Raw genomic sequence first — 68969 nt, forward strand, 5'->3', positions numbered from 1 at the left:
TGTGAGCTGGCCGGGGTGGGAGCCTGGGCGCATGTGGACTGGCTGGGTCGGCTCCAGGAAGGGATGGAAATAGATTTCTCAGAAGGGCCAGCGGGCCAGGACAGCCGGTGCCTCCCAGCTGGCCCCAGTCTGTGCCCCAGGTGCGGGAGGGGGGCAGCTGCACATGGACTCTACGGAGTCACTCCCAGACCCAGCAGGAGGGCAAGGTGCTGGCTCTGTCTCTGCAGCCTCACGCAGCGCAGTGGTGCCACAGCAGATTCCCTCGGCCTTTCTGAATGCTGGTAGGTCCCTCCCTCAGCATGCACGGAAGCAGGGGATGGGTCTGGCCCTGACAGCCAGGCCAGTGAGGACTCTCAGGGCCCCAGTGGGGGCTGTGTGCTCGGCTGGGTTCCCAGTGAGGGGACATCTCCCTGGCTGGCCGAGGGGTCAGGCTCTGGGCTGCACTGGGCGTGAAAAGAGGGGAGTGTGCTGCCAGACTTCCTCGGGAGTCCCAGTCTTCGGTGCTTTTGTGTTCCAGACATGGGGCCCCCAGAAGCAAGGCCAGGACCGTGCTGGCGGGTTTTGCCGAAGCGGGAGAACGTCCCCTGAGTTCCCCATGCTGAGCGTACAGGTGAGTGTTTGTGAGTGTGGGTTTGTGTCAAGCAAGTGTGTGCCGGTGCACACCCACGTGTTTTAAGTAACGTGGGGGTCTGTGTGCTTCTGCGCTGGGCCCAGAGAGACCAGCAGGGTCTCACACTGCAGCGCGGTGCTCAGGAAGTCTGGAGGGGGGTCTTGAGGTAGGAGAGTTGGAGAGCCCTTGAGGCCTTCCCAGGACAGTTCCATTTTTCTGCATGCCTTTCAAAGTGCGGGACTTTGGACTAGAGTGATAGCACGGAGGTAGGGTTTGCCTTGCACGCAGCCGACCCGGGACAGACCCGAGTTCCACCCCCAGTACCCCGTATGGTCCCCAGAGCCCGCCAGGAGCGATTTCTGAGTGCAGAGCCAGGAGAAATCCTTGAGTGCCGCCTCTGCTGGGAGAGTCCCCCAAATCAAAATAAACTAAAAAACCAAAAGCAACAAAACAAAACAAAAACAAAGTGCGGGGTTCTCTCCTTCCTGGCCTGCTGGTGCTGGGGAGTTCCCTCCTGCTAGGAAGGGAGGGAGGAAGCCTTGGGAAAGGAGAGCCCAGAGAGGGGAGGAGAGGGAGTGGTCAGCGCCCTCCCCGCCCTGCCCTTGCATTTCCCCTTCCTCCTTGCGGTTTGGCTTCCTCTGGGCTGGCCCTCGGGTCCTTTGTTCCCCACTTGCCCAGTTATATTTAGATGGGTGGCAGGTGTGGGCGCGCAGTGCTGGCCCTCAGGTCCTCCAGGCCCTGTGATGCGGGCACCGTAAATAGCGACTGGTGTCCACGCACCCCCAAGCCCCATTCAGCACCCAGCAACGGAACCTGCAGCCTGCATGGGGTGAGCGGAGCACAGCAGGGGGCGTTCGGGGAAACCCGCCCCACCCCACCCAGGGAGCCAGTCCTCTGACCCACACACCCGGGCCAAGGGGTGGGGTGGGTGCTGGGGGCTGTAACCAGTCTCACTCCTGCACTTCTTGCCTAGCCCTGGACCTGGCACTGATTTTAATGGACCGGGGTTGGACCCACTGTGGCCCTGCTGACTCTGCAAAGGAGGGCAGCAGCTCACTCCTCCTGCTGGGCTGGCGGTGGACTCAGTGCCTACTAGGGTACAGCCTGGGGTCCCCGGGTAGACCTAGGCAGCCAGAGTGCAAGTGGATGTGGGAATTAGGGGGCCTGCCTAGAGTACACAGTTAGGGCTGTGGTCTGGGTCCCCCAACCTTGCAAGGGCAAGGACTGTCTTAGAACGTGCAGCAGGGCCTTGAGCCATAGCGCAGTGGGGAGGCATTTATTTGCCGTGCACTCCGCTGACCCGGGTTCTATCCCTGGCATCCCGTATAGTCCCCCTGCATCTGCCAGGAGTCATTTATCAGAGCAGAACCCCTCCCACAAAAAAACAAAAAACAAAAAAGAAGGGACCCTCCTGGGGGTGGCCCAGGGCTGCCTGGCAGGAAGTGGGCTCTCACCTAGCTCCCTGTGGGATGGGGCCAACCTTTATGCAGATTCCTGACCCTGCACAACCGACCCCCTGCCAGTGACCCTCCGACCTGAGAACTGACTGACTGGGCAGCACTGCCCACTGTCCCCTCCTCTCTCTCTCTCTCTCTCTCTCTCTCTCTCTCTCTCCCTCACTCTCCCTCTCTCTCTCTCTCTCCCTCTCTCATACCCTTAGCTCAGGTTGCAGGGGAATGACAGCCGACACACACACACGCACAGTCACGCGTGCACACATAAGTATGTACAAGCAGGCACACACACAGTCACACAGTCACACATACAAGCACTCACCTAAAGCAAACATGGACATACGCACACAAGGATGCACACATACAAACACGCATACACATCATGCAGACTGAACATGCATACTCAAACACACACAACACAAATTGCACACAAAACATTCATACACACATACAAGCACACGCATGTAAAAGTACATAGATATGTGTCCATTAATGAGACACTTGTATAAGCGCATGCCTGCAAACATGTGCTCATATAAACAAACATCCATGCGGCACGTGCTCTCCATGGCTGCCCTAGGGAACAGCTGTGGGCTGTTGTGCTGCCAGCTCTCTCCCTCCGCCAGCTCTCCCTCTTTCTCCCTCTTTCTCTCTCTCTCTCTCTGGCTCCCTCCCTTTCTTTTTCTCTCTCCCTCCTCTCTCTCCCTCTGCCTCCCTTTCTCTTTCCCTTTTTTCTCCCTTTCCCCTCTCCCTCTTTCTCTCTACTCCCATTTCACCCTTCGCCCTCCCTCATAGGACTGGACTCCCTTTCTTGGCCTCCCTCCCGCCTCCCACCCCCCAGCCTTGATTTCTGCACCCAGAGATCTTGGCAGCAGCTGGGGAAGGGGGTGTGAAAACAGGGGAGTAGGGGTGCAGGGGAGAGGTTATGGGGGCAGGGATATGAGAGGTGGTGCTGCTGTCGGGGTGTTCCAGGAGGGGCCCCCTTTTCCTGTTGTGCAGATGGGGAGTCCTAGTCTGTGAAGTGCCACCAGAGTCTTTGCCCATCATGGGCTGTGCCCCTCTGGGGTTTGCTCCTGGGACCTTTGGAATCCAGAGAGTAGTGTCAGAAAGGAGGACCCTCCTGGCTGCCCCCAGGAGTTCTCCAGTCCTGGGCTTCCCATGGGACTCTGTTATTCTAGGCCCAATAGTCTGGGGATGGGGTGTCCCATGGGGGGTAGGGTGCCACCTCTCCACCACCCTCATGGCTTCCATGCCTGCTCCCCATTCCCGGCCACCCCAGGATGGGAAAGGCTCAGGTTCCACAAAACCTGGCTTTGCCACACCAGTGCATTCTTTGGGGTCTAGCATGTCTGTGAGTGCCTGGACACTTACTGCTGGACACTTACACCCCTGTTGCTGTCTGGCCTGTTTCCCTTGTCACCCCTTCCCTGTGTCTCTGTCCCCTGCAGATGTCCCTCGGAACCAGGACTGACGCCTGGTGCTAACTGGCCCAGAGTGTAGTGGTGCTGCCTTGGTCCAGCTACGCCCCTGCTGCTGAGGCTTGCCCAGTGCTGGGCCTGCCCGTGGTCTCCTCTACCCTGCCAGCCAGCACCCACTGCTCTCCTGGACTCACCGTGCCCCATGGGTAGCACAACGGTGCCTACTTCTCAGAGCTGTGCCAAGGCCTTGCCCGCCACCTGTCCATCCAGGGCTACTCTGCTGGCTCCGTTCCCATTTCCTGGCAGGTCACTGGTGCTTGGAGACCACCTTTGAGTGAGGGGTTCCCCACATGAGTTGCCTCAGCCACAGGACAGTGCTCAAAGTGCTGGGCCTGGACCCCCTCTTCTCCTGCACAGTTTGTGGAGTTGACTTTCTTGGCAGGCTGTGACTTGAAACGCTGCCTCCTTTGGCACCCAGAGACTACTATGTGGCACTGCCTGTCTTACTCTGGGGGCTCTTCTCTGGGAAAGACCCGACTTTTATGTTCTGGTCACTGACCCTGCAGTGGTATTTTATTTACATGGTATTTGTGCGGGGACTGTAGCTGCTGTGGAAAAGCCTCTACTGCCTGCCCTGCCACAAGGACAAGCAGAACTTGGTGGGCATCTCTCAGTGAGTCCCAACCTCTGCCCGAGCCCTCTCCGGCTTGGGGCACCATGGCACGCATGAACCGTCCAGCCCCTGTGGAGCTGAGCTACAAGCATATGCGCTTCCTCATCACACACAATCCTACGGACGCCACACTCAGCAACTTCCTGGAGGTGAGGCTTGGCTGTGCCCGTGGCGGTGCCCCTGACAGGGAGGGTTCTCAGGGTATGTGGGTTGGGGTATGAGGTCCACGATGCCCAGCATCTCAGGTGTGTGTGTGGGGGACTCGACGCAGTGCTGTGCAGGGCAGTGGCGAGTGAGTGAAGGGCCAGGCATGCGGGTGCAGTCCACAGTCCCCTGCACAGAGGGGCCAGTGGTCTATCGTGATCTGGCTGGGCTGCCAGTATGGCCAGATGCTTTGTGAGAGGCCCATACCCTGGGCACTGGGCATGGGCCTCAGAACCCTACCCTACCGCTGAGTTCCTGAGATCGTCAGGGGCAAAGTATTAGGCAGCGTGTGTCAGTGGGCAGTGGGCCAGTGGGTAGTGTGGGAAGGTGGGGTCTGACACGTGAAAGCATGTGACAGGTGAGCGGGTGATGGTGGGGACAGCCAATGTGCCTGCAGCCCCTTGCACATTCCTGCATGTCCAGGAATAGCTCGGGAGCAGGTGGGGTGCCCGGCACGAGGCCCCCTGGGGCCCCTATAAATAGCCAGGGCCTGGCTGGGAAGGCCTGACCCTGCCAGGCGGTGGCGCCTTGCCCATCTGCGCTGGCAGCCCAGGCCAGTGCTGTCCCTTGGGGCTCTGGGGCCCTGTGTGGGGTCCCCCAATGGACAGATGGGCAGTGTTCTGCATAAAGGGGACTATAGGGGCCCCGTGGCTCATGTGGCCGAGTCCAGGCCAGCCATGTTTAGGGTGTCACTCGGATAGGACACAGTGTCCCCTTTTCGGTGGGACCTGGCTGAGGGATATGCTGGGAAGTGTTGGAAAGGGGGGACTTCCTCTTTGCCGGAGGCGTTAGAGACCACCCACATGGCTGCAGGGAAAATGGCAAAGGCCCAGAGCTCACGGCCCTGCTTGTCCCCCAGGACCTGAGGAGGTACCGGGCCACCACTGTGGTGCGTGTGTGCGAGGTGACCTACGACAAGGCCACTTTGGAGAAGGACGGCATCACCGTGGTGGTGAGGGGGCTGGGGAGGGTAAGGAGGAGGGTCCTGTGTCTCTATGGGTTCTGGGGTCAGGGTCCCTTTGGGTCCTCGGGGTTGGAGTCCCAGCAGGTCCCGGCAGCTGGTTTCTTGGTCCCTTGGCCCCAGGGACTGGCGTGCTATCGGCTCTCGAGTGGGGATAGTACTTAGCCCTGCCCACAGATCCACCCTCTGCCCTCACCTCTCCTTCACTGGTGCCTTCAGGAGTCATCCCCTCCCCACAAACCCATTTCCCCTGTTTCGAAGGTACACCCGGGTTCAGCCTGGAAAGAACTAGGGCTTCTGCGTCTGACCCCACCCTTCAGCCTTACTTTTCTCAAGCCACGGGGAGTTGGGAGTTGGCGGGGAGAACTTGGCGTGGGGTGCCAGATGAGGGTCTGCTAGGAGGATCCTGAAAAGGGACAGGGCCACTGGAGAATCTCCAGGAGAAGGGGGCCTGCAGCCGCTCGCACTCTCTTCCACCCGCAGGACTGGCCTTTCGATGATGGCGCGCCCCCTCCTGGCAAGGTGGTAGACGACTGGCTGAGCCTGCTGCGCGCCAAGTTCGGAGAGGACCCTGGCAGCTGTGTGGCTGTACACTGCGTAGCTGGCCTGGGGCGGTATGTGTGTGTGTGTGTGTGTGTGTGTGTGTGTCTGTGTGTGTGTGTCTGTGTGTCTGTGTACGGGGTGGTGCAGGTGGGTGCAGGGGGAGGGGCACTCACAGACCCCTACCCCCCTTCCCCTGCAGGGCCCCAGTGCTGGTGGCACTGGCCCTCATAGAGAGCGGCATGAAGTACGAAGACGCCATCCAGTTCATCAGGCAGTAAGTGGGGACCCGCAGGCGCCCAGGGTGGACACGACCAGCCCTGCCCAGCCTTGCCCAGACAGGCCAGACCTCCTTGGGCAGACCCTAGCCACCAGCTCAAACAGACCCCCATGTCCAGTGCACCCTGGGAAGGAGTGAGGGACAGCCCCGGGTGCGACCCAGTACCCTTCTGCCGACAGCCCCAGAGTCCTGTAGAGCCAGTGTGACAGGCTGGATCCTGTGGGCTCTGGCAGGGCAGTGGCAGGTGTGAAGGCTGAGGCTGGCAGTGATAGTGCATCTTGGTTCAGCCCCCTTGGTGGGCCTGGCCTCTGGGGCTCTGGGCTGGGGAGCCGGGGCTCTTCTAAGGGGCCTCTTGTCCCTCTCTGGCCGGCAGGAAGCGGCGCGGCGCCATCAACAGCAAACAGCTCTCCTACCTGGAGCAGTACCGGCCCCGCCAGAGGCTCCGTGTCCGCGACCCCAACACCAAGGCCAGGTGCAGCGTTATGTAGCATGGACATCCACCTGCTCGGCGCTCAAGGCCAGGTGTAGGGTTATGTAGCGTGGACATCCACCTGCTCGGCGCTCAAGGCCAGGTGCAGGGTCATTGTGGCATGGACGCTCACCTGCTCAGCACTCAGTGCTCAAGGCCGGATGCGATGTGATGTAGCATGGACGCCCGACCACTCTCCCTGGGCTCAGTGCTCAGCTTTCGGGACAGCTCAGCTCGGTTCCCTGCCCCTCACCGCCCCCTAACTTCGCCCCTCTGAGCCCATCCTTCTTTTGTCCTCATGCCGAGCATCCCCTTAGTCTGTGTGCAGTATTTGCTTCCACGTCTCTGCCCACCCTGTGTTCTGTGTCTCTGTCCCATTTCTTTGTCCCTGTGTTTCTGACCCCTTGTTTCTGTCCTGTATCTCTGCCTGTGTCTCTGATCCCATATCTCTGACCCTCCCCCTTACTGCCCGAGCCTGTGCTCCGGCCTCTGACCGGGCCAAGTTTAAACCCATCTAAGGAGCTCCTGCCAGTGTCCGAACCCCACTCATGGCCAGTAGCGGCTCTGGGCCCCTCTGGTTGCTGAGGCAAAGGATGGTGCATCTTTAAACACTAACTGCTCCTGGTTCTTCTCACATGGACCTTTTGGGGCCAGGGGCGTCAGATATTCGGGACTCTTGGAAGCAATAAACAGGACCCTGCGACTGTGCACCTGTGGTGTGGGGGGTGCCCAGCACAGAGCTCTGGGCTGTTGTGTAGGGGAGTGATGAGGGTGCAGGGAGGGAGAGAGAGGGGCACTCCAGTGTCTGCAGTTGGGGTGGGTCGCTCCACACAGAGGCAAGTGGGGGCAGGATGCATCCTGGGGCCCCTTGCAGCCACCCACAGCGGGGTGTTCCCCTCCCAGCCCCAGGGTTTGGCTGCCCAAGACGAGCTGTGTTTATGTATTTGCTCCAGAGGCTCCTGTTTGGGCCAAGGCCTCAGGAACTGGAGGGGTGGGAAGGAGGGGGTTTCAGAAGGAACAACCCAGAGGGGATGGAGACAGTCAGAGGGAATGAGGGGTTCTGTTCATTGGCTCCGTCACCCCACACCCTCCCTCTCACATGAGGCCACTGGATCTTGGGAGGGGCTGCAGCCGACAGGTGGGGCACTCACTGCCTGGAACAGGGATCTAGCTTTCATTTGGGGAAGCTCTGCAGTGGGTGCCCCAAGAGTGCAGGGGGTGAGCACGGAGGTGCTCATGGCTGCCACGTGGCCGTCATCTTCTGCAGGAGTGCCAGCTGCCCCCTTGCAAATGCCTGCACGCCTGGCTCCTGGTCGTCTTTGAGACTTTCAAATGCTGGGGGTGGGAAGAGGGAGTCAGCCCTGCCCCCTGCCCTCTGCCCCTTCCCCTTCTATGCCCAGCCCAAGACCTCCTACCAGCCAGGTCCCTCCTTCTCCTTCCTGCTTGGGACACAGCCCTTCTGTTCTTCCCCCCTCCCTTCTTTCTCCCTCTTTCCTTTCTTCCCCTTTTTCTCTTCTTTCCTTCCTCCTCACTCCCTCCTTCCTCTTCTGCCCATCCTTGCATCCTTCCCTCCCTCCTTCCTTCCTTTCCCTCCTTCTTTCCCTCCTGCCCTCCCTTCCTTCCTTGTATCCCTTCCTTCCTTCCTTCCTTCCTTCCTTCCTTCCTTCCTTCCTTCCTTCCTTCCTTCCTCCTTCCTTCCTTCCTTCCTTCCTTCCTTCCTTCCTTCCTTCCTTCCTTCCTTCCTTATATCCCTCCTTCCTCCTTCCTTCCTTCCTTGCATCCCTCCTTCCTCCTTTCCTTCCTTTCTTCCTTTTCTTCCTTCTTCCTTTCCCTCCTTCCTTCCTTTCTTTCCTCCCTTTCCTTCCCTTTCCTTCCTCCCTTTCATTCCCTTTCTTTCTTTCTTTCCTTCCTTTCCTTTCCTTTCTTTCCTTCCTTCCCTTTCCTTCTCCTTCTTTCTTTCCTTCCCTTTCCCTTTCCCTCCCTCTCCCTTCTTCCCTCCCTTCCTTCCTCTTCTCTCTTCTCTTTCTTCTCCCCCCCTTCATCCCTTCTTCTTCCTCTCCACTTCTTCCTCCCTCCCTCCCTTCCTTGGATTCAGGGGGTTACTCACTTCTGAGCAGCAGGTCTGTGGCCTCCTGGTTCAGTACCTGGACCATGGACTGGGGGTGGTAGCAGACGGTGTAACCTGAGGGCAGATGGGCCGGGCCACTGGCCAGCGAGGCTAGGAGTGTCCCTCCCCAGCCACAGTACTCCCGGCTCACCCACCTATGAGGACGGCTGCCCAGGCCTGGATGCGGCGGTGGCGGCTGTGCAGGCAGCCCAGGGCCTGCGCCAGGTACACGTGGAACAGCTCCTGGCCACATTTAATCTGAGGGGACAGTGGTCAGCAACCAACGGGGCTCCCGGGCTGCCCCTTCCCCTCAAAGCCCCAGACCAGCTCAGCCCTCTTCCCCCTCCCGTCCCCTCACCAGGCAGGCCCAGAGGAAGTGGCGGGCGCTGGGGCTCCGCTTCCACTCCCAGGCCAGGACGCAGAAGAGAGTGTGCTGGAGAGGCCAGTGGAGCCGCACGACACAGCGGTAGAAGGTGAACTTGGCCTGCTGTGGAGACACCAGGAAGGTCATGACCCAGACTCAGCCCAGGGGCTTGGGGCCCGGCCCGGTCCCACTGGGCTTCATCTTGTCCCCCAACCCGGAACCCTATCTCGTCCCTCTCTCCTGAAGGGGGCATCTCGCCCCCAGCCACTGAGCCCCCAACCATCCTGTCCCTGGTGCCTGATTGTCTCCCAGAGCCTTGTCGAGGGGCCTGAGCTTAAGCTGGTGTGCGTGGGCTGGGGAAGCCTCAGGTGCTTTGTGTCAGTAGGACTGGGGCTTCCAGCCCTTGGCTCCCCATGCAGCCTCGCCCCTGCTCCCAGTTGTGAAGGCGGCGGCCCAGGGCACTGACTGAGGCCACGGCCGGGCTGTGGTCATGCAGGTGCAAGAGCAAAGGGACCAGGCCCTGGTGCACTTGGGCATGCAAGCAGGCCGGCACCATGCCCGCCGTCACGGTCACCACGTCCCCGAATAGCGCCATGGCTGCAGCCCGGATCTTGTCACGCTCCTGCGGAGAAGAAAGGACTCAGTCTCTGGGAACCTGCCAGGAGCCCCCCCCCCCCCCCAGCATGGAGCCCACCACTGCCACCATGGCTGTTTCCTTAGGAGCATTTCTGGGCTAGGCAGGGCCTCCACCATCAGATAGGGACCCAGGGCGGGTAGGTGGCTCCCACATTAGCGGTCCTAGGGCGGGGTCTCCACCATCAGGCAGTACTTCAATGCAGGGCCCTGGCTCGTACGTCATCGAAGAAGAAGCGTGCGCTGCTGGCCACCTGGAGGCTCAAGGGCTCGGGGCTGTGGCCACCCAGGCTGTGCAGGACCCTGGATATGGTACTCATGACACACACCACAGCCTCCTCGCTGTCCTGGAAGAGGCCATCCAGGAAGTGTGGCAACTGGCCTTGGAGCAGGCTTTCCTGGGGTGAAGGGGCAGGGGCAGGGGCAGCTGGGTGCTAGGCATTGCCAAGCCAGTGCCCTCACACACAGCTTGGGCTCCCCTGGCTGCCCTGCCTCGTGCCATGACCCCCGCACCACAGTGGCTGTGGCCAGTGCATGCCCGACCGCTCCCCATGGCCTGGGGAAGCCGATCCCCAGGACGCTCGTTCCCTCCTCCCTCAAGACTCTCATGGGGGCTTTGATCAAACCAAACCCCGGAGATGGCCTGGACCTAGGCACAGGCTCCTGGGCAGATATGACAGGCCACTGATAGTGCCTCCCTTCCTCCTCCTCTCACTCTCTTCCTCCCTTCCCCTCTCTCCCTTCCTCTCTCTGTCCTCAGACTATACTGTGATGCCATTCCAAGGACTTCCTCTTCTCAAAGTATTTTCTTCACCCCATAGCCCTGTCAGAAGCCCCTCTCACTCCTCCCCTCAAGGACCAGGGGTCTGGGCTGGGCAGAGAGGAGCAAAAGCCAAGGGTCCCACTGGCTGATGTGCTTCACTGACTTGCTCTGTGACCCTGTCCCTATGGGAGCTGTCCTGTCATGGCCTTGCTCCTCCTGACTCATGGCCTTCCGCTACTGCCACCCACTCATTGCTGTGTACTCCATGGACACAAATGGCTGTGCCTTCCCCGGGCCCTGCTGATAGACGTCCAGGGGTCCTGTGCCTGGCGGTCAATAAAGCTGCTGTGGACAGGCTGGTGCCATGTGCTTTCTGTCACGTGGGCACCTGCCCAGGGGAACTGTTGGGTGCTGGGGAGGATGGGTCTGGTTCAGCTAGGTGCCCACAGTGACTGGGATCCCTCATTCCACATACCACTAGCCTCTCTTCCCGTCTGCCCCCTAGGCTGTGCTCATGGCAGCTCTGGGACACTTTTGAAGCATCTGACAACGGGCAGAACCCAGAGCACTCATGGGCCAGATGAGGTTAGTGAGCTGGCATTGACACCCATTTCCTGGATAGAACCCTTCTGTGCTAGCACCATCAGGAGGTATCAGCGTCCTGTATGCCAACCGGTACCACCACCAGGGGAATCAGTGCCCTAAGTGCTAACTGGTACCCTACCACCACCAGGGACCTGCGTATCTTGTATGCTGACTGGTACCACCACGGGGGTCGGTGGGGTGATTGTGTCCTGCACAATGCCTGGTCTACCGCCAGGACCACCAGCGTCCTGTACACGTCTGTGATGCTCCAGGCCCCGTGCTTACCTTCTCTGGGTGGAAGATGATGTTGCTGAGCCCCTGCAGGCCCCATACACGAGCCTCGGGGCTAGGGTCCTGGAGGCTCTGTGAGAGTAGGGTATGGGCATCCTCCTTGGGCAGCACCTCCAGCAGGGCAGGGCTGTAGAGGAACTGGAGTTTTGGGGCAGTCCGTGAGGCCAAAGCTCTCTCAGGAAGCTGCCAGACTCTTGGGAAGCCTGGAGGGATGCAGGGAGATTGGCTGACCAGACCCTTTAGCGTTGTTGGCTGATGAACATGGCCCCCAACCTTGGGTACCCCCAGGATAAGCACGGCCCTAACCTAGTGTACTCCCAGGTAAGTACGAACCTCTGACTCCAGGTACCCCAGGAAGAGCACAGTTCCCTGACCCTGGTACCTCCTCCAGGAAGATCAGGGCCGCCTCTCTCTCCCGTGCCTCCGGACTGTGCATGCTGATCAGCAGCTGGGCCAGCACAGCCTTGATCCGGTGACAGCGATTCTGCACCATGGTTCTGTGAAGAGCCCAGCCTTGCTCAGGGACTGGCCACACCTACCTGCCACCACCTGCATGCCTGGGCTGGATGGGGGAGGGCAGGCTTGGAGCAGGGGCCCTGGGGTATCTCAGGCAGGTGGGGGTGCCAACAGAAGTGGGCACACTCCTGTGAACTCGGGCCATGCTCCCAGACAGTGGGGCCCCTGCTAGGGCGTCCGGGGTGGGGCAAGACCCTACCTGGCGAACAGTCCCACGCCCTGCACGTAGCTGTGCCTCTGGGTCAGCAGTGCCCATGTGTCCTGTAGCTCCAGGTGGGCAAAGTCCTGCCAGTGCCCTGTGGTGGTCAGCAGACTCTTGAGTGTGTCCAGTGATGTGCTGTGGGGAGGGAATCTATTGTCTAGCAAGGGCACTTTCTTTTTGGGCTTTTGGGTCACACCCAGCAGTGCTCAGGGGTTATTTCTGGCTCTGCGCTCAGAAATCATTCCTGGTAGGCTCAGGGGTCCATATGGGATGCTGGGAATCAAATTACCGTCCCTTTGAGGTTGACCATGCAAGGAAAATGCCCTACCTATGTGCTATTGCTCTGGCCCCATGGAGGGCACTCTTGAGTAAGAACTAAGGGCCTCAGGGCCTGCGTAGCACTTGGGCAGGGGGTGTGTATGCAGGGTGCCTGGGCTCCTGAGTTTGGTCACATGGAGGGTCTAAGCCCACACCATGGAGCTAAGATCACAGGGTCTGGGGCAGGGGCTGGGGTCCTGGAAGCTCAGAGTTGTATCTACCTGTAACTTACACATTTTTTTTTTTGGCCACACCAGCAGCACTCAGGGGTTGTTCCTGGAGCTGTGCTGAGAAATCGCTCCTGGCAGGCTCGGGGGACCATATGGGGTGCTGGGATCAAACCCAGGTCAATCCCAAGTTGGCTGCATGCAAGGCAAACTCCCTACTGCTGTGCTCCAGTCCCATAATTTAAAATTAAAAATAATTAAATCACTATAAATTACCTGTAATTTAATTTTTTAAATTGAGGGACTCAATTAAAAATTTTAAAATAAGGTGCAGCAGGTAAAGTGGTTGCTTCGCATACAAGTGACTTGAATTTGATCCCCAGTACCCCATGTACATGGTCCCCCATGTACCACCAGGAGTACTTCCTGAGTGCAGAGCTGGGAGTAAGTCCTGAGCAATGCCTGGTGTGGCCCAAAATCAAAAACAAATTTTGAAAAATGCAATCACTGTGACTTACAGTTGCAGAGGTATTCATGATGAAACTTCGGGGGTACAATGTACCCGTCCCTTCATCAGATTCCTTTCCCTCCCCCTATTCCCTCAGCTTTCCTATTGTTCCCCAAGCCTGCCTCTAAGGCTGGCGCTATTCTTGTTTTCTTTTCTAGGCTCTGTGGATGGAACATCATGCAGAACACTGTCCCTTTCTGGCACTGAGCCCCAACCACAGTGCCATTCCCTCTGTCACTATCCAAGCCATCTCATGGCCTGCAGGGCCACAGTTCCCACGGGGCAGGACCTTAAATCTAAACTGCCACAGGAACCCTCTGGGGCGAGCCCTATGGGGCAGCCCAGAGCGAGGAGTGTCCTGCACATAGCTGCCCAGACAGCTTCATCTGCATCCTTGCAACTGTCCGGGCTATCCACCCCCCCCCCCCCCCACCTCTTGGCCAGGCTGGGGACATGCTCAGAGGCTGCTCACTTCAGGCAGATTCATGATGGTTAGAGAAAGACTATCAAGCCCACCTGCCTCCAGATGAAAGAGCAGAGATTAAGTAGCTTGGACTGTGCAAGTGCCTACTGGGATACCGAGAGACCAATTTTCCAGCGCTCAGACTTAGCTAGTGGGACAGTGGCTTTGGGAAAGAACTACTGGGCCTTGATTGGTGGAAAGTGTCCATGCACAGCTCGCATTTCAACAGTGCGGGGCCTTGTGGCCATCCTTACCAATAACTCCAGAACCTTCGCCTTTCCCTGTCCTGACCTTGCTTAGCCCCATTCCACCCACTTCCATCTCCTCAGGTAAATGATGGATGGATAGATGGATGGGTATAGATAACTTATACCTGTAGCCAAAGCTGATTGGCTCAGGGTGGCCATGTGACCCGAAGACTGGCCAATCAGAGCCAATGGCCATGCCTACAATGGGAGTGTGTCTTGGGCGTGTTGGTGGAGCTGCCAGCAGGAGGCGCGCTAGAGCGGCAGCGAGAGGTTCAGGGCTGGTGCTTTTGGGCCTCCCTGATAGTCTCAGTTCAGTGCATGGGATGCAGCCAGATGGAGGAGTGCTGAGGGCTGGATGGGGCAGAGGGGCAGATGGGGCAGATGGGGCCTGCAGGAACTTTGCTCCAGCAAAGGATTCAAGGCCAGGTTCAGGCTCTGAGGAGGGCTGAGGCTGGAGCCGAGAAGTGTCAGGGGGCCTAGGGTGCAGCAGTGGGAATGTTTTCACCCCCTGAAAAAGGTGGGGAGCTGGCAGGACAGGAAGCATACTGCATCATTCAGAGTCTGATTTGACTTTTTGGGGTGTTCTCAATGCATTGGGCTGGACCTTGGGGCTCCAGGGGGATCCCTGGAGGGCTGCTGAGGGGGCTGTGGCCATAGGGACTTGGGGTATCAGTGGGGTGCACAGCCTCGCCAGAGGCTGCTCATCTCAGCTCTCCTCAGACCCATGAGTGCTGGGATGAGGAGCTTTTTATGAGCTTGTTAGGGAAGATTCATGCATTTTGCATGGTATGATTGGAATGAGGAAGAACTTTATGCCCCTTTGCATTCAGAAGCAGCAAGAGCGGCGGAGCCATTTGTCCCGGTGACTCGCCTGGGGAGCGCTGTTAGGACTGACAAATCGCCGGAGCACATCATAATACAAGCAGATGAAGAGCGGCACAGACGCTCCTGGGGCTGGTCTGGGCACGGCGCGGGCTGCAGATGGAGCTAGGCTGGGCACCTTTGTCAGAGCGTCAGGTACTCGTCCTCACCCTCCAAACTCCCACCCGGGGCACCTGCCCTAGAGATGTGGCAGTCCTGTGGGCCCCGATCCTAGTGCAAATTCTGCTTGGTGTTGCAGTGTTCACATTCTGGGCCTCGGTCTCCCCCACTGAAGACCGAACACCAATCTTGACCTCACAGGATTCCTTAAGGACCATGCCAGGGAAGATGAAGGCCAGCAGGGTCCCTGGCTGTCATGTACAGGGTCTTCAAGAGGAGCGGTGGGTGGTTCTCCTCCCTTGAACCCTAAGCCCTGGCACTGTGACCGTGTGGGGGCTGGCCCAGATTCTTACCTCAGGGGGCTGGGCATGGCCTCTCTCTGTGGGTTGAGCTCCAGGATGTAGCGGGTCTGGGCGAGCAGGGCCAGCAGGAGCCTCGGGAAGAACTCCCGCATAGCTGCCCGGAACTCGAGTGAGAACTGCAGCTCCTGCAGCGTGTTCATGGCCTGCCGGACACCTGGTGCTGAGGCTCCTGGCTTCCTGTCAGTGCCCGCCTGCTTGTCCCCCTGGACCCCTCCCATGCATCCCTCTGTGTACCTCCCACCTGTCCCTCTGTGCCCAGCCCTGCTCGGCCTGGCCTGTTCTGCTGCGTCCACCCCACTCCGGACTCTCTGGACCCAGCTTTGCCTTTCTGTGACTCCACCATGGAAACCTCAGGACAAGTGAATTGAGCCACATTCAGACCTCAGGGTGCCTTCCCCCAGGCTAGATTAGGCTGTGTGTGTGTGTGTGTGTGTGTGTGTGTGTGTGTGTGGCTGCCACAGCCTGAAACTGGGGTGTCTACCCAGTGACCTCCGCTGGCACCTGACTGGGCACATGCAGGCAGGGAGGACTCACGGCCAGTGAGCGCAAGCAGGCTTTCCTGTGCAGGGGCCGGTCCCCCAGGCAGGCCAGCAGCTCAATCAGCACCTGGCAGCTCACGGGCTGCTCAGCACCCAGGGCCCTCCAGGACAGCAAGGCATGGCTGCAAGGGAGAGGGGAAGAGGCTGTGAGGGTGGGGCTGGGGGGAACATGAGGGGCCAGCAGGGGTGATGAAGGGGGAGGTGGGAGCTCATGGCCTGACTGGTACCCCAGTGTCAGAGTAAGGAGGATGGCCATGGTTCTGGGAACTTGCCCAGAACTATGAGGCCACCAGGAGGTCAGAGGAATGGGCCACGGCCCATGAGAAGAATCCAGCTTCCTGGGAAAGGCAGAACCTTGGGAAGGGTCTTCAGAGGTCAAAGACAGGCTCTTGGGGGATGAGAAGGGGCTCCCCGAGTGTTTTTGGAGGAGCAAATCTACTCTGTGCCCTGCTGGGCGTGTGTGTGTTTGTCCAGCCCCAGGAGTTGGTGGCTCCCAGACAGCCCAGTGCCCACTGTCAGCTTTACTGGTGGTACTCGCCAGCCCTGCCTCCACCATTGCTCTTGTCCTCACTCAGACAGGAGTTTTCAGAGAGAGAAGTGGGGACAGAGCATGCTCTTGGGTGGAGTTGGTCCCTGGGGACTGTTCCATCTGCTCCAGGGGCAGCAAGTGAGGCACCTGTCCAGGGGGATGGAGAAGTCCAGGAAGGCATTCACCAGCTCGGATGTGTGGCTGTGGGCCAGCACCGTGAGGGCCTGCAGGCAGTTTTTCTTGGCCTGGGGGATGCGGATGGAGCAAAGCTGCAGGTGGATGGCCTGGCCCAGGCTGGCCACCTGCGGAGGGAGAGGAGGGCTGCTGGAAAGCCTGGGCCTCGAGGGACCCTCTGTTCCAGAGTCTGATGGGGGAGCGGGAGACATAGTCCTGTCAGGGAAGTCTGAAGAGGGAGACATGGATCTGTCAGGGAAGTCTGAGAGGGGAGACGGATCTGTCTGTGGAGTCTGACGAGGAGATGGAGATAAGGACCTTTCTGGGGAATCTGAGGAGGAGACATGGCTCTGTCAGTGAGTCTGATGGGGGAAGTATTGGGCTGCCTGTGGCAGTCTAAGGCAGGAGACATGGCCCTGTCCTGGGGAATCTAAGGGCAGAGATGCTGGCCTGACCAAAGTAGTTTGAGGAGAGAAACATGGGCCTGTCCTGGGGAGTCTGAGAGGTGAGGCTTCTCTCTGTCTGGATTCATGGTTGGTCAGCAGGGAAGTCCTGTTTCAGGATTCATAGCACCCCTCCTCGTTATGGCATTAGGGCCTCCAGTTCGGTGATGACTGCCCAGTTGTGCCCATACAACTTCCAGGCATATGCCTGGAGAGCCCTTCTCATTACCAACTAATGCCCACATCATCCACAAGGTCCCATAGGAAGTGGAGTTTCAGGCTGTGCATGCTCTCCACACAGGCAGATGAATTACAGACAATAAAGATCTAGCCCATGACCTTGAAAACACCACCCAGAGCCACAGAACATATTCATCCACCAACCCATACACTCCACCCAACCATCTGTTCACCCATCTATCCATCCATCCATTCCATCCACCCATATCTCTATCCATATACTCATCTATCCTTCCATCCACTCATAATAATATCCATCTATCCATATACTATCCAATACTCATCTATCATCCAGTCAAAACATCCATGCATCCATGAATCCACCCATTCACCCACCCATACATTCACCTACCCATCCACCCATCTATTCATCCAACCACCTACCCATCCACCTACTCACCCATCCATTAAACCATCCATCCAACAATCTCTCCATTCACCTACCCACCCACCCATCAAACCTTTCATCCATTTACCCACCTACTCACCCAACCATTCAGTCACCCACCCACCTATCCATCCACCCACCCATCTATTCACCCATCCATCCATCCATCCATCCATCCATCCATCCATCCATCCATCCATCCATCCATCCACCCACCCACTCACCCCATCCACATACCTATTCATCTACCCACCCATTCATCATCCATCCACCCATCCACCCACCCATCCATCATCCATCTACCCATCCACCCACCCACCCACCCACCCACCCACCCATCCATCCATCCATCCATCCACCCACCCACCCCATCCACTTACCCACTCACCCACCCACTCCATCCACCTACCCATCCACCCACCCATTCAATCATCCATCGATCCATCGATCGATCGATCGATCCATCCATCCATCCATCACTCACCCACCCATTCATCCATCCATCCACACACACACCCAAACATATCTCCACCCACCCTTTCCACCTACCAACCAACACACCCACCCACCCATCTACCCACCCATCCACCCACCCACCCACCCACCCACCCATCCATCCATCCATCCATCCATCCATCCATCCATCCATCCATCCATCCATCCATCCATCCATCCATCCGTCTATCCATCCATTTATCCATCTATCCACCCATCCATCCATTCATCCATCACCCACCCATCCATCCATCTCAGCAGAGTGTTTGCTGCTCAAAGCAATGTTTGTGTCTCTGCCCTGCCCTCAGGCTTAAGTTCTGTGTCTGGAGGCCTGGGCCTCCTGAGTTACCCTCTGGGTGCCCGCTCTCACTGTCTCAAGAGTGGTGCCATGCTCCTGGATGAAAGTGAGTAACATCTCGGAGGCAGCCTCCACACAGAAGGTACTGCTGGAGTCTAGATTGTCGATGGCTGTCCAGATGAGGTCGGTCAGCTCTGTCACTGTGAGGTGCTTTACAACCTCCTATAGCAGTAGGATGAGGGCAGGGGTCACCTCAGGCCCCCATGACTCTTTCTGCCACCTGCCTTGTGGGGATCCTTTCTCTTGTGCTCCAGGACCTCAGGACCTGTCACTTCCAGCTTCCTGGGCTCCCTCCCATCCAGACCCATTTACAGTTGATCCCTTGAATGCCCTTTAGCAGTACCCAGAGGTTGGAAGAGAAGGCCTAATGTCCTTTGAAAATAGAGTCCTGCATCCCTTCACATTCAGCCTGGGCCCAGATTCACCCTCTGCTCCTGAGTGCCTATTTTGGGGGGTCCCCAAGGCCCAGTCTGGCTCTCACAGGGTTATCAGAGTTGCAAAGAGCCCACCTGGGCTGGAGAAGGGTCTAAGGCCCCTATACCACAGAGTAGTTTATAGGGAGTGGGTCTGCACAGGGGTCTGTCCATAACTGGGGCTCCCTGTAGTCTGGTTTAGCTCTCCACAGGTCCCTCAGTGAACAGGGAATATTCCTACCCCACCTCTGCCTCCAGCTACCAGAAGGGGCCCCACACACAGCCATTCAGGCTCTCCCTCATTGTTGTTTCCCTCATATCCACATGGCTCCCTGGTTTGGTTCACTGTGCACTGGGGAAGTCTCGTCACCTTCAGGCATGGGACTAGCCCTTGTGGATTGTGACAGGTAGGGCTGGGTCAGCCCTTCATGGGCTTGTGAGTTCAGCACCAGGAATAGACAGGCTGAATCCTGCCCAGAGATCACACTGGACAACTGGGGAGCTGCAGTGTCAACACAGACCTGCATGAAGCCCACCCCTGCCAGTCCCGCCTGACAGGGCATGACCAGAAACAAGGGCAGCAGTGTGATGGACACTGTAGGGTGGCCGGACTCCCTCTGCTGTCAGCCTGCCAGATCAGAGGAGGGGCGAGGGGCACCCCATGACTCCCACACTCTGGGAGGTGGGAACAGCTGCAGGGTCACCTCACAGACAGATTCAGTGTTTCCCTGGTACACTGGGGCCGCTTCAGTCCAGGCTGTGTGGGAACTGCATCCTGGACACCACATCCTGGGTGTGCCTGGTAGCCAGGCCTTGCCAGGCAGCTCTGTGCACATTTTAGAGGAAGCTCTGGTTTGAAGAAGGGGCTGGAGTGAGATGCACCCCTGAGGTGGGGCTGCCCTGGGCTGGGCTCTCAGGGCTCCATCCTTCCCTCCCCCATCGTGCTCCCAGGCTCTGTGAACCACCAGACATTCAGGCAACCTCCTGGCCTCATTTTAATACTCTGGTCAGGGCCTGCTCAGAAGATACCGGGCCTGTCAGAGGGACTGAGACAGGGGTTGGGACAGAGCAGGCCACCCTCCCCCGCCCGGTCCTGCCCAGGTCCTGAACCCGCAGAGCCTTGACCTTGATGGTCTGGGAGATGCTGGGGGCCTTCGAGGGTGCTGCAGGCTGGGGAACAGGGCTGGCCGCATCCTGGTCCCCGCTGCTCCATAACAGATCTTCCTCCCTGCTGACCTTGGGAGCCTCTGTCTTCTCTTTGGGAGCTTGTCCATCAGGTGCCATTGGGCCTGGATTGGGATGGCACAGGGATGAGGGAGGGCAAAGGATGGCAGGTTCAGGACCGGGCAGCCGCCTTGGAGTCCTCTGTCTCCCTCCAAGTTTGGGAAGGGTCAGTCAGAGTGGACCTGGGGACTGGAGGGGGAAGCCAAGAAGCTGTGTCTGAAGTAAAGTGAGGTGCAGAGGTGGGGACAGGTGAGGTTAGGATTGGTATCTGGCTGGAGCCCAGGGTGCTGGGGGACCCACCTCTTTGGTGAAGAAGCAGCTGGTAGAGATGTCCCATAACCTCCAGGCTGCAGCTACTCGTGGCTCTGTCTGGGTCCTGGCACAGAATGCCCAGCATGCCCACCAGCTGTCCCATTCGTTTGAAGTCCTCCTTTGGCTGCAGTGAGGGGAGAGCTCTGAGCATCCCCCATGGGACACTCACCTTTGCATAGCTAGGTCAGCACAGGCCCTCTTTGGCTGTGGAGGGCAGGGGCTGGGGCTGGGTGGGCACCGCGGCAGGGCCGGCTACAGTCCCGGAGACCAAGATGCTGCATTGTGACAAAACAGCGAGAAATCGCAGAAGACATGGACCTGTGGGGGCAGTTTCGAGACCTCCAGATGGGCTCTAGCCCTGGGGAATAGGGTCGAGTCTGGTTCCCAGCCCTGATCTACTCCCAGTCCCGGAAGGCCACCTGTCTGCCCAGAAGGGCACTCAGAGATTCACCTTAACCTCAACCTGAACGGAGGACTCATCCTCTGTAGGAGGGCAACTTGGCTGGGACAAAAAGGGGGTGAGGGGTGTGTTTCCGGCCTGTGGCACTAACATCCAGGAAGCAGTTGTGACTCAGGAATTTCAGGAGGGCCAGGCAGCTGAGCGCGGCGCGCTGCCGCTCGTGGGTCTTCTCGGACACCAGCCAGATGTATAGGTGCTGCGGACAGGGCAGGGGAGGGCAGAGGCCACCTTAGCCAGAGACACAGCCCTGCCCTGGACCCAGGCCACCCCCATCTATTCTGGGGCCCTGCAGCTCAGGCTATGGAGGACAGAGGATGGGCCTGACGCGTTCATGCCCAGCCAGCTTGTCTCTTGGCCTGGCTTCATTTATTCTCAGCCCTGGGTTACGCTCCTGAGTGGCCAGCCAGGCCCAGCCCACTAAGGAACAGTCCCCACCCACCACGAATCCATCTCTGCCCATCTCAGTTCATGCCCTGCCCACCCAAATTTGGGCCTCACCCTTCCTGGTTTAGGCTCTGCCCATCACTGGGTCAGTGGATGCCCATCCTGGTTCAGGCCTCCTCCCTGTGGTGTCTCTGACCTTCCCAGCTGGTCCCTGGCTGTCACTGCCTGTCCAGTGGCTCAGCGAGGGCCAAGGCTATTCCTTACCAGATGCTATTGGGGCACCCCAGAACCGCTCCCCAGTTGTGTCCCTCCTCAATCCCTCGTGACCCGCAGTCCTGGGCCTACCGACAGCAGGAAATGCAGCTCCTCAGGCGTGGGGTTCTGCATGATGAAGTTCTGCAGCATCTGGTCCAGGGCCTCCACAGTGTCCTTGTAGAGGGACTGCAGGGAGCCAGCCTCAGTGCCCACCCAGTGCCTGTGCTCCTTCACATACCTGCAGAATCTCTGCTCCTGCCCCTGAGATCCTTTCTGGTGTTTCCAACGGGGGCCCATCTCACTCTGCCCTGATATGATGCTTCGGACCCCACAAGAAACAGCATCCTGGCAGCCTGCAGGCTGTCCTGCCCAGGGTGCCTGGGTGGGGGGAAGAACCCCAGCTCTCCCAGCCCATTTCTCTGAGATGGGGTGAGCCAGCGCCATCTGCAGAGTGAGGCGAGCATTGCATGGGGGAGCTGCAGAAATGTCTGCCCAGCTCCTTAGCCATTGCCACGTACAGGGTGAGGCAGGCATTGTGGAGAACCGAGTCTGATGCCCTGAGATGGGGCCAACTAGCGCAACCTGCAGGCCGAGGCAGGTATGTCACAAGGGAGTGGCAGGAATGTCTGCCCACCACCTGGTGCCTGGCAAGCTCTAAGGGAACCTCCCGTGGGATCTCCTAACCAGGAAATGGGGTTCCCTGCTCTTCCCTGGGGGTTGGGCTGTGGGCAATCTGCAGGGATGTTGACCTGGTGTTTCCCAACCCAGGGGTCCATCCATTAGTTCTTTCCCTACCCCAAAGAGTCCCTCTGTGTCTCGTTGAGGGGTGAGAAACCCCAGCAGAGCAGCCCCCAGCAGATACCTCCATGTCTCTGGGTCACTAAGGGGAGCTAAGGGATAGACTCACATCTCTGCCACTGCCCCCTCACCTTACAGATGGGCCCCGTGCCCTCCTGGCAGCTGTGGGCAGCACCCCCTCACCTCCAGGACTTCCAACAAGGAGAACCCAGGAGAGTAGAGGGATGAGGTTGAACTGGGACAGGGATCAGAGACAGCTGCTCCAGAGAACCCTCTGGCCTGCACTGATGCCCCATCTCCCCCCGTGTCCTCCTGGTCCCCCTGCTCACCTGGATATTGGGGGGCTCCATGAAAAGACACAGGTGCTTTTCCAGGACATCCATCAGGGGAAGCGCCAGCACACTGCGGAGGCAGCTGCTCAGCAGCCGTGATTTCCTCTTGGTGTCCAGGGCTGGCCGGAAGTTGCTGCTGGCACAGAGGCCATGGGGATGGTGGGGACTGGCCACAGGGAAGGCTGTGCCCTGGGTGGGGCCCCAGGGTGGTGGGTCCTCCTGCCGTACTCCCCTTACTGGGCAGAGCTGTTGCCATCTGCCATCTGAGGACCTAGCCCAGCATGGTTGTGCTGGTTCATTTTCACCTGCCATGCCTCAGGCTGTCCTTGGGCAACTCGGTTTGGGACTCTGCGTCTGCCTTGTGGTATACAGTGGATAATACAAGCCTGGACTGTCTGGGGTCCGTGGACATGCCCTCACTGTGCATTGTCAAGGAGGCAGTGGAACTCCCTGGGGGTCAGTGGATCTCCCCACGCACTCTCTGGGTTCGGCTGTCTGGGCCCCAGATACATCCCTCTATTCACTTTTCTGTATGACCAGCCCTTGGTCACCCCCACCATGCTGACCTGGTGCTCGGCCCTACCAGAGTCTGGAGATGATGTGCAGGGCCTGCTGGCGGCTTGGGGTGCATAGGGAGTCTGGGTCTTCCTTCTCCATCAGGACCTGTAGCCCGGGAGGGTGGGGGTGAGCACCCACTTCCCACACCCCTCAGCACCCTGGGTCCTACCCCAACTCACCAGATCCTCACCCAGGAAGTGGCAGCTGTGAGCCCATAGAGGATCAGCTGAACCAGGCAGGTGGGGTCACAGGGCACCCTCTGAGGGTGCCCACGGGGGTCCTACTAGATCCACCATGACCAGACCCTGCCTCAGGGTGCCCAGGAGGGCAGGGATCAGTCATGCCAGCCCTTCCATTGGTCCTGGGTCCTCTGCATGCAGAGGAAGGTGTGCTGCCCACCCCCTCAGCTCCGTACTCGGTGCTCACCGCCAGGCAGTCCAGCAGCTCAGGCAGCTGCTTGAACTCATAGCTCTGTGCTCCCTCGTTACGGCTGATGGCACCCACCAGCATGAGGACCGAGGAGAGGAAGCTCTGCTTCAGGGTGTCGTCCTGAGCGGGGATCCAGCGGGGAAAAGGGCGGAGGTTAAGAGGGTACCTCTGGCTGGGTCTCTTCTGGGGGCCATGGTAAGCCTCAGAATCTCAGCTTGATAAGTTTTGTGGAGCCCCACTGACATGGGCAGAGGAGTCAGGGTCGCTGTGAGTGGATGGGGGGCCTGGGTGGGGTGAGAGGACTGGGGTTTGGTTTTCTGGACCGAAAGGCCACTCATAGCTCTTGGCACTTGGCTGGGGAGGAAGGAGAGGTGTGGGTGGGCCCTGTAGCAATTGGGGTTCATACCCAGGTGCTGTAGTAGAAGTAGAAGATCATCCGAGACAGGATGTTGTCCACCCATGGCAGGATCCGTGTCTTGGCCTTGGCGGCCATCTGGCCATAGGACAGCAGGATGGTGCAGCTGGCCCACTTCCAGTGCCGCTCCTCCGAGCTCTGGGGATGAGCCAGCGCTAAGCCTGGGAGGATCTGTCTCCACCTGGAGACATGGCGAGGGGTGCTAGGGGAGCCATGGAATATCCTAAGACATCACCATGGGGCAGTGCCTGTGAGGTTCCAGTCCTCCTGGTGTGGTCAGTTATTAAGAATAAAGGAAGAAACTGAGGCACGGGGCCTATAGCTACATCACAGGCACATCTCTCATCCGCTGGCTGCCTGGATCCTGCCCTGCCTCACCATGGCTCAGGCCCTTCCCCTGCCCCACCCACCATGTCTCTGTCCCCACCTCTTCCCACCCCACCATGGGTCAGGCCAAGCTCCCAGCCTCTCATGCCACACCTCAGGCCCTGCCCATGACACCCCGTCCTGTCTCCAGCCCTGGGGCTCTTTCCCCGAACCTTCATGGAGAGGCCATCTAGACTCCACTTGACGGGCTTGCTCTGGCCAAACTGCTCCAGGACGGCCCAGACGTGGTACAGGTGGCCGACAGAGGCCAGCCCCATGGTGAGCGCCATGCCCTAGGGGTCGTGGGGTAGTCACAGGTAGGGGCAGGACCAGGCACTGAGGTCCACAAAGGCCTCGAGAAGTTTGGAACAAGAGATCTGAGCATCCCCTGGAGCCTCTCCCAAGGTGTAGAGATGCAAGTCTGAATGGGCCCAGGGTGGGTGCCAGGGGGCCAGGGCCAGCGCAGCCCCTCTCCAGGTCCCTCACCTCCCTCTGCGTGGCCCACTGGTGCGAGGTCTGCAGCAGGCCCTGCAGGTGGTTCCTTACAAGGCTGCCCTCTTGCGCTGCTTGAAGGATCAGACCGTAGTAGACGAACAGGAAGACCTGGGGGCACGTGCGTGGCAAGCTGTCCACCGGCCCACCTCACTAGCCTGTGCCTGCCTCACCAGACTCCCTTGCCCATCGGGGAGCTCCCGGTCTGGCCAGTGGAGAGCATAGGTCCCATTTCCCTCATCCTCCCTGAGCCCCTGTGGACGTGGCGGCAGGTGGGGTCCACCTTTTCAGGGGGCTGCTCCCGGTGTGTGCGTTCAGACTTGGTGAGGGCTCTCTGCAGTGCCTGGGTCCACTCTTCCCTTTGCAGGAATTGGACTGAGCGGTCGGCCATCTGTCGGTAGAGGGCAACATGCAGGCTGCAGCTGGGGTCCCCCCAGAGCCAGTCTCACTCTACCCCTGACCCCACCCCATTCGCTTGGCTCTAACAGTCTCCTGCCTTGTCCCAGCCTCCTGCTCTCTGTTCTCCTCCCAGGTCACCTCGAGACACAAGGCGTGAACTCCATAGTCACTTTTTCGGGGTTCTTCACAGGAGGGGATAGCCAGGAGGCTGACCCTTTGCAGGCAGAGCTGGAACCCCAGGCACGCAGGTGAAAGTGAGTGGAGTGGGAGTGTGGGCAGGGCTGCTTCCTTGTCCATGATTAATTTTTTTTTTTTGGTTTTTCGGGCCACACCCATTTGATGCTCAGAGGTTACTCCTGGCTAAGTGCTCAGAAATTGCCCCTGGCTTGGGGGGACGATATAGGATGCCGGGGGATTGAACCGGGTCCTTCCTTGGCTAGCGCTTGCAAGGCAGACACCTTACCTCTAGCGCCACCTCGCAGGTCCCAAATTTTAAGGTTTTATCTCTGAGTCACTCTGGTCAGTGCTCAGAGAGTCACCCTGATCTCCATACATGAGGGGGCCACTCCTGTTGTTGTTTGGGGGACCAGGCAGAACCAGGATCTAATCTGGGGGTTACCTAATTCATGCCATGTGTTCCCTGGCCTTTCATTACATATATATTTTTGTTTGTGTTGGGGCCACACTTGGCAGCACTAAGGGGTTACTTCTGATTCTGTGCTCAGAAGTTACTACTGGGAGGCTACGGGATTGAACCGGGGTGAGTCTTGTGCGAGTCATGAGCCCTTCCCTGTACTATCACTGTAGCACCTTTTAAGTGCGGCCCCAAGCCCAAACCATTTTTCCATAATGGAAGCAGGGGGAGCATTTGCCAAAGTGCTCTCAGCAAGCCCCTTCAGTGAGGTGGGAAGAGCAAGGGGCCTTGTTTCATGTGCATGCTCCACCCATGGCCTGTACCAAGATCATATGCCAGGAAGAGAGCTGTTGACTCAAGTTGGGGATGGGGTGAAAATCAGGGTCACCATTACTGCAGCCCAGACAGACAAGTTCAATGCCGTGTGTGGCCAGGAAGTGCCAGGTCTGCTTCAGGGTGGTGTTTGGGTGGTGTTGGCAGTGAGTGAAAGGTGTGGACATTTTCCCTCCCATTAGTCCACCTCTGGGACCAGCAGTGAGAGGGGCAAGACCCCATCTCCTGGCTGTGTTGTGCTGAAGGCTGGGTTAGATTGCCCCCTGCAGATCTTATGCTCTCTGGGGCTCCGTTCTCAATGGCAGAAGCTTGTCTGAGTCACTGTGTCTTCCTTCCTAGTGGCTGTTTTGGAGAGATGGAGAAAGACAGCTCACACCCCCAGTCAAAAGCCGGCTCAAGCAGATGTGGCTTTGCCATTTATGTGAGTGTAAAGTTGGCATTCTCGTCTGCAGTCTTGCACTGAGATCCTGCCCCGGCACACTGGAACTGTTGCGGTAGGTTTAGTTTTCAGTGCTCTGCAACGAGCTTTGACATATCAACTGTCCACACTGCATTTTGTCACATGACAGGTGCCCAGGAGCAAAGGCATGCTGGGTCTCCCCGTCATTGTGCTGCCCTGGAAAAGGTGCCCACAGGAGTCCTGTAGCCTGACCCTGCCCTCCTGGCACATGCCACCCTGGAACTCGAGTACAATGGCTCAGTGTGCCGTGGAGACGTATCTGTGAGGCTTGCATGCAGCCCCTATTAATTTGGACTAGCTCGTTTCTTTTCTGTGTTCAGGTGTGTCGGCCTCTCTCCCCCCCCCCCCGCCCACTCCATATCTAGCTGTGGGCTTCCATGGCTGTTCTCTCCTCTGCTTGCCCAGGTCTCCGTGGGTGGGATGAGGATGAGCAAAGCTGCTCTCAACATGCTGCTTTCCTGTCTCTGAGGCAAATCTCTTGAAGAGGAAGTACTGAAGGATGCTTCCTAAGGTGGTGACACCTTTCCTGGGGGGCAGTTTGGTGCCCCCTTCTCACCACACCACACATATTCTGTGATGTCATTCTGGGGGACCTTTGCATTTCTGAGCATGAAGGCCACTGACTCTTGTTCTGCTGGTTTATTCTCACTCTCTTTTAGGGCTCTGCTCACAGTGCCTGCTCCTTTAAGTTCTCTGCTTTGTCTTTTTCTTTCTTTCTCTCTCCCTTTCTTTCTCTCTCCCTTTCTTTCTCTCTCCCTTTCTTTCTCTCTCCCTTTCTTTCTCTCTCCCTTTCTTTCTCTCTCTCTTTCTTTTCTTTTCTTTTCTTTCTTCTTTTTCTTTCTTTTCTTTTTTTTCTTTCTTTTTCTTTCTTTCTTTCTTTCTTTCTTTCTTTTCTTTCTTTCTTTTTTCTTTCTCTTTTTCTTTCTTTCTTTCTTTCTTTCTTTCTTTCTTTCTTTCCTTTCTTTTCTCTTTCTTTCTTTCTTTCTTTCTTTCTTTCTTCTTTCTTTTTCTTTCTTTTCTTTCTTTCTTCTTTCTTTCTTTCTTTTCTTTCTTCTCTCTTTCTTTCTTTCTTTCTTTCTTTTCTTTCTTTTTTCTTTCTTTCTTCTTTTCTTTCTTTCTTTCTTCTTTCTTTCTTTCTGTCTTTCTGTCTTTCTTTCTTTCTTCTTCTTCTTTCTTTCTTTCTGTCTGTCTGTCTGTCTGTCTGTCTTTCTTTCTTCTTTCTTTCTTCTTTCTTTCTTTCTTCTTCTTTCTTTTCTTTCTTTCTCTTTGTCTTTCTTTCTTTCTTTTCTTTTCTTTCTTTCTTTCTTTCTTTCTTTCTTCTTTTTTCTTTCTTTCTTTTTCTCTTTTTCTCTCTCTCTCTCTTTCCTTTCCCTTCCCTCTTTTTCCACCCACCCACCTACCTTCCCTCCCTCCCTTCCTTTTTCTTTCCTCCATGCTCGTGGTAACAGATACATTTTCATGGGATCTGAAGCATCTATTTGTTTTTCTCTTCAGGGGATGAGGACTTTCAGCCTTAAGAAATGTTTTATCTCCCCCAAGCTTGGCACATATCCCTGGGGACCTTCTGGAAACCTTGTTTAGTTTTTGTTGTTCTATTTCAGTCCTTCTTGTCTAAACTTCAACTTCATTTGATGAAGAGTTTGATAGACCAAAGCTTTCCCTCCTCCACTGAAAGATGCTCTATTGTTTCCTGAACCCATCCTTCCAAGGTCTGTGCTTATTTTCGTAAATCATTTTTTGGCAATTTGGTTAAAAACAACCTTGACTGATTCTATCCTGGATGGCTCATTTGGCTTCCTAGTCTTTCTCTCTGCTGTGTTGGTCAGCCCCTTTGCTGACTGTTGTTGCATACATGATAAACCTTAAAAGAAGGCAGTAGGATTTTTTTAATTGGGCCACACCGGCGACGCTCAGGGATTACTTCTGGCTCTCTGCTCAGAAATCACTCCTGGCAGGCACAGAGGACCACATGGGATGCTGGGATTCAAACCACCATTGGTCCTGGGGCAGCGCTTGCAAGGCAAATGCACTACCGCTGTGCTATCTCTCTGGCCCCTGCAGTAGGATTTTTTAAATTAAACTTTATACTTATTTTTTGTGTTTTAGTGTATGCTCTCTCCTGGCTCTGCACTCAGGAATTACCAAATCCAGGTTATTGTCATGCAAGACATGCCTTACATGCTCTGCTATCACTTTGGCCCCATGATTTATTTATTTATTTATTTATTTATTTATTTATTTATTTATTTATTTATTTTTGGTTTTTGGGTCACACTCGGCAGCACTCAGGGGTTACTCCTGGTCTATGCTCAGAAATTGCTCTTGACAGGCTCAGGGGACACCATATGGGATGCCTGATTCGAACCACTGTCCTTCTGCATGCAAAGCAAATGCCTTACCTCCACGCTATCTCTCCGGCCCCGATGTCTTTAATTTTTGAATACAATTATTTTGATTAAGGTACTCTTGGTTTATAGAGCCAAGCTTTAAGGATAGAATCCTATACCTTTTTGAAATACAGGCTCCCACATTGTACCCACGTTTCAAAGGACCAATATCCCTACTCCAATCCTTGGACCCTCTCCCTCTTTGGACCCAGTTTGCCTCCGGCCTCTCACTTCTGTGGGCGGACAGCAAAGGGCTAATTTTATTTGCCTCTGTCTGCTCCCTGGTTTGGCTTCTCTCCAGCATGGGGAGTATGATGCTTGCAACTTTGTTCTCCAAGATTATTTTGGCTACTACAGTTCCTTTCACAGTTCCAGAGAAAATTTGAATATTCAGTCTACGTTGAATTCTCTAGTAAGGCCTGCTGGGTGTCTCATCGACTTGGCCTGGAAGCTGCACAGCCCACAGGGAGAGAATGGGCACCTTTCCACCCAGGACATCTGGAGTCTCCCCTCTGTTCAGGTCCTCATTTTCACGGCCACCTTTAGTAACAATCTTGCATAGAATTTGTCCAGTTGGGGCCGGGCGGTGGCGCTGGAGGTAAGGTGCCTGCCTTGCCTGCGCTAGCCTAGGACGGACCGCGGTTCGATCCCCCGGTGCCCCATATGGTCCCCCAAGAAGCCAGGAGCAACTTCTGAGCGCATAGCCAGGAGTAACCCCTGAGCGTCACAGGGTGTGGCCCAAAAACCAAAAAAAAAAAAAAAAAAAAAAAAAAAAAGAATTTGTCCAGTTGGCCTCCGGGTCTTTCAAGTCTGTAATGCTGCTGGGTCATCTTGTCAAGAGCTTCACCTCTCAACCGCTTGATGGTGGCTTCTGGGAATTAGATGGCTTTTCTGTTATTGCTCTTGGCACCTGAAAACGTGTCCAATTCATTGAGGAGCCACAAATAATCCTAGAATTCGTAGAGATGCTGCAAGATTTTCTCGGACTGCCAAGAGCCGCTTTTCCTTTTGTAGCTGACCTGTCTGGCTCCCATTTCCTCTGCTATGCCAGACATCCTGGCTCCAGGGCCCCATGGGGTGGGCATCCCCTGGTCTGGCACCCAATCTCAGCGGAAGTGTGGAATTTGGTGTTTTTATAGATGCTGACTTCTTTCTTCTAGTCGGTAGGTGATACTGAGTTTGGTACTGAGAAATGAAAACCTTTGTCTTCATTTCAGGTTCCAGTCAGAGCACCTCACCCCACACCTTCTTGAGAGACTGGATCCAACCATGTTTTCATCATGGTGTCCTCCAGCTAGTTTGAGCTGCTGATGGGGATGCACCTGCCTCCCATATGGCTGTTTCTGATGTGCATAGTTTGAGAATAAACTGGTGATCACATAAGTCAACCACTCCCTTGGGTGTTGTTGGGAAACTGTCTCTGGGGGCTCCATCAAGCCCGAGGGAATCCTGATTTGTTGCCCTGACTTGCTCAGGCCTGATGTCCTTTCTGTCAGGCTCCCCAATGTCTGCTTGGCAGTGGCGATGGTGACAGTTGAAGGGATATTGGGACACCTTCAAACACAGTGCCTGTCTGGGTGGTGCCTCTGTGAGCTGCTTTCTCTCTGTGGGGACAGTCATCAGCTTCACGCTCGCTTCTGCTTCTGTGTGTCCTGTTAAAATGGCTAAAAATGGCTTTTTGAGGGTTAAAGGAACCACTTGTTCCCAGAGTGGCCTCCCTTAGAGTGTGACCAGAGTCACAGCTCCTGGAAGTTAGGGTCACTGGTACAGAGTTGTGTGCTCTGGATCTCGGGTGGTGTGGCTGTGCCCTCCGGGGTGTCCTTTGTCTCTTCCCTGGGGAATCTGTCTGGCTTCTCCCTAACCCATGTGTGTCTCTTCTTTCTCTGTGTTCTTTCTCTGATTCTTCTGAAAGAATCTGCATAGAATTGTTGTTGTTCCTTCTTTTAAGGGGACAGCACTGATCAGAGGGGTCCTGGGTACCCTTTGTGGGGAGCTTCAGCCTGAGTCAAAAACCCCAAAGTTGACTTTGACTTTCTTCCTTCTTCCTTTTTTTTTTTTTTTGGGTGGGAGGAGTTTGGGCCACACTGGCAGCTCTCAGGGATTACTCCTGGCTTCGCACTCAGGAATCACTCCTGGCAGGCTAGGGGAACTCTATGGGATGCTGAGGATCGAACCCAGGTGAACTGTGTGCAAGGCAAATGCCCTCCTTGTTGTGCTATTGCTCCAGGCCCATGATTCTCATGGCAGATTGGCACCTGTAATGGTCAGGAATTCTTTTGCTCCCAGCTGTCTGCTGTGGTGGGGACCCCAGCTCCTCATTCTTTCTCCAGGATGAGTATTGGGGACCCAACTTTCTCTACTCCAGCAGCCTGGAGACCATGGTAATAGCCTTTCTGAAGAAACAACTATAGAGTCTGTCCTCTAATGAAAAAAAAGTGTACTCATTTAGAAGATTTTTTCTTCCTCCTTTCTGCTGGCTTTGGGAGTAATTGATTTCTTCTGGGAGGCCGTTTTTGCTGAGGATGGCGGGATCCCTAATGGCCCCCATCTTTCTCCTGCCCCAGGAACAATGGTCATATCCATCAGCGCATCCTGCTCGGTTGCTGAACCTCATGCATTCCTCAAAACCCCCTGTTCGTTCGTGTCCAGGATTTCCTGATTTCCATCGCAGACTCTCCTTGCGCTCTGTCTGGGTGCTTGAGGGTCAGAGCTGGTCTCGGGCCAGATACCGGGGATCTCTCTAGGTGCGTTTTGGTATTGATTTCTCCTCTATATCCTGGCCGGGTGTGTGTGGGCTCAGCTCTCTGCACCTTTGTACACGGATTGGAGCTGATCGGTGGCTACAGTGCACCTTCCTTTCTCAGTGAACATCTCAGTTACTCGGGGAGACACTCAGCACCATCCATTTGGCTAATTGCACGGTCTGAGGCTGCTCTCCACCCGGTCAGTCCCCATCATGTCTCTTCTGTGTCCGTGCCAGGGGCATCTCCCACTCACAGCTCAGACGCAGCTGCTGCCTGGTTACGGCATGACTCGGTCACCTGGCGCTACCTGGTGCTTCTGGTGCAGTGGGCACGATGCCAGCTCTCCTCCAAGCCCTTTCCTGGCCTGCTCCAACAAACCAGGGCCTCTGGCTACCTGCTGGCTGTCACACTGGGACCCACAGAGCTGAACTGGCCACTGGGCGCTTGGGTGTTGGGCTAGATCCCCAGGCCCTTGTAGGAAGACCCCGTTCAGGTGCGTGGCCAGAAATGAGGTGGTAGCACTGCACCCTCTGCACCCCCTGGTGAGCCCTTGACAAGTCCAAAGGTCAGAAGTCAGGTTTAGGGGCCATCAGTCCCCTCTCCCGCTTCCCTACCTTCATCAGTCGCTCTTCCCAACACGTCATTTCCTCCCCGTCGAAGAGTTCCTCTGCCGGGAAAGGGGATTCCTGATGCTTCTGTCTGGGCCCCTTCTTCCTACTCTGCCCCAATTCTCAGTTACACTCCCACCGCGTGCCTCAGGGTTTAGAGATGGGGTGAAGGCATTCACCCCAGGTGGGTCTGGCTCCTCTTGGCCCTCTTGGTCCCACTGGTGAAGGGAGGGGTGGCCCCATGCGGGTGTGGGGATGCCCCGAGGGATTTGGGGCGGGTATAGAGGGACTGTAGTCCTGTGGCAGGGGAAGGGGGTTGCGTTAGAGGTGGACCCTCCAAGCCTTGAGGAGAGGCTCCGGGCCAGAGCTCTCAAGGGTGGCTCGAACCTCAGGCTAAAAGCCCATGCCTGAGTCTAACTCCTACTCATCCCTCCCCGGACTGTATCAGACCCAACCTCTGTCTACAGGAAGCCCTCCCAGCTGGCCACCAGAGAAACTCTCAACCCAGGCTTGGGAGTGAGGGATGGAGAGAGTAGAGACTGAAATTGGGAGGTGCCCCTTCTCCTCCCACTTCCTTGCACCTGCAGGTCTGGCTCAGCTTTGCCACAGATAACCACAGCGCGGCTCAGGGCTGGGAGCCTTGATGGCAGAGGTGGTGGTCCCCATACGCCCACATACCCATGTCCCCACACCCACATGCCCACGTACCCACGGAGGACAGCACGCCCAGCACGTAGAGCAGGCTGCGGTGCGGGAAGACACCGCTTAGGACCGGCGCCTCTAGGTGCCTGGTTACGCCGGGCCACGAGTGCTTGCAGATGGCCACCAGTACATTGCCCGCTGCGTCCTGGTAGACCTCATCCAGCTCCTGGGGGCAGAAAAGGTAGTTGGAGTGGGGCTGGCCAGGCATGTGTGTTGGGCAGGGCAGCAGGGGTCAGCACTCGTGGACACAGAACACCCAGGCCACAAAATTAAAACTTCAAATGGAAAAAGGGGGCCAGAGCTACGGCACAGTGGGGACGGTGTTGCCTTGCAGGAGGCTGGCCTGAGATGAGCCCTGAGCACAGAGCCTGAGTGACCCCGTTATAGCCAGAAATGTAAAGAAAACCCAGTTCATGAAGCACCCATGGCTAGAGATGCTGTTCTCTGCCTGGCCCAAGGCTGGTGATGACATGGGGTCCTGACCCTTAGGCAGTAATCCCAATGCCAACCACCCCCTATGCACAGCACCCACTACGCAGCACCCCTTAAAGCTTGTAGCTCACAGAAGGCGTTCCATCCTCCCCCAATTTAGGTAACTCTTCCAGGTGCCCATAGACAGACCCTGGCCTGCAGGGGCCAGAGGAGGAGGTGTGCCTGGAGTTGCCATGCCCATGGGTAGGTGCTGGGCTCAGGAGAATGGGGTACAGTAGGCATGGGAGTGGGTAAGGTTGGTAGGCATAAGGGCAGTAAGCATGGGATGGGCATGAGGGTAGAAATGGGATGGACATGAGGGTGATGGGCCTGTGGGAGGGTGGTCGCAGGACACTTGTCACCCCAAACAGAGTGTTACCTCTGGTACCAGAGCACAGAGAGGGCATCATGACCCTTTACCTAGGAAGGGAAAGAGTGATGGGCTATGTGTGAAGTCAAACAGAGTCCTGGCATGGGAGGGGCACAAACAGGGGGGGGGGGCGCAGATGGTGATAGAGATGCCCAGCTGCAGCCTGCAGGGTCCATCCTCCCTGTCTGATCCTATTTATAGGGAAGGTCAAGAGAAAAGCAATGGGAGGCGTCACCTTCACTGACCCCTACAGAGTGGACTGCTTGCTGCCTCACCAGGCCTGGACCCTGCGGCCCCTCAGCCCCTCCGGATCACTGACCACCACTGGCTTGTAATGATCAAATGTCGTGATGCTCGGTATTAAAAAGTTACTTTTGGAAGGGAAGGTGAGCAGAGGGTGGTTGTGGTAATAGGGTGTGGTGGGCATAGGGTATGGTGGGTACAGGGACAATCATGGCTCCACGAGTGTGCTCTGTTGTCCTTCACCCAGAGGCTCCACCCACTCCCAACCAAGGTGCCCTGGCCTGTTGAGATGTATGATGCTTGAGCCCAAATGGTATGCTGGGTGGGCTAAGTGTTCTCACACTGGAGGACAAGGAGGACTGGGTGCTCCCAAGGGTAGACCTGAGGACTAATGGGCAATGCTCGCCTGATTTGTGTTTCTCGGGTGCAAAGTGTTTGTGAGTGGAGGCGTTGACAGCCCACACTGGCCATGACAGCTCAAGCCCCAGGACTATCTGTCCATGCAGAAGTGGCCTCTAGGGGTGTCAGGACTCAGGCCCAACAGACCATGTCAGGCTAGAGTGGCATGGGAACCCTTTCTAGAGCCAGAGGCGAGTACCAAACATGGAGGGGCCTGACCAGCAGGAGCATGTGGGGCCATGCTGAGCCTGGAAGGTGACCCTAACCCCATCACACTCTATCTCTGCTGCTGGATCTCAGACATGGGTTTTGGGGAGACTTGGAGCTGGGTGGGAGCTGTGTGGGGAATGCAGAGATATGCCGGCAGGGAGGGGAACCCCACCGTGGCCTTGGTCATGTTGTCCAGGGCAAGCTGTGTGAAGGCCTCTTCCCAAGGTGCCTCCAGAACCTCACTGGCCTCGATGGTACTTTCCAGGACATTTAACAGTCGAAACTTGTGGCGCGTTGAGATCTGTGAGCAACAAAGAGGAGGATCTGTGGGCAACAGTGGGGGTGCCAGCTGGGAGAAGCCAGCAAGGTGTGCTGGTGGGGGGTGCTAGCCAGGCTTGGGTAGGAGGACAGAAAGGCTAGCATGGAGAGAGAGCAGTGCAGAGATGCTCCAGACAGTCACTCAATAATTCGGTGCTGAGCACTGTCACACAAGGACCTGGTCCAGGGTCTCAAACTAGTGGAAAGAAACGTGCCACCCTTCCAGGGACCTGCCATGGGTTCTTAGTGCTGACATGCTCCAACTACAGCTTGTGCAGACCCAGCATCATGTGGACCCTCAGAGCTTCCCTGATGGGCTACACCCACCCACACATCCACCCACTCACCCACTCAAGCACTTATGCCCCTAACCACCCACTGTCTAGCCACCGTCCATTACCACGATCCATCTATCCTTACTCTGTCCATCCATCTATCTATACATTATCCACCTATCTGTCCATACACTGCCCATCTATCTACTCAATCAACTGTTCATCCATCTATGCAATCCACTTCCCATTCATCTATTCATATACTGTCCATCCATCTATCCATACACTGTCCATTTATCTGCCCATACACCGTTCTTTCATCTACCCAAGTTCATCCCTCTGTCACACTGTTCTTCCATCTATCCAATCCACTGTTTACCTACCCACTTACACCCCACCACCCCCACCCACTTCCACATCCATCTGTCTACTCATATACACCACTCCTCCACCACCACTGTCCGTCCATCCATCCTTTCATGTACTCACTGCACACCTATCCATTTGTTGACCCTTCCTTTACCCAACACCATCCATCCTTCTGTTCATCCCACTCTGCCCAGTATCTACCCCTCTCGCCATCACCCATCATCCTTCTGTGTAGTCATTTATCTACTCGCTTATCTACAAAGGCATTCGTCCACCCACCTCACCACCCATCTATTAACCCACTCATCTGCCAGTCTATCCATCTCTGCGCTAAGTGACTCTTGGCTTTAGGAAAATCACCTCCTTCCTCTAAACCTCAGTTTTCTCATTAACCAGATCCTTGTTGGGGTAGTGGTCTGTCTATTTCCTCCTCCCACCCCTGCCCTGATAGGCTTTCCCTATATTAGGGTGAGTCTCAGCTGAAGCTTGTGCTGAGATTCAGCCCTGCCTGTGTATGCCCCAAAGACCCAGCAGCTCTCACCTCTGGGTTGTTGGTGAAGTAGTCATAGATGGTTTCAAGCACCATGTTGGGGGAACAGCGGGCCATGTTCTTGATCTTATTGATGATGTACTTGAGGTAAAGTGGGTCTGAGTTATTCAGGTCCCGAAGCAGCTTGAAGCAGGTGGCTAAAGCACAGGGCAGGAAAGTGTGGGTGTGCATAAGTCAGGGTTTCTGCACAGTGGCAGCAGGTTCAGGGCAGGGTGCGGGATGGCATGAGAATGGCAAATGTACTCTGGCAATGAGCATGGCAGAATGGAACACCCAGGAATGTTCTGCATCTCTGAACCACCCACACAATGTTTTCAGGGTCCCAGATGAAATAAGAAACTATGGAATAGGTAGTCTGGGTGCCCCGGTGCCCATAAACCTTTATACCCACTCATTTACTCAACACCTTTATCCTCCATATATCTGTTATCCTCCATCCATCCATCCTTGATCCATGCATCCATTTCTGCTTGTGGATCTTTAAGCTCCCATCCACATAAATGCACCCTTGTGTTATCCGTTCTTCTATACATACACTATCTATATCATAAATCCATCTAATCATCCATCTATCAACTATCAACCCATCTACCCATCAAATCAGAAATTCATCTAAGGATCCATTTATCTACCACTCATCCATTAGATTATAAATACTATTCATCCATTTACAATCCATTCATTCATCAAATCATACATTTATCTGTACCTCAACTTACCCACCATCCATCTATTCATGAATCATAACTTCATCTATTTATCAACTCACTCACCATCCATCTATCCATCAAATTATAACTTTATTTTTTTTTCTTTTTTTTTTTTTTTTTTTTGGTTTTTGGGCCACACCCGTTTGACGCTCAGGGGTTACTCCTGGCTATGTGCTCAGAAATCGCCCCTGGCTTGGGGGGACCATATGGGACGCCGGGGGATCGAACCGCGGTCCTTCCTTGGCTAGCGCTTGCAAGGCAAGCACCTTACCTCCAGCGCCACCTACCCGGCCCCCAAATTATAACTTTATTCATCAATTCACTCACCATCCATCTATGAATCATAAATTCACTTGTATATTCACCTACACACCATCCATCCATTGAATCATAACTTCATCTATTCATTCATTCATTCATTCATTCACCTACCACCCATCCATCCATGAACCGTAACTTCATTTATGCATCTTTTACCTACCATCCATGCATGAGTCATAAATTCACTTGAGCGCCCACTTTCCTCCATGCATCCCTCCCTGCCCATGCCCTGTCCCTTCCCTCACCACCCATGCAGACATCCGGTATTCAGTGATGGACATTCCAAGGGCTCACAGTCTGAGTACATGCATTAAATGGGGTGTGAGGCCCAGGTCTCCTGTGGTCATCCTCCCTGGAACCCTGGTTATAGGGGGCAGCTGTGTTGAGGTCCTGAGACACCCATAGGGAGGAAGTCCAGTGACAACACCTGCATGGACATGCAGGGCTGAACTTGCAGAGGGTGTGAAAGATTTAGCTGTCAAAGGTGAGGAAATCCTTTGGTGAATGGGGTAACTGCTTTAAGTGAGGGCAAGGCAAGGCAAGGCAAGACAAAGGGGAGGCGGTGGGCAGAGTGCTGAGGGACTCTGGGAATTAATCATTTGGGGGCACCTGGGAGGTCTGGATGGGGGCAGCTATGGGAAGCTGCAATTTTTGTCCCGGGTGCTTGACCCTGCCCACCTGCACTGTAGGCTTCCTCCATGAACACCTTGTGCTCCTGAGACACCTCTGCTACCTGGTTGCTCTGAGGCCTGCAGGACATGATGGTACTAGATGACTGCCTTGTCCCACATACACGATTGCATGGTGCCTTCAGGCATGCCATGTCCTTTTTTTCCCTCCTCCTCCTCCTCCCACCCCGGGTGAGTTCAGCTCCAGGGATGCTTCGGGAGCTCATCCACATGGTTACTGCTCATGCCATGTCCTCCAAGGGTTTGGCAGGGGAGGAGAACCTAGGAGATAGGGCCCTGGTATAGGGCAGGGGGAAGAGGATGAGTGTCAGGGCACTGCTATAGATAGATATAAGTCATATTTTATTTATATTATATTATAATTATATTAATAATAAAATGACTACCACCAGGAAGTCATATCTGGTGGTGCTCAGGACTTATTCCTACCCTGCTCTACACTTAGGAATCACTCTTGATAGACTCTGGGGATCACATGGGATGCTAGGGATGGAACTGGGGTTGATTGTCTGCAAGGCAAGCAGTTTCTTTGATATCTTATCACTCTGGTCATATATATATAATATTTTCCATATAATCTATTATCTGTGCCACTTGGGTCTCAGTCTCCCCCGGCCCCTGCCTGTATAGTGGATCCTGAAAGACAAATCAATGATCACAGTTGAGAGGAAGGTCCCAATTGCTCAATGGACCAAAAACTAAGGATATAGAATACTCAAAATCATCTGCAAATCGCACTACCTAACTGACATTTATGCACTGCTCCATCTTTCAACACACATGAAATATTTACCAAGATCATTCATATTCTGGGCTACAAAAAGATCAATAAGTATAAAAGGATGTTTATCAAAGATATTCTCTGATCACAGTGAGATAAATTGAAAATCAATGAGAGAAAGGTAGACTGGAGAGTCCCACAAATTTGGAAACTAAATTACATCTTTAAATAATGAAATAATGTACAGACCAAGAAGAAATCTAACGAGAAAGTGAAGAATATCTAGATCTGAGTGAAACAAACAAACAAACAAAGAACCCCACAGTATATGCAGCTAAAGCAGTGCCCAGAGTAAATTCATAGCATCAGAATTTATTGTATTAAGAAAAATAATGGCCTGGGGTCAATGACTCTCTTATTATAAAAATTAGAAAAGGAAGGGCTGGGGGCCAGAGAGATAGCATGAAGGTATGACATTTGCCTTTCATGCAGAAGGTTGGTGGTTTGAATCCCGGCATCCCATATGGTCCCCTGAGCCTGCCAGGAGTGATTTCTGAGCATAGAGTCAGGAGGAACCCCTGAGGGTTGCCAGGTGTGACCCAAAAAACAAAACAAAAAAATCTAGAAAAGGAAGAGCTAAATAAACCTAGGGGAGAAAATAATAAAAAGTAGAAAAATCAGAAACAAAATAGAAAACCAAAAAGAAATTAAATCACCACTGGATCTTGGAACAATGAGCACAATTGGTAAGCATCTAATAGAATTTTTACAACATGCAGAGGAGACAGTAACATCACAGACGGGGAAGGATGCAGAGTGTAAGGGCCTCTAGGAATGAAAAAGATAATAAAGAGATATGAGTGCAATGTTAGACCAAAAAAATAATTGAAATGGATACATTCCTCCAAGTGAAAATATAAAAGTTTTCTTTCAAAGTGAACTAACCAGAATATTCACATTTCTATGATAAACATGACTTTGTAGATAAAAACCGTCACACACAATCTTTAGACCCAGGTGTGTGGCTTTGAACTCTAGCAAACATTTGAGCAAAAAATAATAATACCGACAACAGAATTCTCAGAACATAGAGGCCATTCATTCAGCGAGGCCAGCTTTATCCCAAACAGCAAAATTATGCAAAGCTATTGCAAACATTACCTAGAACCAGAGTGCAGAGAAATGCTCTCCTACCAGGTGCGGGGGTGGGAGGCTTGTCTGAGAAACAGTCCTGGCAAAACCTTGAAGACAATGCCAGAAGTCGCTGCATTGGCAGAGCAAAGACTATATGTACTCGCGACATGCAGGGGAAGGGACGGGGCCTTTCACGGGACAGAAGCCTCAAGAATCAGGGGTCAAGCCGGATGGTTCCCTGTGTGCCTCGGAACATGATTCAGATGTCTGCCAGCACCTGGCCATCTGCTCTGCATCGAGGTTCACAGAAACACAAAGTGGAGAAAAGGGGCAGGAACAATAGCACAGCGGGGAAGGCGTTTGTTTGCCTTGCATGCAACTGACCTGGGTTCAATCTCTGGCATCTCATATGGTTCCCCGAGCCTGCCAGGAGTGATTCCTCAGCGCAGAGCCTGAGCAACATCAGGTGCGTCCCCAAAACAAAACAAAACAAAAAACCCAACAAAATGAAGTGGAGAAAAATGAAAAGCATAAAGACTAGAAGCAAGAAATAAATTATATTTTTGGAGAGAAAGCATCACTTAAATAAAATATAACCCCTCCAAAGGTACGATAACTAAAGAGTGAGTTTAGCAAATAAGTGAGTTTGGCAATTAGAGAGTCAGTATTCATAATTGATCATATGTCTAGATACTAGCAATAAAAATTGAAAATTGATGGGCCAGAGAGATAGCATAACAGTAGGGCATTTTGCCTTGCATGCGGCTGACCCAAGAAGGACCCAATTCGATTCCTGGCAACTCTATGGTCCCCCAGCCTACCAGGGGCGATTTCTGAGTGCAGAGCCAGAAGTAACCTGAGTGCTGCTGGGTGTGGCCCAGAAACAATCAATCAATCAATCCATCAATAAAGTTTAAAAAATAAAGAACTGAAAATTGAAATGGAAAAAGATTCCATGTACAGCTGCACTACTGAGTATGAGAGGATTTGATCTAAATTTGATAATTAAATGAGGTAGTTAGGGGGTCACTTCCCCCCTAAATAAAAAAATTTTTTTTTTTGGTTTTTCGGGCCACACCCATTTGATGCTCAGGGGTTACTCCTGGCTAAGCGCTCAGAAATTGCCCCTGGCTTGGGGGGACTATATGGGATGCCGGGGGGATTGAACCGCGGTCCTTCCTTGGCTAGCGCTTGCAAGGCAGACACCTTACCTCTAGCGCCACCTCTCCGGCCTCCCCAAATAAAATTAAACATTTGATACAATTGCCATAACAATTTTTTTGGTAGTAATCCACATGTTGCTTCTCAAATGTATATGGGAAAGTAAAGGCACAAAGAAAATCCAAACCATTTTGAAAAACAACACTGGTTAAATGCAAGGATGACATGGAGGCTGATTTCAAAGTATAATAATGACAGCATCCTGTCATTGATAAGTGCAGAGGATAGAAATAAATGAGAAAAATGTAGAGGCCAGGAAAAAGACCTATGGGGATTCTCCATCACTCAGGCCAAGGGCTTAATGCCAGGGCCTAGGACGTGCTGCTTGGGCCACACCCAGCACGGTCCTGCTCAGGGGACTGAGCGTTGGCCCCAATGCTCAAATGGGTCTGCCATGGGCAGGGCATATACTCTAATCCCTGTCCCTCTCCAAAGTCCAGGTGGATTGTTTTTTGACGAATGCGAAGACCAGTTTAGGAAAGAGACACATCTCTTCACAGAGATGCTAAAGAAGGCCATGGAATACATGTGTAAAAATAACCATGCTTCATGCTACAAAGGCCAAGTTGAAATGTTTCCTAGAGGGGAAAGTTACTCTGAAACCTCAATATTGTCAGGATGGAGTATCAGGCAAAAAGCTCAAGGCCTCGGGTTGGCCAGAGCTGTTTATTTGTGCTTCAGTCGCTCTCTGAGGACAAGGAGGGCCTGGGGGGGGGGTGTGTGTGTAGTGGCAGGGACCATGCCTGGCAGGTGGGGACCTTGTGTTTGCTATCTGGGACTGCAGGCTCCCCCTCAACACTGGGGGGTGGTCCTGGTGGTCCCCAAGCCTTGATCACCCCAAGATTGCCCACACCACAGGTTATTTTTTTAGAGTTCTTAGCACTGTAAAGCAATAAGAATAATGGAGTGTCAGCGATGAAAACAACAAGGGTCAGGCTAGATGCAGGGGGTCTGGAGCTGCAGCGGCTGCTTGCAGGCCCTGGTTTTCCCTCCCAGGGGGTCCCCTGAAGATGACTCACACAGCAGGATTGTTCCCAAGTCTCTGAGGGGTTGGAGTACTGATCTCTCAGATGGGGCCAGAGGGAGAGTTGGGGTGGGGCAGGTCCAGGCAGGAACTGGGGTAGATGTGGGTAGGGGTGAACGGGTATGGAACCCACCCCCGGCTGACCTGGAGTTCTCAGGTGTGGCCAGAGTCCCCCTCTGTGTCTTGGGGTGGCTGCAGGACATTGCCAAGAGCTGTCCTTTCATGTTGGGGTGCGGGGAAGCCCCAGCCCTTCCTCATGCCAGGCAGGCCGTCTTGCCTCCGCCTCCCCTCCCCCCCCTCTGATCGCCCTGGGCCTGAGGTCACAATGGGGCAGCCCTGGTGCGATGTAGGGAGTGGGTAGACAGTGGGTCGAATAGTGGGTTGGACAGTGGGTGCCTGCCGATTTCTCTGTTCCCTCTCAGTATCTGGGGTGGGTTCCTCCAAAACACTAGGCTGTCCCCAGTGAGTGAGGCCTCCTGTGCCTCAGTCTCCCAGAACTGCCCAACAGGGGGCCATGAAGAACAGTGGTGGAGCTCCTGGCTGCCTGTGGGGTTACCATGACTGCCTTTCAGGCCTCCTTGGACTCCTTGGTGGCCCGAGGACACAAAGCGGCTGTAGCATTATGGGCATCATGGATGGGCTGAAGGGACAGGGCTGGTGTGGGGCTGAGGCAGACAGTGCTGACAGGAGGAAAGGCTGACATGGGAGGAGCTGAGGGGTTCCTGCCCACGACACCCTCAAGCTTTTCTGTACCCCACATGCGCCTGAAAACCCAGACAACCTGCCCTGCAGCTACTGCAGCTGCCCTGTACAGACCTATTGCCTGGGAGGGACAGTGGGCCCAGAGCAGAGGCTGGTCGGGGCTGAGTCAGTGCCCTGCTCCTCTTTTCCAGTAGGCCCTGAATCATTCGGGGTGGATCTGCCCTAGGATTCCCAGAGAATTTGGGGTCTTCTGAGTCCCAGCCTCGTGATCAGTTGGGGCCCCTCCCAGTGGGTGTCAGGGGCTGGAGTGTCACTGGGCTGGGAAACAGGCGTCACTTGCAAGGCGCCGTGTCTGAGCCTGTTGTTCCTCCCCTGTTGGAACAGACACGTGTGGGCAGGCCCTTACACACACACACACACACACACACACACACACACACACACACACACCGCCAACTGGGATTGCTTTTCAGGACCCCAGGACATGGTGAAGCTCAGAGATTTTCAGAATTCCTCGAGGCCACACAGCATCCAGGGCCCCGGTTCCAGGCTCAGGGCTAACACTTGCGTCTCCCAGAACTGCCAGCAGATGGCACCACAGGCCCAGCATCACTGGTGAGGCCTTGAGTAATCTGGGCTTCTCCAGGCTCCTGTCCTGGCCCAGCCCGGCGGCCACTGAGGTCTGGTGTTACCATGTGGGCCCAGGTGGGTCACAGCCACCCCGACTAGCACCACTTAATGCTGCCAGGTCCTCACTAGGCAGGAGTGGCCCCTGAGGCCCAGCAGCCCTATCATGGTGTTTTCTGACAACCCCCCATGACCCTTATCACTTGTGGGACCCCAGGATTCCTAACAGCACTCAAAAACCATGGGATGCCCAACACCACCCAACAGTACCCCAACACCATGAGACCCCAATACCCCCAACAACACCCAATACCCATGGTATCCTCACTACCTCCAATAGCACCTAACACATGTGGAACCCCCAACCTCCAACAGCATCTAGCACCCAATACCCCCCAATAGAGTCCAATACGCATGGGACCCCAACACTCCCAAATAGCACCCAACACGCATGGGACCTCAGATACCTCCCAACAGAACCCAACACCCATGAGACCCCGACCTCTCCCAACACCCTTCAATACCCACGGTACCTTGACATCCCCCAATAGCACCCAACTCTTATGTAACCCCAATACCTTCCAACAGTGTCCAACACTTGTGGGCCCCTAACCTCCACTGGTGACCCCTGGACAAGGTCTGTGAAGGTGCAGGAGTGTTTCCCCTTTCTGGAGAAGCTGGTGGGCTTGGGGGCCATCACTGCCCCCCTCCAGAGAATATTCTGATTTGTTGCTGTCCAGGGTTCAAGGGGCTGGTGGCTCCATGTGGCCTGAGCATCTGTGAGGATCAGGCAGGGCTTCCCAGTCTCTGCTCAGGGCTGATGGTGGAGAGGATCCACCATTTCTAGCCTGCAGGCCCTGCGGCTTGGGGGACCCCAGCATATTAGTGGGTGTTGGGGCAACAAGGGACGCCTGCAGTTCTCCTGGGCCCAGCCCCTCCCTCCCTCCCACCCCTCTTAATCCTCCTGCAAAAAAGTGGTGAAAAGGCACAAGGAGAGGCTTTTCCTTCCACTTTCTGGAAATGAGATTTTAAAAATAACTCAATGGTGGTGCTGGGAGGGGATTATCAGTGGTGGGGGGAGCCCGGGAACAGGTCTAGCTTGTCGCTTCCTCAATTCTCTGTCCCTGCCAGTACCCTCCCCCTACAGAGCCTAGCCCACAGGCTACAGCCAGGGCCCTTGAGTGGCGGGGAGGAGGGCCATGCGAGAGGCTGTGAAGGGTAGAGGTGGGGGAAGAGGAGCAGGGAGTCTGGGCTGTCATGGGTCTCTCCAGCCCTGTCCTGTGCATCCCTTCCTTGGGCCCTGCTTGCAGGTTAGGCCAATCCTGGGGTTCCGGGCTTGGATGGGTGTCTGGACTCTGTGACACCCCAAACCCTACCCTGGGCTTTTCCCTTTCCCAGGTCAGAGAGGCAGTTCCAGCCCCTCACAGGTGGGGAAACTGAGGCATAGGGCAGCATTTACCAGGCTCCCTCTCCTGCACCCACTGTCCTGGAAAAGTGTGAGATCCCAGGGGTCCCTCTGCGGTACTGATGGCTCCCTTAGGCAATCATTTTCAGGGGTCGAGATTACAGCTCCCAGGGTGGGGGCCATGCCGCTGAGAGAGAGAGAGAGATAGAGAGAGAGAGGAGAGAGAGAGAAGAGAGAGAGAAGAGAGAGAGAGGAGAGAGAAGAGAGAGGAGAGGAGAGGAGAGGAGAGAGAGAGAAAGAGAGAGAGGAGAGAGAAGAGAGAGAGAGGAGAGAAGAGGAGAGGAGAGAGAGAGAAAGAGAGAGAGGAGAGAGGAGAGAGAAGAGAGAGAGGAGAGGAGAGGAGAGGAGAGAGAGAAAGAAAGAGAGGAGAGAGGAGAGAGAGGAGAGAGAGAGGAGAGGAGAGAGAGAAAGGGAGAGGAGAGAGAGGAGAGAGAAGAGAGAGGAGAGGAGAGGAGAGGAGAGAGAGAAAGAGAGAGAGGAGAGAGAGGAGAGAGAGAGGAGAGGAGAGGAGAGAGGAGAGAGGAGAGAGAGGAGAGGAGAGGAGAGAGAAAGAGAGAGGAGAGAGAGGAGAGAGAAGAGAGAGAGAGGAGAGGAGAGAGAGAGAAAGAGAGAGAGGAGAGAGAAGAGAGAGAGGAGAGAGGAGAGAAAGAAAGAGAGGAGAGAGGAGAGAGAGGAGAGAGAGGAGAGGAGAGAGAGAAAGGGAGAGAGGAGAGAGGAGAGAGAAGAGAGAGAAAGAAAGAGAGGAGAGAGGAGAGAGAGGAGAGAGAGGAGAGGAGAGAGAGAAAGGGAGAGGAGAGAGAGGAGAGAGAAGAGGAGAGGAGAGGAGAGGAGAGAGAGAAAGAGAGAGAGGAGAGAGAGGAGAGAGAAGAGAGAGAGAGAAGAGAGGAGAGGAGAGGAGGGAGAGGAGAGAGAGAGAGAGAGAGAGAGAGAGCGCCCTGGTGCAAGACGCTGGCTGACGGGTCTCTTCTGGCCTCTGTGTCATTGGCAGATTCTGGGGAGCACCCCGAGCTCTGATATGGGTCAGGGGCTCAGCAGTCAGTGCCAGTGAGAACACAGCTGAGCCCCCACCTCACAGGGCTCTTGCTTCCCTTTATTCCTCCCCCACCAGTGCTAGGGTGAGTTCTGGGGCCTTCTGAGGCCTGGGCATCTGATCTGAGCAGGGCCAGGGCAGCTGCACAGGGGCTTGACCAGCCCCCCATCCCAACCCACTTCCAGGTGGAGTTCCTTTAATTGTAAAGTTCTCTCTTCTCTTGGCCTGGTCTCCTAGGAAACGAGTCTGAACCCCCAGGCAGTCATGGCCTCCCCCAGCTCCAGGGACCCCAGCCCGTCAGGGCCAGGTGCGAGCCCCCAGGGAACACTGAGGAAGGGGAGGTGACTGGTGGGTGCAAACTTGGGGGAGATGGGGCAGAGGACACCACAGCAGGCTGACCCGACACTCCAGGGACTGCCCAGCCCGCTCTGGTGAAGGCCCTCACCAGGTGGGGCTACTCAGTTTGAAGAGGGGTGAGAAGGGGGGGGCGGCCTGGGCGTTGCCAGGACAGGGCAGGGTAGGATTCTCACGTGTGTTATGTATCCACACTTGTTCCTGGGTGTCCCAGACACTCACTTGAGGCCCTGCTGGGACTCCCTGTTTCTTGGGGTCTACTAGGGGCCCCCGAGGAATAGCCCGCCCTTCACACAGAGGCAGCAGGCCTGCTGTCCCCTTGTCCTTGTCCCAGGCTCCCCCCTCCAGTGCTCTCTGGGCTTTTTCCGCTTGGTTATGGGGTCCGGAGCCTTCAGGGCCAAACCCTCCCTGTGCCTCCTTGTCCCTGCCCTAATGCCGTTTGGTGGGCCTCTGGGTCCCACGTGTCCGGCCTGCGGGGTCACAGTCCCCTCTGGTGTCCGCAGGCCCCGCCAAGCCCCCGGAGCCCGCGTTCCCCGACATCTATGGTGGAGATGCCCAGCTGTGGGAGGCGCACTTTCGGGGCATCGGGCGTGCCTACCGCGCGCTGGGCAAGGAGGACGACTTTGCCATCCGGGTGCTGACCGAGGACTTCACGCTGCCCTTCCCCTTCGCCTGGCCGCCCGGGCCCGACCCCGCGCACGGCCCGCCCTTCTACGACCCGCACGACCGCACCGGCTTCGACTTCTTGCTGCGGGGTCCTGGCGCGCTGCCCCCCGTGCTGCTGCGGCCCCTACATGCCACGGCCCAGGCGGCCCTGCGCAAGAGGCGCCTGGAGCAGCTGGCGCTGAGCTATGCCAGCGCGGGAGCAGGGCACAGGCCTGGCCTGGTGCTGGTGGCACCCGCGGCCGGCCCCACGGTGAAGCCCGAGCCCAGTGCGCCTACTGGGGTGGCCCCCCGGATGGGCTAGTCTCCACGTGGCCAGGCCCAGGAGAGAGTTAATAAAACCGTTATCTTTGCTCGTCCACATGCGACCCTTGAGTGCTGGTAGCTGTTCCCCTGGGGGAGTCCCAGCTGACTCACAGAGGGTTCACGCTTTCGTCTGCTTTTTCCTCTGTTCACATTTTCCTCCCTTTCCATCATCAGAGAGTGGACAAGGACATGCAAGGTGGCAAGGTGTGGGGAGGGAGCCCACCCCGGACAGTGTTACTCAGATGGTTCCTGTTTGCCTTAAGGGGCTCCTGAAGTCTCCCTTCTTTCACAAGCCAGCTAAGCTACACCCCAATTTCTCCCAAAGCCGTAGGGCCGACTTCCCTCTGGGACATCTCTATAGACAGGTGGGCATGGGCATGCCCAGTGCCATGGTACTGCCCCTTCCCAACTCTGAGAGCAGCAAGGGAAGATGGGCGGGAAGAGAGGGGCTCTCTAGCCACCTGGCAGATCCTAGCTACAGGCTTAGGCGGGTGTGACTGACCACTCGGTGTCACCGAGGCCAGGAGCTGCCCTGTCCTGGGATGCGTTCAGCGAGTGAGTGGGAATGCCTGTGTCCCCCATCAGCTGATACTGGAGACTCGGGAAGGGGCTGAGGAGATGGAGAGGAAGGGAGCCAAGTCTCCATAGAGCACCCGACCAGGGCTACCTGGGCATTGGGCGACATTCATCCCCCCTCCAGTAACCTAACAAGGAGGCAAACAGGAACATGAGTGAAATGCGATGTTCACCAAGATGCAAATGGACACACACTGGTCAGTGTACAGAGCAATGTGGAAGGGAGGATGAGACTCCTGTGAGCACCTTCTTCCTGGACCACCACCTGCCCCTCACCGCTTCACATGGGTCTTGCCATGGAGAGACAAGGATCCTCTCGTGTGGGTGGTGGTGTCAGTGTGATCAGGCCCTGTGTCCCAAGCAGGACTTCAGGTAGTGCTCGATCTAGGGTATAAGATTGGATTCTTGCATGGAGAAGACATTAGTCCCCTTCCTGTGCCTTGGGCATGGTTGACCTTAATAGTCCCGAGGATAGGACCAGGTCCCAGTAGGCCCATCGTGGGGTGGGGCAGGACTTAGAGCACAGGGGCATGAGGCCATCATAGCCAGGAATGGCTTGACAGGGACTGGCTGCAGGACTGGCTAAATGGTGTTTTTATTTTATTTTCCTGCTTCTCAGAAGCAGAGTTTCAGGGAGAAGCAGAGGTGCTCAGCCCTGGCCCCACAGGGCAGCAGGATCAATAATCTCCGGTGTCTTGGAGTACACGGTTGGTGGCACCTCCAGGGCACCAGGAGCTGGCATATGCCAATGAACTGACTGGGTTGGAGACATGAGATTTGCCTTCTCCATGCCAGGAAGCCACACAGGGCTCCTTATTCCCCATTTGTGCCACTGCCAACAGTTAGAGGCAGGTACTGTTTCCACCCCTGGGCCTTGCCTGCGCCGAAGCTGAGTGCTCATGGTGCCGTCTTACAGATGCCCCCTGGCACAGTCCCCGGGCTCCACCTCTGCCCACTCTCTTCCCCATCTCTGCTATCTGGCTATCAGAATTGAGACAAGGCACAGATGCTGTTTGGAGTCTGGGACGAGAGCTGTTCTGGGGGAGTCTCCACTTGCCCCAAGACCTGCCTTCTGCGCCATCTAAAGCTGTGGTTTACACAGAGGCTTCTTTGCTATGGCAACACGGGGAGACGAGCCCAGAAGTTTCCTGGCACTCTGGGTGACTGACCAAGATAACTGGGCTTAGGGGGATAGCCTACCTGCACCCACTTTTGTAGCCCCCCCACAACCCAGCCCTGTCCAGTCCTGAACTCAGCTTCAGTTGGGGTTGCCACCTGCTGGCTGCTCTGGGCATCGCCGCTCATGATGCCTCTGATGCCGGACAGTTGCAGCTCTGTCCAGGGTCTGGTCTGAGTCTTCAGCTGACCCTTCAGCTGATCAGGGGTCACTGGTGCTACTGATCCTTCTGGAAAGAACAACCCCAACAGACGATGCCTGCACAGTGGTGCCCCACGTGGCCTGAGCTTATGTGGCTGCAGGTCTGAGAGTGAAGCTCACAGCTCCCTCTGTCCTGGGTGTGCCCGGAGGTGATCTTACATCGTCCAGCTGCTGCACATATGGGGGGCTCCTCCTTTTTGGGAGAGCCAGGGCTGGAGTCTAGGCTTAGACCCCAAGACCCGCTCCTGACCTCACCCCCAGGGCTCCCTCAGATCCTCCTGTCCTGCCCTCCCCCATCTGAGTCTTAGGCTGCTGGGAGGGGGTCGGGCTCCTCCCTCAGTGTCCTCAGGAGCTGGCTCCGAGGAGCAGCAAGGATGTTTAATTAATTGCAATTACAATCTTCAAAGGAAGCCGAGAGTTGAAAGTTGTTCCTAATTGCTGTGTTATGATGTCGGCCGGCTCCCCAAATTGATTGTGTTGGAATTTCCGACGGAGGATTAATTGAGCTGCCGGAGGACCCTCTGGGTGTCCCGCCCCTGCAGAGACAGTGTGTTAGCCTGGCGAGGGCACAGGCAGGGATGGCAGTGCGGAGGGGGCACCGCTGCCCCTGGGGCTGGAGAACCATGCCATGACCCCGGGCATAGCCACAGTCACAGCTACGGCCATGACCAAGTAGGATGGCTTTTTCTGGAGTTGTGCCTGGGCCAGAGGCTTCTCTGGTGCCACCTGTCAGGACAGTGGCATCTGGACCTTTGCGATCGAGGCTTTGCAGGGGCACCTCTGCGGGGTGCCCAGGGCCCTGACATCACCCACTACTGGGCCCTAGCACTGACAGTGGGGCTTAGTGGGGTTTCTCTGTGTAGAGCCAGAGGCCGTGCCACATCCTCCCTCTACTGCATGCACAGAGCCATGTGGCCAGGCACGTGGTGTGGGGTTGGCTTCTTTCCCGACCATGGAGGGACTGTGGCCACCTGGGCGCCCTGCCACTGACCTTGGCTCCATGCCTGGCTGAGAGGCTGCTGACTCCGTGCCTCAGTTTTCTGATTGTGACTGAGAGAAAGGGAGGGTGTGGGCACGCACCCTGGATGAGGTCTCTGTGCCCCCTGAGTGGGCAAGGGTGCAGTCCCTGGTTCCTTCTATCCTTGGGGGGGTCACAGTGTCCAGCCCTCCCAGCCCCCTGCAGTCAGCAGGGGGAGCAACCCGAAGTGTCCACATCTGGGACTGCACAGACCCTGTGGGCACCTCATCTCAGTGGCTCGGAGGGGCACCTAGTGGGAGGACATAAGACTTGGGGTGAAGATGAGGGGAGAAGGAGCCCAGAGGGTGGCAGAGGCAGTATTGGAAGCAAGAGTGGACTGAGTGGTGTTTCACTGGCCCGCAGAGGTGAGACGGTATAAAATCACTGCAGTTTTCCATAAGAGGGTTACTGCTGCTACCTACAAGGTTGACAGGCTTCTGCAGGTTACTGCAATAAGTTGCAAGTCCACCTGCTGCTCGGCTGCAAGGTCTGAGGCTGCCAGGGCCTTGGTGCTGCAAGGCTCGAAGGGGCTTAGGGGGCCCAGCTTCTGGGTAGGGCCAAGAGCCTACCCAGGGATCCCAACTTGTAATGACTACTCACCTGGGACTGGGAGAAAGAGGGGTGAGAGAGAGACAGAGAGAGAGAGGGAAACAGAGAGATGGAGAGAGAGACAGAGACAGAGACAGAGGGGCTGGAGAGATAGCATGGAGGTAAGGCATTTGCTTTGCATGCATAAGGACAGTGGTTCGAATCCCGGCATCCCATATGGTCCCCCGAATCTGCCAGGAGCGATTTCTGAGCTCATAGCCAGGAGTAACCCCTGAGCGCTGCTGGGTGTGACCCAAAAAACAAAAAACAAAAAAAAAAATTAAAAAGAATCAGAGACAGAGAGAGACAGAGACAGAAACACACTCACACACAGAGAAATCAGCTATTCTTTTTATTTCTCCTGGAGTCCGAGACCTGCAGCTACTGCTGTGGGGGGTGATGGTGAGAGAGAGAGAGAGAGAGAGAGAGAGAGAGAGAGAGAGAGAGAGAGAGAGAGAGAGAGAGAGTTATGAAGATTCACTAACCAGAGGTGGCCGGGATGGCCTGTAGTCCCGGGTTCGGTAGAGAGAGATATGGTGATTTATACAAAGCAGGCAGCATCTCGCTGATGTCTTATCTCTGGCCTCCTGCAGACCAGCAGGCGCTGCTGCCATTATCCCAAGAGTTTTCCTTTTAAACCCAGCATAAGGGGGCGTGTTCAGGTTCAACTTCAACTGTCAAGTGAGGGCACCAAGGGGCATGTTCAGCCTTGGGACCCAGGAAGCCTGGCTGGGGTTTCAGAGCAGCTGCCTGGGGGCCTCTGTGCACCCCTGTGCTCATCTGAGGCTTAGACCAGGAGCGTCGGGGAGCTGGTCCAGCAGGGCTTGGACGATGAGACTGTTCAGTGGCGCCTCCGCTTCAGAGTGTGTGAGGACCGAAGGGAGGACAGCCTGGAGACAGGGGTCCCTGTCTCCCCCTACCCAGCCTCCCACCTGTGCTGAAGGGAGGCTGTGGGGGGCCAGACCACCGGGTGATGCACCCAGATTACCTGGGCAATCGGCCTCAGGAAAATGCGCTGTGGGTTCTAACCCCCCACCAGCAGATCCTTGGCAGGCCGCCCATCTTGGGGCCTAGGCTGGGCCCTTCCCAAGTGCTCCCCTGGCCCTTTAATTAGAGAGCGTTAACGAGCCCTGAAATTAAATTAAAAAACGCCCAGAGCTCCCACTCTATGGGCAGATGGGCCGGGCTGGGGCCTCGGGGTCCAGAGGTTTTCAGGGGCTTCTAAGGGTATGGAGGCATCTGGAGGAAAAAGTGGTGGCCAGGGACGTAGCATGCACCCCAGCATGTCCTGATCTGGTGAGGGAAACTGAGGCACAGCCCAGAATCCTGGCTCACTTCTCTATCTCTGGGGCTTCCCACCACTGAGAGAAGTCCCTCTCCCCCTCTCTGGGGCCTGCTCTGTGAAGTGGGGGGCTGGGGCCTCGGGACAGGAAGCTCCAGGTCCATGTCAGAGTGGGAAGCCCTGTGGGTGGGGCACAGTGTTTGGCCCCAGCCCTGCCAGGTGGGAGCAGCCAGGCTGGACTCAGCTAAGCCCTGGACAGCGCCCTGCAGAGGGACCCCCAGCCAGGAGTGCACATTTGTTCCTCATCCCGAATAGTGGTTGTCACCCCCTCGCCCTGACTTCCATTCTGAGGCCTGCTCTGCATTCATCACTGCTCATCGTTGGCGGGAGCTGGTCCTGTTGAGAGTCATTGTTCCCAGGGATAAAGCCAGGGAGAGAAAGTTCCTTCCAGGAATCCCCGACCCAGACCACTTCCACTCCCCCGCCAACCCTGCCCCCCAGTTGCAGGCCTTCCGAGGGTCTCGTGGCGGGTGGGGGCTGCTCTGGCTTTGGCTGAATATTCAGGGAACATCCAGGCACATCCATCACCTTCACATGTCTTTCTGAAGTTGTTGTGAGTTTCCTTGAAACCAAGGAATTTTTTTCTTTATTCCTTTTTTTGGTAACAACAGCTGGGAGTCAGTTGACACTTTCTAAAAACTGCCGCTTTTGCCTGTGAAGGGGATGGGGAGGGACCCCAGCCCCACTCAGAGCTGCGCAAGGGTCCCATCTGGCCCAGTTTCCAGGTGTCTATGGCGAAGGGGGTGTCAGCAGGGACTGAGAGACTCCATGTGTGGCACAGAGGTGAGACTGAGGGCAGCGGGGCAGTGGACGCGTGAGTCTGCAGACCGCTCAGCTAGACACACATGTCAGCATATGGAATCCTTCAGACTGCACACATCTAAGCCAGCACCCAGGCTGCACAAGTAAGCCAATGTGCATGCAAACCAGCATGTGTGTTAGCCAGCACACACGTGTTGCTGGCACATGAAAACCGCTATAGGTATAATCCACACACATGTTGGCCAGCACATCACATGAGTGTGCTGGGCTGTTCCTGTTATGTTAGGATTCTTATGTCTGCAGTTTGCTTGCCTGAAGCAAGACCTGGCTTCAAAAAAATGAGCAAATGGGTCCAGGGCAGCAGTGGCAGGGCTTGTGATGTACACACGTGTACACAGACGAATCTGCTCACTTCTATGCACTTGCACATGCTAACATGTAGGCTGGTTGGTATAAGCAAATATAGTCACGCAAAGAAATAGGCTAGTCGGTGTGAACACACATGTTAGCATGAAGATTGATCTGTGTGGATATCCGTGTGTCTTGTGTAGGTTGGTCTGTGTTGTGTCCCATGAGCTGGCATGCATGTTCATGTGTAGGCATGTGTTCATGTGTAGGCTGCTCTGTGTGAGCACATATGTGTTCCTATGTAGGCTGGTTGTGAGACACACATGCGCCAGCATGTTTCCCATGAGTTGGCATGTATTGGACTGGTCTGTGTTCATGTGTAGGCTGGTCTGGGTGACACATGTGTGCTACCATGAGCCCCGTGCGCGTGGTCCGTCTGTGTGTCTGCAGAGAACCAGCCCCAGAGAGGCCTTTAATAGCTCCTGATCATCGTTTTTGTCCCATTGCTCGAGTCCCTAATGCCGGAGCAGCCTTACTTCAAGGTGTGGGAATGGAGGCAGAACTGGGGAAGGGGATGAGTTGAGGGGAGCTCGGCTGCAGAGCCCTCCCGGAGAGGGTGTGTACGTACCCTCTGGCCCGTCTCTCCCTCCCGACCTGCCTTCTGCAGTGGGCCACCCCACGCCCTGCCCATCTACCCTCCGCTCCCTCACCTGTGGTGGCTAGGGCCTCTGGGGTCTTCCCTCTTCCGCCTGAAACCACACCAGGGGCCAGGCCCCACTTACTGCTCCTTTTCTGTGTCACAAAATGCTCCTGATGTTTTAACTTCACAAGCACACCTGGACGCCTTCCTGGATCTATCCACATAGTTGGGATTTTTTAGTGTTCTCTAAAAGTGCTGTACCACGCCAGATGAGGTATGGACTGTGGGGCCAGCTGAGGTGTAGACTCAGCTGAGGGTTCCTAGCTCAGCTGTGAGCACATGTTGGCCTGAGGTGTGAGCTGAGGGCAGTGGCAGGCTTCCTAGCTTCCGCTGAGTGTTCATGTAGGGGTTGATTTGTGTGAGCACACATGTGTTCCTATGTAGGCTGGCTATGTGACACACATGTGGTAGCATGTGTTTCATGAGCTGTCATGTATGTGCTGGTCTTGTGTGCTCAGCCCTGCATGCTGCATAGTGGGGCAGAGAGCAGGTAGCTGCAAGTGCGTGGTGGCTGGAGCCTTGGACGCCCAGTGAGGGATCTGCAGGTGGGGTGGGGTGTGGCCTTGCTCAACTGCACCCAGAAATGCCCCTTACCCAGTGCCAGCGGGTCGTTGTGACCCTGTGGGGCCATCAGCCGTGGAGCCTCCCTCTGAGTATTGCAGCTTCTCGTCTGCCTGCTCTGCCTTCCTCACTCCTCCAGAGATCGAGTGCCCAGCACAGACCACAGACCTGGGGTGCCCTCCCACTGCCCCCATCATACCGGCTTTGCCATGTCCTTGTCTGAGGGAGCGGGGAGGCTGTGATGTGAAGAGAGGAGCGCCATGGGGTTGCAACCTGGGGGGGGGGTGTGTGCTGTTGGAGAACAATGCAGTGGTCCTGCTGAGAATCGGGTCCCCCAGGCCCTCGGGGCCACCTCCACCAAGCTGCGCGCCTCTGCCAAGGGCCAGATGGTGTTTGGAGCATTTTAATAAGAGCTATTTGCAGTGTTGCCTCCATAAAAAAAGGGAGAAAATCCTGTTTAATGAGCAAACGCACGTCAGGAGCGAGCTAAAGGCACTCGGCTGTTTTAGATATTATGTGCGTCGTGTTCGTGTTAACAAACCTGAGTTTTAATTACACCTTCCTGGGCCGCCTGGCAAGATGCGGGAGGGAAGGGAAGCGAAAGGAAGGGAAGGGAGAGACTTGGGCACCGCCAGCGCCGCTCCCTGCAAGGCGACAGCCGCGCTCTCTTCTCTGCTGGCCCTTGCCAGGACGGCTGGTGGCAGAGGAAACCAGCGTGGCAGCCCCGTGGTGCCCGAGAAGACCCAGTGCCAACACAGTTTTCTCTAGCCCTCGCTGGACCCCGCCTGGCCACAAGCTGGCACCAACCCAGGATGGACTTTGAGTCTCGCTCATGGCCGTGAATTGGCCCCAAACCTGACACAGACCGAGCCCTGGGCACAGTGGCCTTGAGCCCGTTTGCTGCCACAGCGGGCAGCGATCCGGGAGATACCGGGCCCCTCAGGTGGGTGCTGAGGAAGTGGTGCTGGGTGCTTGCTTGATCCACCATGAGCTCCAACTTTCAGGGCCCAGCATTTTCTCCCCATCTGTCTGGCCACCCCACTGAGATCCCTCAGAACACCCTGTGGTCCCACAGAACCGGCAGTCTGCAGCCTCTGAGGGCACCTTTGGGGGGTCACTGCCATCTGGTGCTCCATGTGCACCCAGGTTGGGGGGTGGATGGTGGGGGGCAGCCAGGCTGGCTCCCAGGAGGAAAAGGAGCTGATCGGGGCTGCCCCAGGCCCCAGGGGCTGAGAAGGTGCCACATAGCTGACATGTTGGGGACTGTGGGTGTCCGTGAGCTTACAGGGCCCAGAGCTGGAAGGCCTGGTCCCCCTCTTTCACGCCTTCTATTCCTGGACCCCCAGGTGCCTGTGTGGATACCTGGCCCCAGGCCTGTGACCGTGAGGACCAGGGACCTCTCCTGGACTCACCAAGTAGGCCCAAAGGTGAGTCTGTCAAGAGGGGGAAACTGAGGCTCAGGGCCTATGCCCAGGGCTCTCCTGTGCCGACCTCCCCCGCACCCCTCAGACCTCGTTTCTCACAGTGACCCATTGGGAGCTGCCGCCGCTGCTGCTGCTGCTGTTGTCATGGAAACTGTTTCCTCGGGCCATTCGCCACTGACCAGGACTGAGCAGTAGCTGGGCAGGCAGCTCCGGGCTGTAGGAGTGAGGGACTCAGGGGAACCCCCAGTGCTGGCAGAGGGGCCAGGACCCTGCCCTTGTGGGCTCCTGACTCCTGCCAAAGCCTACAATGCCCAAAGCAGACCATATTGTGGCTGAGAAATCTCCTGTGTGGGGGCTGAGGGGACCCCAAGAAGTCATGAGCAGAGCCCTGCCTAGAGGGACATGCTGGTCATGGCTGGTCAGTGGGTTTTTGGGCTTGGGAGAACAATCACCATGTGTGGTCTGTGGTCCTGCTGGGGACATTTCCCCCACTCCATGGACAGGGGTCCATGAGTGCAGGCTCCAGAGCCCAGGGGCAGGTATGGTGGGGGTGCTATGGTGGATGAGGACCCCCGAAGGCAGGTTTCAGCCCCCTGGGTCCCCCTGAAACTGGTGATACTGGAACCTTTGTGGGGGACCCCACAAACTCCCCGTAGCCCAATGTTGGCTGGCTGGTGATGTGGACAGAGGAGGGGAGGTTGAGCCCAGGCTGAGGTCCCAGGTCAGTGAGGAGTGCTTGAGAGACCCCACACTTCAATCGCCAGCATGACCCAACCAGAGCCCAAGGTTTCTTTTTTTGTTTGTATGTTTTGGGGCCACACCCGGTGACACTCAGGGGCTACTCCTGGCTATATGCTCAGAAATCGCTCCTGGCTTGAGGGACCATATGGGATGCCCGGTGATCGAACCGAAGTGTGTCCTAGGCTGTGCCACCGCTCAGGCCCCTGGTTTCCTGAGGAGGGTGGAGGGGGCACGGCCTCACCATGCGCTGCACCCCCAGGGGGTTCCTCAGACTTGCTGCCACTTGAGATCCAAGCTCAACTGTCTCCTGGCAGAGGGGCAGGGCTGTGTGCCCGTGTGAGCTGCTGGAACGTTCTCTCCCCCACGGAGCATATGGTGGGGAAGCAGCAGCCCAGCTCGGGAGTATGTGCCGCTGCCAGGTACTGGCCCCAGGATGGGTTCTGGGGAGGCACTAGCAGCCCTGTCACAGCCATGGATGGGGCAGGTCCGACTTTGGGCTCATGGGACACCAGGCACATGGCCGCAGGCTCAGGAACTAGTGTCCAGTGTCCCTCCCTTGATCAGTGTATTTTGGTCAGGGTAGTGACCCTCCTATCCATCCATCCATCCATCCACCCAGCATCCACCCTCCCACCCATCCATTCATTCATTTACCCACCCATCCACCCACCACTCATCTACCCACCTACCACCCATCAATCCACCCACCTACTCATCCACCCACTTATCCATCCATATATCTATCCTTCATATACTTAATCTCCCCCCTTTACCATCCATCCATCTACCTGTCCGTACACATATCTATCCACATACTCATTTATTTATCCATCCATCCATCCATCCATCCATCCATTCACCACCTACCCAACCATCCATGCACTCATTTACCCACCCATGCACTCACCCACTCATCTACCCACCCACCCATCATCCATGCATCTATGCATCCACATACCCACCCTCCCATCACCTATCTACTGCCCACTTATCCATCCACTAACCCATCATCCATGAACCCACCTCACCCACTCATCTGTCACTGGGTGGTGTTCTGAGCTCTCCCAGTCAGGCCTGGCTCCTGATATACTTTGTGCCATGTCTGGGACACTATGTCCTCATGAGTGATGGAAGGGGTGAGAGGCCAACAAGTGTCCTCATATAATGGTGACCAGAGTCTGGGGCCTCCATGCAGGGGCCACCAGTGCCTCAGCCTATGTCCATTGTCCCCCTCCCTCATCCTGTGGCTGCCCTGAAACCTTTCCCCCAATTGCCATCTTACCTAAACTTTCAAGATGTTAATCCTACCTAGATGATCAAACCTGCCTACATCTGGAACGGGGCGGGCTATTTTAAAATAAATATTAGAAAATTGCTGGCTTGCCCGGCCCTACTTCCTGCATTATCCCATCTTGCCCCTGCTGTTCCTTTTCCTGGGGCTTCTCTGTTCCCAGAGAAAGCAGGCTTCCCCTGCCCCTGAATTACTTGCTCAGAGAGGTGACAGTCATCCCCCTACAATGTGACATGTCTTCCAAATTATTAGTTGCTCAGTGCCTCAGTTTACCCACAGATGTTCGCTGGAGCCTCCTGGTGCAAACAGTGGAGGAGGGAGCTGTGAGGCCCGATGGGGGTCTGAATATCAGTGATTGTTTTTGGAAAGATCAAGCCTCTCCTAGGTACCTACATATCTGGGACCAGGGGACAGAGATGAGGGGCCCTTGCCTGGGCCTGTGCAGTGCCCAGTGACAGTGGAGATCGGAACTGGGGGTCCTGGGACGGGGAGCTGGAACCGAGGGTCCCAGAAGGGAGGCAGGAAGTGAGGGGAATGGAAGTAAAGGCTTTCTGACACCCCGTCCTCTGGGCAGAGCTGCCTCTCTCCCTACCCTCCAGGTCCCCGTTTCCCCCATCCTGCTGTGGTCCCCTGGCTCCCACGGTGGCCTGGCCCAGCTGTGCCCACAGCCACGGTGGCAGTGCTGATGTGTTCATCAGCCAGTGGCGGGGCGGGGTGGGTGGCGGCATGTTGGTAATTGGTACATTTTGTCGGCAATCATCTCCTGGCACCTTCTCCCACAGCGTGTGGCCCGCCGGGTCCCATTAATCACACCAAGGCCAGGGCCCCCCTCGCCTGACAGCCTCATTTCTCTCCCTGGGAAGGATGGAGCTGTTCCCCCCTAATGGCCTTATCTGTAATTCCCGGAAAGCCCTTCCTGCCCGGCATGTGGCCAGGACCTACAGATCTGGGTGGTGAGTGGGCGGACGGGACTAGCCTCCATTCCAGGGCCCGGGTACTGGGCCGAGGACGAGCAGGGCCATATCTGGACTGATCTTCCAAGAGAGACACAGAGCCTGTCTCTGCCAGACTCCCCCTCAGGAATCCTGGGACCCTTGGGCCCCACTCAGGGGCAGGACAGTCCAAGGATATAGTATTGGGCTAAATGGAAACCAAGCCACTCACACACGGCTCCTGACTTCAAGAAGTAACAGTGGAGCCTTCATGGGGCCACGAAGATACCCCCAATGATGTGACCTTCGCATCCCACAGAGCCTGGCCCTCGGTGATGTGTTGGTGCAGCACATGGGACACAGACTCGACCATGCTGACTCAGAGACCACAGCAAACAGCTCCTTTCGGCCCCACTCAATTTTCTTCACCTACAAGAGGACTTAGGACAGTCCAGAGCCCTGGCTGCCCTTGGGTCCTGGGGAGGTGGGACCAGAGGAACAATCCTGTCCAGGCATGGCCCCATGGGAGCATGCCTGCCACTCTCATTAATGGTATTTTTTTTTTTTTTTTTTTTTTTGGTTTTTGGGCCACACCCTGTGACGCTCAGGGGTTACTCCTGGCTATGCGCTCAGAAGTTGCTCCTGGCTTCTTGGGGGACCATATGGGACGCCGGGGGATCGAACCGCGGTCCGTGCGCAGGCAAGGCAGGCACCTTAGCTCCAGCGCCACCGCCCGGCCCCACATTAATGGTATTTTTAATGACCAAAATGATGGCCATGAATAGGAAAGACAGCAACAAATTAATCCCTATGTGATTAACGAGCAGCCCACAGAGCCCATGTGATTAATTTCTGTGTTTCTCCACTGATGCACCCACAGACTCACACAGCTCCACCAGCTGACAGCTCTGTGCTGGGCACTCACTGTACTGCCCAGTGCACCACCCAGGCTTCCTTGGACCCCTGTGTCAGAGCACACTCACTCCCCACCGATCCACCACTCAGATCTGCCTACCCACCTGTCATTCACTCACCCATCATCCATCCATCCATCCACCCATTCTTCATCCATTTACCAACTCACTCACCCATTCATTCACACATTCATGGACCCATTCATAATTCGTCTATCCATCCACCCACCCATCCATCATCCATCCATCCATTCACCCATTCACTCACTCACCCATCCATCCACCTACCCACTCACCTACTCTTCCATCTACTCACCCACCCACCATTTATCCATACATCATCCGTTCACTCACCCACTCATCCACCCATCCATCAACCCATCTACCACCATTTATCCATCCATCATCCATCTACCCACTCACCCATTTGTCATATATACTCATCTTCTTACATCCATCTATCCACTTACCCACCCAACATTCATCCATCACCCCTCTACCACCACTCACCCATTCACTTATCTATTCACTATTTCATCCACCCATACATTCACTCATTTATCCTATCACCCATCCATTCATCTCCTCATTCGTTGATCACCCATCCACCCATCCTTTCATCCTTCATCGTTCACTGACCCACCCAATATTCATCCACTCACCCACCCATTCATCCACTCACACATTCATACACACATTTATACACACATCCATCTGCCCACCCAACATCCATTCACTCATCTATCCATTTATTCATCTACTCATCCATCCATCCATCCATCCATCCATCCATCCATCCATCCATCCATCCACTCACCTACCCCTACTCCATCCACCCATCTACTCACCACCCTCCGATCCACTTACCCACCCACTCACCCTCCTAGCCAGTAAACTTAGTATTTCAGCACAAATCCTCATCAAATGCTACACCAGAAACAGTGCCCACCGGCCTTACCCTGAAGCCAGGCCTGGTGAGCGAGACACAGTAGAGCAACACCCACTACCCTGGCCCTGTTAATTGCCCAGGCATGGGCATTGATAGACAGAGCCATTGTGGGCTCTGAGGGGTAGGGCTGTGTTGCTGAGAGGACTTCTTAGGAGACTTCCTAGGGACAGTGGCTGGTTTTTTTGTTTGTTTGTTTTGGGGTCACACCTGGCAGCACTCAGGGGTTCCTCCTGGCTCTACGTTCAGAAATCGCTCTTGGCAGGCTCAGGGGACCCTATGGGATGCTGGGATTCGAACCATCAACCTTCTGCAAGGCAAATACCTTACCTCCATGCTATCTCTCTAGCCCCAGTGGCTGGGTTTTGATGGTCAAGGTTAGCCTGGAAAGGATAGTACTAGCAGGAGGGACAGGCGTCTAGAACAGGAAGGGGTGTTGGGGACCAGGGTGAAGGGTTCAAAATTGGGCTGAACTGGGGCCTGTCTGCAAACAGCTACGTATCCCTGCCTCTCGTCTAGTCACCTTTAACATACCCTTGAACCGTGCTCCTTCCTGGGATAGTTCTGGTGTGCCGAGGCCTCAGCTTGGCGTTATAGTTGGAGCTGAACACTGCGCCCTCTGCTTCTGTCACCAACTTCATTCAAAGATGCTGCTTGGTGAGTGCTGGGGAGGGGCTACCTTCAGCCACCATCCAGGCCCCCCCACCTGGGTTAGTCACTGATCCCCATGGATGCCTCAGGGTGTTTCTGGATTTTTCTGGGGTAGAGCATAGTTAGAAAACGTGTCTTGCATTGAATGGAGCTGGTATCACATTGAAGTCTTCTGTGTTCCAGTCAGGACTTGGATGCAAGAAAGACAGGAGGTTCATGGCAAAGCAAAAGCTGTGTTTGCTTGGATGTGATGGGAGCCACAGTGATGGAACCCCAAGATCTTGGTAGCAGGCCCAGAGAGTGTTGCCAGGAGGGAGGAGCAGGCAGAGCATGGTTGTAGGTGTACCTACCTGGGGGAGGCAGGTGTGAGCCCTGTGGAAAGCGGCCCAGTCACACAGGGTTTGCCAACACCAGGGCCACCTGGAGAAGGGCTAGCAGGGCCCAGAGATTACCCCACATTCAGCCTCATTCTCAACCCAATCTGATCCCAAGCTGGGGTGTGGGAAGCAAGGGTGTCTGGGCACTGCCATCTACCCCAGAGCCACTTACACATTCCTCCTACCGGAACTAAGCCAGATCCCCCCTAGCTGGGAGCACCCCAAGCCCTCACAAGTTGGAGTGTGGCTGTGTCCCATGTACAGGGACAGATGAATGGCCACTAGCTTCTCCTTTCCCAGCTCTGAGCCTCCCCCTGCCAGGAAGGTCCAGCCCCACCCACTGCAGCTCCTTCAAGTTCCGTGGATTTGAAGATGTCCAGGTGAGGGCCAAATCCGGGGCTGGGGCTCCATGCACCAGCTTGCCTCTCTCCTGAGGCACCTCGCTGTAGAGACATGTGGGCTGCCATCGAGGGGGTTGGGCATGGCTGGGGGGTGAGAATGGGGAGTCTAGAAGCCCAGCTCCTCCACATCCACATTGTGGTTGTAGGCAAGCAACTTCCTCACTGAGCACAGGGCTTTGACACCTGGGAATGGAGGCGTCTCCATTTAGGAGCTCAATGTTCTTAAGTTCCTTGACGATGAAGGGTCCTGGCATGTAGCTGGCCATGCTGGTAGGCTGTGGGGGCCCCAGTGTCTGCATTAGTCAACGCTGTGGTCCTTGTGGGGGTAGGAGCGATAGCACAGCAGGGAGGGTGTCTGCCTAGCCTTGCCTTGCACAGCAGGGCGTCTTGCATCTGCCAGACCCAGCTTGGATCCCCAGCATCCCATAGGATCCCCTGAGCCTGCCAGGAGTGATTTCTGAGCACAAAGCCAGGCATAACCCTTAAGTGCTGCTTAAGTAAACGTTAAGAGAAGCCTTAAACTAACCCTTAAGGTGAGTGACCCTTCCCAAACTTGGCAGCTCAGCAGAAGCACTGCCTGCTGCTTGCCTGGAAAATCCTTAGAGGTGGGGGTGTGTGAGAGGGGCTGGGGTGCTCTGTGTCTCCCCGTGTCTGGGAGATGTCAGTTGTGGGCTCCAGGCAGGCTTCCCAGATGGGTTAGGGTTAGGGTTAGGGTTAGGGTTAGGGCAAGGCTGCCCCTTGGGAGGTGGGAATCTGGGTGCCCTCTCTGACAGCTGCTGCGACATCAAACTGCACATTTATGTGTCCTTGTAAAGTTGTGCCCTTAAGACTCTCCTGTCTTAGCCAGCGGCTCTGGGCTCTGACTCCGGACACCCTGGGATCAATGATTCCTTCTCAGTCATCCTGGAGCCTGGGAAGCAAGGGGAAGGGTGTCTAGGAAGGTGGAGGAGCTGGAGTCCCAGGGGGCACGGTAAAAGGTATGAGGGAGACCCACAGAGGTGCTGTTTGCAGAGGGGCAGAGGAGCAGGACAGGGGAGTGGGGAGCCAGTGTCCAGGCAGGGGTTCAGCTGCTTTTCTGGCCAGTGACTTGTGCTGCACTGGCAGTGGGTCCCCATCCTGATGCCCAGTATCGGCATCAGGGGGGCCTGGGTGTGAGTGGGTGTTTGACCTGCTACATACTTCGTCCATCATCTGTGCATCCCAGCACCCAGCTTGGGGCCATGTGCTCTCCACCTGGAGCCAGGCAGGGCTGGGCTCCCCATTAGTCTCCGGGGAACCCTGGGTGTATTTTGCACAACCAGTGGACAGGGGTCTGAAAAGCTCTTGTCCCCCTCCCAGATCCCAGAGAAGCAGCTGCCATTTTGTTCTTCTCGTCCTTATTTGTCTGAGCTAGAATGTTCCAGAAGCACCTCCTTGGTATTGAGAGTGTGAAGTGATGCTCTGGGTGCGGGGGTTCTCCCTGCATAAAAGCTATTTGGTCCCCAAGTCCCACCATCCCTTTTCTTACTTTGTAGAATCTCAGCATTCCATCCCCCATGGCTTTGTCCAGACAGGGCCTCAGAATCCCCAGCCTGGAGGGGTCCCAGGACCAGGGATCACAGTGAGGTGCTGGAACTGGGGAGACAAGAGGTGGCCCCAGCCTGAGTCTAGATACTGCCTAGCCAGCAGGAGTTGGGGATTCCCAACCCTTTTTGACCCATGTAGAGACATGTGGGTGGTCATCGAGGAGGTTGGGGCATGGCTGGGGGGTGAGAATGGGGAGTCTAGGAGCCCAGCTCCTCCATTCCACATTGTGGTTGTAGGCAAGCAACTTCCTCACTGAGCACAGGGCTTTGACACTTGGGAATGGAGAAGTCTTCATTTATGAGTTCACTGTTCCTAAGTTCCTTGATGGGGAAGGAGCTTACGTTCCTGCCTGTGCCCCTAGCCTCTCTTGCAGAGACACAGGACCATATTTAGGCTCACCCAGTTCCTGGGAGAAAGGAGCCCTCAGGGGTCTAAACTGTGCTCCCCTGTTTGTGGGGCCTTGGGCGCCCAGTTTTCATCTGGTGAAGACTGGCTCTTCCCCCGTTGTTTGCACTGGAAATGGAGCTCCCTGTAGTAGGGCTGTAAGAAGCAAAAGCCTGGGGCGGGCAGTGGGTGCAGATGGTGTGGATGAAGATGAAGGGGACAGGGACAGGGACAGGGGAGGCCAGTACCTAGGATGGAAGGGCGGAGGCTAGTGCCCAGAATGGGAAGGAGGGGGAGCTTGTGGACCAGGCCTAGTTGCTAGAGGAGCTAAGAGGGGCTGGGCCATGGGGACTGGAGCTGCGAGGAGGCAGGGGAGTCATTGGGGTGCAGATTATTGTCGGTGCAGTCTCAGGCCATAAACCTTCATAGCTAAAGAGCCATTTTCTGGGCCTATAATGTCCCCGTGGGTTTAACAACCTGTCTTGGTGTGGGTGTCATCTGCCCTTGCTTTGCCTGCTGGGAGGGGCAAGCGTAGTCTAGTGACCGGGCTCTGCTGTGGTTGGGGACTCGGTGCTGCCCCCAGGAGAGAAATAAGGGGTTATACTCCCCAATCCTCTCTCATCCAAAGGCTCGGGGCACCCCAGCATGTTCCATGCACAGGACTGGGAGTGGGGGCAAGTGTCAGGCACCTGTGGGGCTCAGGTAGGGGGAGAACTAGCTCCCCTGAAGACTTGTATCCCTGCCTCAGTTTCTCTACCTCTCTCTGAGGCCTCCTTGCTAGCCCTGAGATCAGCTTGTCCTCAGGTCTTGGTGGGGCCTGGAGCAGGAGTGTGAGTGGATGGGGCCAGGCCAGATGCATGAGTGGGTGGAACTGGGAAGCTCAGGGGTGTGGCAGGGCAGGTGGGCAGGTCTGGCCCAGTCCCCGAGTCAGTCTCCAGGTCCCCTACGACTCCACCCCAGATTTACGTGTCACTACCTACAAGACCCGCCCATTCCTGGGAGGGGTCTTGGGAAGGTTAGATAAGGCCTTTGACCCAGGGGATTAAGGTCTTCGCCAGACTGGAGAGGTAGCAGAAGCAGAGATGGCTGAGAGACAAGTACAATGCAGGGCTGAATAGATATACAGCATAAATGGTTATGATATAGGCCACACACGTGGGCCAGGGCCAATAAAGATGCCATCTCTCTGGAAGCCTGTGAGTGAGATTTCTACCCGCCGCTCTCATGAACCTCCAGACCCGCCGGCTGAAGGGGGCTGGGACGGCAGAGAAAGGTCTCTCCATCCATCCATCCATCTCCACCCAGCTCCATCATAAGGGCAGTAACCCTACAGTCCCCCACCTTCTGCTCCAGCCTTTGCTGCTTGTAACAAGTCAGCCCCTGAAGAGGTTGACTGATGGTGGGATGGAGGATGAGGCCTTTTTCTTCCAGCTCGGAGCACGCGTCTGCCACCCTGTCTAGCCCACGGTTCTGAGGTGAAACGGCGGGTAAACAGCTCGCAGACAGTCAGGCTCGTGGAAATATTCGCTTTATTCGGTGGACAAAACTGAAGTCCCAAGACTCAGCTTCAGTTCCAGCCAAAAAGCCCTGGCCTTCCACAGACCCTTGTTTTTATTCCCCAGAATCAGGTCCCACCCAATGGTGGGATCAGATACCAACCAATGGTGGAAGCAGAATCAGGTCCTACCCAAGGGTGGGGGCAGAATGCCAGGTCACTCCCTAGGGTAGGGCACAATCACCAATCAGTTTAGGGTGAGTAACATAGTAATCCCCTAAAATATTTACATACACAACACTGCTCACCAGCAAGCAGTGAGCTTCTGAATGTTTTGGGACTGGGGTATGGCTTGAGGGTCAGGTCCTGCTTTGTTCTCTGACCCCTGTACTGTGGTCTCTGCATTTGGCTCCTTGTCTGGGAGGCGCTGTGCCTGCTCCTGGAGGCTGATGGGTTGGGAACCTTCTGTCTGTGTATGGGGTATGTCTGCCCTTGACAGGGGCTTGAGCATGCGGCCTGTCGGAGGGGACTGTGGTGGACTCAGGCTGATGTCAGCTCCTGACCTGGAAGCTCCTCATATCTCCAGGGTCCTGGGGTCTTCTGGGAGTAGTGGGGGTGTGTGTCATAGGGCCAGTAACGGAACCCCTGACATCAGATCTGACAGCTTTTCAGTCTCCACATGCTCATCCCCAGGAGTGCTTGATCCTGGCTACCACTGTCAGAAGTGCCCACCCCGTGGGTAGGTCTCAGGCTCCACTTTACAGACAGGAAGTCAAGGCCCGGGACTGGCAATAGCAGAGCCAGGAAGTGAAGTGGCCTCCGCATGTTGCCATCAGGTCCTGCTCCTGACTCCACCGTGAGGGGCTGGCTAGGGCCTAGCACATGGGGGAACTCCACAGTGAGTGCTGCAGACGTGGTGTAGCAGCTCCAGGGCAAGGCACCCCAGGTTCCTACTACTCATATTTGCACAGGCACACGCTCTTGCACACAGACTCCATAGTCACACATATACATAGAGCCACACGCATACACACATACACGCATCTAGGTGCACAAACAAATCCACACACAAACATATGCTCCCACATGCATGAGATTCCTACACAGACACATGCAGAAGCACAGAGTCATGCATGCTCACACATGCACACATCCAGATTCACACATGTACAGAGATTCACACATAGATTCATGCCTGCACACACAAGCACAGCACGCAACACAAACACACACGTACATGTGTACAATTATGCACCCACAAGGAAACCACACACAGGTGTACAGCCATGCAACACACATAGGCATGTAACATGCTCCCTTCAGGCTCTGCTGACCTCCCCGAGTCTCAATTTCTGCCTAGGAACCATGGGGTAACTGCCTGGTGGGGGGAAGGCTCACGGGAAGCAGGACCCCAGTACTGACCGGCCTGGGGCAGCTCACACGGGGAGCCCCCCCCTCGCTGCAGTGCACCCACCAGCTCCAGGCTCCCCTGCTCCCCGCACAGCGAGGGCTCTCTGCTCCTCCGCAGCTTTGGGGTGACATTTCATCTCTGCGGGGGCTGACGGATGCTTTATTTTTGGAGCTGGCTTTGATTTGGGGGAGGGCATTGTTAGCTGTGTCCTCTGGGAGTGGGTTTCAGAGCAAATATTACAGCTTCTTATCAGGCACCTCCCTCCTGCCGGAGAAGCTCGCACTTGTCTGCTGGGCGCTCCGCCAGCCTGGAGCCCGCTCGCCCTGCCAGGGGAGGAGAAGAGGCCGTGGGCAGGGGTGTCCCCATCAGCTCTGCCCGGGGACGTGGCGTGGGGGACCTCTGCAAGCCGTGCCCTCCCTGAACCTCAGGTGCCCACTGGAGGGGCGCAAGGAGCCCTGCCTCGGTCTCCTGGCCTCTCCCGGCTGCTGGCAAGCTGACCCCCCTCTTCCTGCCAGGGAAGGAGGCAGCTGAGACATTTCCCTCCAGCTGATCTGGGGGCGGCTGATTTGCATATGATTTGCATGAGCGTGCACGCAGATTTTATAAAGGCATCCAACAAAATTCCAACAAACAAGATCCGGGCAGAATGCCTGGAGGCTGGGCCCGGAGGCCGCCTGAGCCGGGGGCCGTCCCTTCCCCCAGTCCCTCTGTGCCCCTCAGCCCCAGACTGAGGTACCCCAGTCTGAGGCAGCCCTCCCTGTGTGTGTGTGTGTGTGTGTGTGTGTGTGTGTGTGTGTGTGTGTGTGTGTGTGTGTGTGTGTGTATGTCTGGGTCTGGCTGGGGCTTTCCTCAAGGCGGATCCTGGCTCTGCTCTGTGATGGAGGGCCCCCCTCAGCCCTCACATCAGCACCTGGGAAGGGAGAGGGACGGGAGCTCTCTTCCAGCCGTTGCCTTCCTGCTGCGCCCCCAGCACCGAGCACAAAGAGGCTCCCTTGCCCAGAGTTTGTCTAGAACCTTCTCCCAGCCACTGCCTTGTGTTGCCAACACCACCTATGATTCACACCCAAGCGGAGCAGCCCCCAACCCCAAACACCAAGTCCCCAGACGAAAGCGCAGAACTGGACCGACCACGGTCTCTCTCTGACTCCGAGAGCCCACCGTAGCCTCTGTGCTTGGCACCCCACCCCAGCTGAGCCTTCTCTCCCAGCCCCCTGCTCTGTGGGCAACTCCCCTTCCTGTGTGCTGGTGCAGTTCCACCAGCTGCGCTGCTGTTCCTGCCTCTCAGTCCCACAACCCCCACACCCCGGTGCTCATGCCCTCCCGCCCCAGATTTCCAGGGATGGAGGAGGGGGGATGCCATTACAGGGGCAGGCTGTGAGGTCTCAGCCGTGGACCCCAGGGTCTGAGATGTGGGCAGACCTTAAAGGTTGGCTCATTGAGATGGGCCTGGCATTGGGGGCCTGGCCAGAGATGAACTTTTGTTTTGCCCTTTTAGTTAAATCGTCACATTCAGCAGTACTGAGAGCTGACTCCTGGTTCTGTGCTCAGGTATCACCCCTGGTGGGCCTTGGGGGACCATGTGTCATGGCGGGATTAAACCCTCGGCCACGTGCAAGGTCAGCTCCCTACTGTCCTATTGCTTTGGCCCTCGGGGTGTCTTCTGTGGACCCAGGAGTACATGAAGGAACAAATCACCTGGTGCCAGCTTCTGACTGGGGGAGGTCCCTGCTCTTGGACCCATGCGCTGCACCCAAGAATGGGCCCCACCACACACGGGAGGACTAGCAAGGGGTGAGTGCTCCCTCTGTCTCATGGCTGGGGCGTGTCTGTGGTAGGGAGCTGGCATCTGTCCCACCATTACCAGAGCTGCTCCTGCACAACCAACTGGGCACCAGCAGATAGTGACCGCAGGGACTACGGCCAGAACCCTGCCCTGAGCCAAGGGAAGGGACGCAAACCCCAGAGAAGCCACACCTGCCTGTCAGCAAATCACCCATTTCCTC

General features: G+C 55.8%; 3 protein-coding genes across 3 annotated transcripts; 2 read left to right on the forward strand and 1 right to left on the reverse strand.

The window, feature by feature from the left end:
* Window positions 1-215: 215 nt before the first annotated feature.
* On the forward strand, window positions 216-6647 carry PTP4A3 (protein tyrosine phosphatase 4A3). The gene is made up of 7 exons (XM_049773964.1): window positions 216-281; window positions 518-610; window positions 3513-4304; window positions 5219-5311; window positions 5804-5934; window positions 6063-6137; window positions 6514-6647. Exons 3-7 carry the CDS (start codon window positions 4200-4202, stop codon window positions 6626-6628), a joined length of 519 nt encoding a protein of 172 aa, XP_049629921.1. The 5' UTR covers window positions 216-281; window positions 518-610; window positions 3513-4199; the 3' UTR covers window positions 6629-6647.
* A 1196-nt stretch (window positions 6648-7843) lies between these two features.
* On the reverse strand, window positions 7844-38125 carry LOC126008740 (maestro heat-like repeat family member 5). Its single transcript, XM_049772966.1, has 29 exons — window positions 37903-38125; window positions 36185-36330; window positions 34854-34982; window positions 32999-33154; window positions 32293-32364; window positions 25005-25112; window positions 24716-24832; window positions 24403-24522; window positions 23855-24001; window positions 23446-23568; window positions 23045-23124; window positions 22459-22594; window positions 21422-21517; window positions 20784-20888; window positions 20221-20356; window positions 19807-19985; window positions 18296-18445; window positions 16333-16487; window positions 15652-15778; window positions 15109-15260; window positions 12068-12220; window positions 11735-11849; window positions 11347-11490; window positions 9935-10111; window positions 9547-9702; window positions 9075-9203; window positions 8872-8974; window positions 8717-8791; window positions 7844-7944 (listed from the first exon to the last, which is right to left on the reverse strand). Exons 1-29 carry the CDS (start codon window positions 38123-38125, stop codon window positions 7844-7846), a joined length of 3810 nt encoding a protein of 1269 aa, XP_049628923.1.
* A 7976-nt stretch (window positions 38126-46101) lies between these two features.
* Window positions 46102-47158, forward strand: C5H8orf90 (chromosome 5 C8orf90 homolog). The gene is made up of 3 exons (XM_049772967.1): window positions 46102-46144; window positions 46526-46633; window positions 46695-47158. Exons 1-3 carry the CDS (start codon window positions 46102-46104, stop codon window positions 47156-47158), a joined length of 615 nt encoding a protein of 204 aa, XP_049628924.1.
* The last annotated feature ends 21811 nt before the right edge of the window (window positions 47159-68969 follow it).

Source organism: Suncus etruscus, chromosome 5 (assembly GCF_024139225.1).
Source record: "Suncus etruscus isolate mSunEtr1 chromosome 5, mSunEtr1.pri.cur, whole genome shotgun sequence".
NCBI lineage: Eukaryota > Metazoa > Chordata > Mammalia > Eulipotyphla > Soricidae > Suncus > Suncus etruscus.

Excerpts from the sequence above, each read along its gene's own strand:
- C5H8orf90 (XM_049772967.1), top strand. The coding sequence starts at position 46,102 with ATGGCCTCCCCCAGCTCCAGGGACCCCAGCCCGTCAGGGCCAG. Across the intron at positions 46,145-46,525 it reads CCCCAGCCCGTCAGGGCCAG|GCTCCCCCCTCCAGTGCTCT; the intron begins GTGCGAGCCCCC and ends TCCTTGTCCCAG. Across the intron at positions 46,634-46,694 it reads CCCTGCCCTAATGCCGTTTG|GCCCCGCCAAGCCCCCGGAG; the intron begins GTGGGCCTCTGG and ends TGGTGTCCGCAG.
- LOC126008740 (XM_049772966.1), bottom strand. The coding sequence starts at position 38,125 with ATGTGGATGAGCTCCCGAAGCATCCCTGGAGCTGAACTCACCCGGGGT. Across the intron at positions 24,833-25,004 it reads GGGAGCAGCCCCCTGAAAAG|GTCTTCCTGTTCGTCTACTA; the intron begins GTGGACCCCACC and ends ACGTGCCCCCAG. Across the intron at positions 20,889-21,421 it reads AGCTGCATTTCCTGCTGTCG|CACCTATACATCTGGCTGGT; the intron begins GTAGGCCCAGGA and ends CCCTGTCCGCAG.
- PTP4A3 (XM_049773964.1), top strand. The coding sequence starts at position 4,200 with ATGGCACGCATGAACCGTCCAGCCCCTGTGGAGCTGAGCTACAAGCAT. Across the intron at positions 5,312-5,803 it reads AGGACGGCATCACCGTGGTG|GACTGGCCTTTCGATGATGG; the intron begins GTGAGGGGGCTG and ends TTCCACCCGCAG. Across the intron at positions 5,935-6,062 it reads TGCGTAGCTGGCCTGGGGCG|GGCCCCAGTGCTGGTGGCAC; the intron begins GTATGTGTGTGT and ends CTTCCCCTGCAG.